At 39.9% G+C, this 72089-nt stretch overlaps 1 protein-coding gene across 1 annotated transcript; it reads left to right on the top strand.

Moving 5' to 3' along the window:
- Positions 1-28526: 28526 nt before the first annotated feature.
- Positions 28527-66591, top strand: LOC148012942 (phosphoglycolate phosphatase 1A, chloroplastic-like). The gene is made up of 12 exons (XM_087667793.1): positions 28527-28987; positions 29163-29240; positions 36970-37037; positions 37153-37245; positions 37346-37417; positions 37514-37585; positions 41326-41385; positions 41523-41575; positions 41708-41805; positions 41911-42010; positions 65694-65797; positions 66118-66591. Exons 1-12 carry the CDS (start codon positions 28762-28764, stop codon positions 66219-66221), a joined length of 1128 nt encoding a protein of 375 aa, XP_087523919.1. The 5' UTR covers positions 28527-28761; the 3' UTR covers positions 66222-66591.
- The last annotated feature ends 5498 nt before the right edge of the window (positions 66592-72089 follow it).

Genomic DNA, 72089 nt, shown 5'->3' with positions numbered 1-72089 from the left:
AATTTAAAATTGCTTCTATATTTTTAGGGTCGACTTTAATACCTTTTGATGAAATAATATGTCCTAGATATTCAATTTCTGTTTGGAAGAATTCACTCTTTTCGGGGTTAGCATATAATTGATTGTCTTTTAATAACTTAAAAACTAAAGACAAATGTTCATAATGCTCATTCTCATTTTGCCTTCGCGCAAGATGGTAAGCGATTGGAAGCTCTCGATCTCAGCTTTGCTCTGATACCACTGGTGCACAGATCGGACATCGTATGCGCACATAGTGAGCATTAGAAGGTCCCCAAGAAAAAAAGAACTCTACTTTTTGCACAAAAAACAATGAAGAAGCTTGCACAACATGAAGCAAGAGACTAATTGGGTGCAATCTTCCCCCATGCCTTGTATGAGTGCTCCACAAAGCATGTATTTTATATATTATTCATCTTCAATCTCAAAAAATAGCCCAATTTACAATTAGCATGCTTTAGCTTTTGTGTTTGCTTTTGTGCTACTAAAGAATTAAAGCTATTGGGTGCCCAAGGAGTCAGGCGGTACCTAAATACAATGTCCAATACAAATATTTAAATCGTGCATCCATGCGTATACAAAAGTAATAAATAAATATCGAGCGGTTTGATAAATAAGTGTGTCAAAATATGGACGCCATGCCTAAGATATGCATCCATCAAAAATTGATGATAATTTGAATACACGCTATCCTCCAATGCCACCGATGCTTGCTCTACACATCGATTGAAGCATTCAGAATTGTTAGAAAAATAGTACAATTAAACCGACAAAAGTGAATACCTAGCAGTCTTCAGCTACAAAAACAAATTGGTTAGAAATCAATCCTAACCTTAATTTATTACGAGTGTGCACTCTAAACTCATAAACGTTTATTAATTTAAATATGTATTTTGCGAAATCACCCACTTACACATTAAATTAACAAAATGCCCGAAAAGGATAGGTGTCCCCATCAACTTTTCACATAAAGAATCCACCTTGTGTTGGTGCACAGATCGAACGCCGTATGCGCACATAGTGAGCATCAGAAGATCCCCTAGAACAAAAGAACTCTACTTTTTGCACAAAAAACAATGAAGAAGCTTGCACGACATGAAGCAAGAGACTAATTGGGTGCAATCTTCCCCTATGCCTTGTGTGAGCACTCCACAAAGCATGTATTTTATATATTATTCATCTTCAAGCTCAAAAAATAGCCCAATTTACAATTAGCATGCTTTAGCTTTTGTGTTTGCTTTTGTGCCACTAAAGAATTAAAGCTATTGGGCGCCCAAGGAGTCAGGCGGTACCCAAATACAATGTCCAATACAAATATTTAAATCGTGCGCCCATGCGCATACAAAAGTAATAAATAAATATCAAGCTCTTTGATAAATAAGCGTGTCAAAATATAGACGCCACGCCTAAGATATGCGCCCATCAAAAATTGATGATAATTTGAATACACGCTATCCTCCAATGCTTCCCAATGCCACCGCTGCTTGCTCTACATATCCACTGAAGCATTCACAATTGTTAGAAAAATAGTACAATTAAACGGACAAAAGTGAATACCTAGCAGTCTTCAGCTACAAAAATAAATTGGTTAGAAATCAATCCTAACCTTAATTTATTACGAGTGCGCACTCTAAACTCATAAACGTTTATTAATTTAAATATGTATTTTGCGGAATCACTCGCTATGGAATCACCCAGCGTTCCATAGCGAGTGATTCCGCAAAATACATATTTAAATTAATAAATGTGTGATTCCATAGCGAGTGATTCCACAAAATACATATTTAAATTAATAAATGTTTATGAGTTTAGAGTGCGCACTCGTAATAAATTAAGGTTAGGATTGATTTCTAACCAATTTATTTTTGTAGTTGAAGACTGCTAGGTATTCACTTTTGTCGATTTAATTGTACTATTTTTCTAACAATTGTGAATGCTTCAGTTGATGTGTAGAGCAAGCAGCGGTGGCAGTGGGAAGCATTGGAGGATAGCATGTATTCAAATTATCATCAATTTTTTATGGGCGCGTATCTTAGACATGGCGTCCATATTTTGACGCGCTTATTTATCAAAGTGCTTAATATTTATTTATTACTTTTGTATGCGTGTGGATGCACGATTTAAATATTTGTATTGGACATTGTATTTGGGTACCGCCTGACTCCTTGGGCGCCCAATAGCTTTAATTCTTTAGTGGCACAAAAGCAAACACAAAAGCTAAAGCGTGCTAATTGTAAATTGGGCTATTTTTTGAGCTTGAAGATGAATAATATATAAAATACATGCTTTGTGGAGCGTTTACACAAGGCATGGGGGGAGATTGCACCCAATTAGTCTCTTGCTTCATGTTGTGCAAGCTTCTTCATTGTTTTTTGTGCAAAAAGTAGAGTTCTTTTGTTCTTGGAGACCTTCTGACGCTCAATACGCGCGCATATGGCATCCAATCTGTGCACCTTGCGATGGATTCCGTAAAATTTTATTACCGGGGCTCATATACAAGGTGGATTCTTTGTGCGAAAACTCGATGGGGATGCATATCCTTTTCGGGCATTTTGTTAATTTAATGTGTAAGTGGGTGATTCCATAGCGGGTGATTCTGCAAAATACATATTTAAATTAATAAACGTTTATGAGTTTAGAGTGCGCACTCGTAATAAATTAAGGTTAGGATTGATTTCTAACCAATTTATTTTTGTAGCTGAAGACTACTAGGTATTCACTTTTGTCAGTTTAATTGTACTATTTTTCTAACAATTATGAATGCTTCAGTTGATGTGTAGAGCAAGCAGCGGTGGCATTGGGAAGCATTGGAGGATAGCGTGTATTCAAATTATCATCAATTTTTTATGGGCGTGTATCTTAGGCATGGTGTCCATATTTTGACGCGCTTATTTATCAAAGCGCTTGATATTTATTTATTACTTTTGTATGGGCATGGGCGCACGATTTAAATATTTGTATTGGACATTGTATTTGGGTACTGCCTGACTCCTTGGGCGCCCAATAGCTTTAATTCTTTAGTGGCACAAAAGGAAACACAAAAGCTAAAGCGTGTTAATTGTAAATTGGGCTATTTTTTGAGCTTGAAGATGAATAATATATAAAATACATGCTTTGTGGAGCACTCACACAAGGCATGGGGGGAGATTGCACCCAATTAGTCTCTTGCTTCATGTCGTGCAAGCTTCTTCATTGTTTTTTGTGCAAAAAGTAGAGTTCTTTTGTTCTTGGGGACCTTTTGACGCTCACTACGCGCACATATGGCATCCGATCTATGCACCACTATCACATTTTAGAAACAAACATTAGACTATAAAATTATCATACTTAGAAATTATTTAAACAAAACAAAAAAAATCAATCATATCTTTTGTTAAGGCCATGTTATCCCCAATCTTAACTCTTTATGAAAATAGCTCCATGACTCCTCAAAAAACACCGATGGTCTCTTATTCTCCTTGATCATTCCATATTTTTATGTCAAAGAATTGTATAGAAAATATGTGATGATCAGGAAGAACAATAGACCATGTTATCTTCATTTATAATTTATGTTATCATGATTCATATCCTATATAGTGCAAATGGAGATTTAACAAAGCATTGACATCAATGTGCCATAGCAAAGGGGGTAGGAAATCAAAAAGCTTTTGGGATTGAATGAGGTGCAAAGGGAAAGAGGGATAATAGCACAATTTTTGGATGGAAATGGCTGATTTATATCATCATGTCACAATAATTTAAATCATCATGATAGGGTGGATCTATAGTAGATTGCAAGGGTAAGAAAGGAAGACTGTATAAAAACAAAAACTAATATACCTTGTAATATACAAAGGGTTGAAATACAATAAAAGAAACAAGCACAAATAGGGTCATTTAAATCATACAAGGCTTGTAAATATATGCTAGAGTTTACACTAAGAAACACAAAATGTACAAACACAATTGAAGGACAATAACTTAGACAATGCCATGATAAACAAACAGATGCTAGCCTTGGGATAGCTATATTGTGATTGGGTTGTCTTTTGCATTAGTCAAAGATTGCTGGAGGGTTGTTTGGTCAGAAGTTGAGTTGTCTAAGTCTAGCACCAAGCCACAATGTTATCACTGGTATCCTTGTCTTTCTCTCATTAGATTGTGAGTTGGACTTTTTCTCTCACCGCTTGCACAACATAAACTTTGGTGCCCCCATTGAAGAGCACCAAAAGTGGCTTTGTAATTGAATTTGTGTAATGTTCCCACCTCACGAGGAAATCGGGGCTTGGGAAGGGGGATTCTAAAGGGTTAAACCTTTTTTTAAAATTAAATGAAAAAAAGAAAATTGAGTTGCAGTCCCGATGTGACTGATCGAGCCATCGCCCATCGAAATCATCACCAACTCCTTCTTGAAGTTGACCAATCAGAACATTGCCATCATCACCTCAAATGAATCAAAGCTCCCTAATCTCCACACAAGTGTGTGTGTGTGTGTGTGTGTGTGTGTGTGTGTGTGTGTGTGTGTGTGCGTGTGCGCGCGTGCACGCGTATGCTAACGACAAGAGTGAGAGAATAATGAGAGGCCAATAGCCTTCTCATAAGGCTATAAAAGCCTTAGGCAAAAAAGCTAAGGCTAATTTTTTATGGCAGCACACTAAGAGAGAGAAGAGAGAAAGAGAGAGAGAAGAATATACGAAGAGAGATAGATAGAGAGGGAGGGAGAGAGAGAGAGGAGGAGGAGGAGGAGGAGGAAGAGGAAGAGATATAGAGAGAAGAAAAGAAAGGAGATAGGGGGAGAGAGAGATAGAGATAAGAGTTTAGGGAGAGGGAGGGAGAGAGAAAAGAGAGAGAAGGAAGAGAGAAAGTGAGAAAGAGATAGAGAGAAAAATGGAGAATTAGAGATAGGAAAAGGAGAGAGAGAGAGGGAGGAGAGGTAGAGATAGAGAAGGAGAGGGAGATAGAGATAGAGGTAGAGAGGGGGAACAAATAGAGAGAGAGAGAGAGAGAGAGCAATGAAAAGAGAGAGAGAAAGTGAGAAGAGAGAGGGTCTCCTAAGGAAGTTTGGAAGGGCAAGCCATGCGTATACATCTTGGAGTCGTGCAAAAGCCCTACTAAGGTTGAAAACTTGAGATGACACCATGACGATATCTTGTACTTAGCTACTCCATCAAACCAAGCAACATCCAACTCACAATTCACAAAGGACCCCTAAGTAGTTGTTACACTCCTATTCCTAATTTTGACAATCCTAAAGATGATTGAATAGAAAGGAAGAAAGTTGTCATGGTCTTAATCCTAAGAGGGGAAGGAAGCGAGTTGTCTTCTATGGGAATGGTTCTTATGTTTCTTTTGAGTCCTAATGGTATTAAATTGCTCATGATTATTGCATGAAGAAATGATCATTTATTGAAAGCAAGGGTTATTCATGGGGTTAGAATGATAAAATGTTGAATCATCTAGAGAAAAAGCTTGTGATGTTTTGGGCTACATCTTCTTTTACCAAATATCTAAGGACATCATTTTGGTATGTTAACTTTGTCTTTTAAGATAAAGTTTATTGATTTGGGAAAGAGATGGTTTTCCTAACTAAAGATAAATTGGTTGACACTTGTGGAATAGTCAAAGTAACCGTTGGTTGATATTATGGAAAAGAAATGTTTTCCTAGTTGTTGATGATAGGCTAATTGCCTTTGTTGCATATTTATACAAAAGTTATTATGCCCTCATGGGTGGATTTCTAGTCATGCCCTAAATCTTCCCAAAGATTAAGGGCAAAATCCCTTCACTAATGGGGCTAGTTTGACTATGCTAGAGGCTAGGAGCGGCCCCAAATGTGAGATGTCTTTCTATAGGAAGGATGTTAGGCTAGGAGGTGACAAGGGTGCCAAGGAGGCTTTGGCCATAAATCCCTTGGGACTGGCCTAACTCCTACGAGCCCATGATAGACTTCCTGGAAAGCCATGATGCTAGATAAGGGCAGATTGATGGATCATGTGCCTTTGTCCCAAATTAAGGGACAACTTGCCAAGGTGGCATTGCACCTTTGAGAAGACATAGGATGAATACATTGTTTTGCAACTACTTTCAAAGCATTGTTCGACATTGACTCTGTGTTTGTGATAACAAATTAGGTGAAGGAACTAGTTTTTAATAGTTAATTAAGGAAGCTATCTTTGTATGTCGAACATAAATATGTCAAGATAATTAGATAACTAATATGCACCCTTAAGGAAAGTGGGAGGGCAAGATCCCCCACAGGTCCACCCTATGAATGGGTGGTCTTAGTGAGATGAGATTTTTCTTTCAAGTTGATGGAATTAGGAAAGGCCAAATGCTAGACTACCTAGTGTGTCATCCTAAACCCTACTCAATACCATTTTAGAAGACCAGAGTTGAGATTGTATCCTATGGGTAGAGGGGTCAGTGTGTATCACTCCCGCTCATTTCTCACTCATTGTGAGCCAAGTATGGCATTGATCTACTTTGTTTTGAGTTGACTTACGAATGTAGTGGCTCAAAGATCAACGATGGTTAAGCTATTAGGTGACCTTAGCATCAAATTAGTGAAGGGAGACAAGTGAGAGCATGAGCAAGCAAAAGCGATGGATGTGTGAGCTATGGTGGATGGAGTAAGAGAGTAAGAGAGAGACTCAAGATGTGAAAACTCCAATATTCACAATGTCATCCAACTCCTTGATGCATGTCACTACGTCATTTCCCGAGGTCTCAGCAAGATCCTTGGCCACTGAAAGGAAAGATCGTCTTTCGTACAAAGGCTTAAGACCTACTGGTGGTGATGGTGCAATTGGGTTGGACAGTGGTGACTCCATTGCTGGCGTCCCAGATGGGACTTTGCACTCTGGAGCACTTTGAGATGCCGCAGTGGGCTTCAGTGGCATAGGAGGCATGCTGCATTCTATTCGAGCCGGCATGGGGGTGTGCAACTCCTCTGACTTGGATGATGCTGGGGCATCCAACTTGGGACGATAAATGTATTGGGATTCATTAATCACCACTAGTGTTGGTTCAACTTTCTTTGTAGTTTGTGCTTTGTATGTGCCAGCCTGTCTAGCTGGAGTGGGGTTGCTCAGAGTTGAGCCTCTTGAATGTCCACTCTTTGGTACCCATATCCAGGGGTTTCCCTCATAGTATCCTTGTGCTCGCAAGAGATCTTTGGGAATCCATCGTGGCGTGGTAGTGTGCCTATGTCAATAGCATCTGAGCTGCCTGTTAGGCTACACTGATAGTTTTTGCGTTTAGAAGCACGTTTTTGTGGTTTACAAGGAGGTGGCCCTCGTCATTTTGGCACCCATATGAGCGTGGACTCTTTGGCCTTGTGAATGGCCTGGGTGGGCTTGATTCTAGCAGTTTGACCGTGGGGTGAGATATCCCTGCCCTTCTCCTTAGGCTTGGTCATGGGTGTGGCAGTAGGGGTCTCTATCGGTGGCTCTGCAGTTGTAGGAGGCACAAGATAACCCTTGCTATGCTAATGTCTACTACCAGATGGCTAACCAGAGAATTTCCTTTTACAAGCCTCGGTAGGGCTACAACATAATTTGCCTTTGTAGGAGATAGCGCTATTCATTTCTACACCCTGATATCCAAGAAACAACATCCCCAGTAAAGATGAAGACATAGCTAGAGATGGACTTCCTGCTATCTACATGTCCTGTATAATCGAAGTTAGTGTATCCCATGACTCTTGTATCCCAGACCCCATAATATATGCACATGTCTGCAGTGCCCTGAAGGTACCTCATGATACCCTTTACGGCATCCCAATGCCACTTACTAGGTGTAGCCACGTAGTGTCCCACAACTCCTACACTAAATGCTATGTTAGGACGAGTAGCTATCATTACACTTGAACACTAGGTGTTCCCTGTCTTTTTTCTCAAAGCCCTTAGACTGCTACATATAAATTTCATCATGCAAGTCTCCATATAAGAAAATTTGAGATCTCGTTGCACAACTAAAGCCGATACCAGGTGTAGGATAGTCATCTTGAATACAAAAGAGAAGACTTCATTGAAATCAACACCATGCTTCTGCTTAAAACCCTTAGCAACCAATCTAGCCTTATATATTGGCTTGGGCGTCTAGGGGTACTTTTCAACTTGTATACATACTTGCATAGCAAAGCACGCTTTCCACTAGGCAAATGAACCAAATCCCATGTATGATATTTTTGTAGTAAGTCATACTGTGGCTGCATGGCTCTCTCCTAAGAGTGACTATCACCTCTATGCAACATGGCCTCATCATATGTAAGAGACTCGCTAGCATCTATCACCATAGCATAATCCATGCATGGTGCAAATCGATCAATCTAACATCTATATCTAGTAGACCATCACAAAAAAAGTTGGGGGGCATGTACATCTTGTCTAGCATCATGGTCATGAGCTGCTGGAGCATCAGCTAGTGCAGGCTATCTAGCTAGTTATACAATAACAGGAGGCTTCTCTTGAAATATCACCCTATGTACCTTAACTACTTGCTCAGGCTGCTTATGCATTTTCTCTTCATGGAAAATAACATCATGGCTGGGATGACCTTCTGAGCCTATGGATCCATAGGTGATAGCCCATCTCACATGCATCCCCATAACCAAGAAATATGCATTTCATTGACTTAGGATTCGGTTTATTATGCTTGTCCTTTGGGAAAATGTCAGAAAGCCTCACAGCCAAAGACATACAAATGAGCATATGATAGAGGTTTCCCAAACCATTGTGGTAAGCCTACCTATCTAAGCATACTATAGACTCTCTCATAAATCATCATGTTCATGTACCTAACCATACCATTCTGAGGTGGGGTATACAAGACAGTCAACTTATGTTGAATGCTCTTCTCATCACAAAACTGCTCAAAGGCTTTAGATACATACTCACCCCCATTGTCAAATCATAGGCACTCTAGCCTATGCCCAGACTAGTTCTCAATAAAAGTAAGCCAATGCTGAAACACGGTCAAGACTTCTAATTTTTGCTTTATGAGATATGACCGAACCTTATGTGAGTAATCATTGATGAAAGTAACAAAATACTTTGCGCCACCTAATGACTTGCAAGGCATAGGTCCATAAACATCAAAATGAACATGAGCTAGAGGCTCATCCTTGCGCGTGATGCTAGACTTCTTCTACGAACTACATGTCTACGTGCCCTAAAGACAGTGATCACAATAATTAAAAAATTTATAGTCACAGGGTGAAAGATACTACAAATGGGTAAGAATTTTCATTTCCTTTAATGACATGTGCCTCAGGCAACGATGCCATACGATACATATGTCATTTCAGCCACTACCAAAATATAATTGATACACCTAGATACAAATAAGGGACAAAGAGTGCGAGACTTGGCATCTCGTGCTATGACTAGATTCCCATGGGTATTTTTCCATGAGAAATCCCCAAATGATACAAAGTGACATGTATCATACAACTATCTAGCAAAGAGTAGGTTTTAAGTCAAAACCAAAACATGGAATACATCATGCAAAGTACAAATGTAGCCTGAAGCAACTATAGTTATACATCTCCAATATGAACAATATCCAATGCTAAGTCATTACCCAATCTAAAGGATCATATCATGTTGTTATAAAGTGGAACTACTCTTGATGAGGGATAAGATGAAATGAAGGCCTTGAATCAATCAACCAACATTGAGCATAAACAGATGATTAGTGAACTATGAAACATTAAGAGAATAAGTTGCAAGTATGTAATCGTCATCAAAATCAATTTGTACTACATTAATCTCTTCTATATTAACACTGGACTTGCTAGGGACAATGCTGCAATAATCATTCTTTTCTTGCACTTTGCCCTTTCCTTTTTCCTTGTGCTCATCTCATCACACATTTTATGACAGAATGGCCAAAAATGAGCTTGCTTCCCACAATAGTGACAAGGCAATGTGGACTTACAGCCATGAGACTTATTATGAGACTATTCACCTAATTGGGAACAAGACTTCTGAGAGTCTCTCCCATGGTGGTCATTACCACTCTTAGCATTATTGCCTCTATTTTCCAAAGTATGAGCTATAGGAAGCATCAATATTCTTTTCGTTAACCTTTTCATTCAATAATGCACTCTCTACATCCTACAATTTTAGCCAATTAGTAGGCATATTTGCACACATAGTAGTACAAAATGTGACCCATGATTCAGGCATATATAGCTAGCAAGAACAATGGTGGAATATTTTTCTTTAAAAATCCCTTGCGAAGACAAATGGCTAAAAATGCAATGAAACTCATTCAAGTGGACAAATATGGAATTCCCCTCCTTCATAAAAAAAGTCCATGAGTTGCTTCAGTCTCAATGCATTTGAGAGGCAGGGCTCTACCTATCATGGACATCATGGATCTTCTTCCATAACTGCCAAGTGGTTTGCCCTTCAAAGACAACATTGTAGAAGACATGTTTAAAGAGTGACAAAATGATTGTAGATTTACATAAATCATCCAATTTAGCCAATCCTCTGAATCAAAGCATTCAGTCTTTACACTCTTGTGACTCAATGGCTTAATATGTAATTTCTACACCAAAACTTGCCATATCTATGCCTTCCAATATCTCTAATTAGTGCCGCCATATCTATGCCTTCCAATATCTCTAATTAGTGCCATTTAATTTGTCAATGTTAAAGATAGCACTGTCATTTGATCCACTGGCGATTATGCCAAGAAATGAAAGCATAGTATACGAAGATAGGCTACTATAAATTACCACAAATAAGCCTCAAATTTACAATCAATACAAGGGATAAGCAAGAGAAACATCAAAAATAGTGAGCTATCCACTAATTACAACCAATGAACTATCAAAAGAAAATGTTTTCTCTCATAAACAATATTGAAAATTGCAATTATGGTATGCTGAAATAAATACACTAGTAAATCCAAAACCACGTGTGTGTAAGCAAACTAGGGAACCCGAGCTCCAACTGTGAGGGATATCTTGCAACAAATAGGATATGTATGAGCAACTAGTAATGATGGAGCATATAACCAGTAACGAGAACTGTCAAACTCAAAATGACAAAGAGAGAGATACCTCTAATGGGTATAAATATCATGCATGTAGTAGATCTCAAGAATAACAAAAGAGAATTGCCAAAGTCACAATCAACTAAGCAAGGGTAATCAAGTTCAATACATAGCCTAGCAAAGTGGATACATCACCAACAATGTTGGGGGTAAAGCACCTATGACTAGCAGCCCATGTATTAGTTACATTGATAGTACATGCATACATGCACACCTATACACTACAGGTGGTGTGCACCCATCACTATCACTTTATTCTTTATTCTTTCAATGACATTTGAATAAAGGAAAGGCTGGTCACACATTGTGACTGTTGGAGTTTCCACATCTTTTGTGTCTCTCTGTCTCTTGCTCTTGCTCCTTTCACCATAGCTCTTACTTCTGCATCATGCTTCCACTTCAAGGCTCACTCCCTTCAACTAATATCAAATCCATTGCATGGGCATTGAGGAGCTCTTCCCTTTCAACTTATTTCAGTCCAAATTTGAAAAGCTTCAGCTCTTCATTCATGGTAGCCATGGATTCTTCACCTCGAGGTATGCATTGAGCTCTATTTTCTACCTGACTTCTTCCCCCCTTTTGCAACTTATTCCAAGGTATCACTTAGTTTGTTTGAGCACCTTAGAGTGCTTCCAAGTCCTCAATACCAATAGCACGAGTAACAATAGGAGTAGTAGCAATAGTGTGAATTGCACCTGTTGCTACTACCCACTCCATTCCTAACAATCTCAACCCCATTCTCCATCTCTTGGCAATACTCCCAACACTTGGTAACCTTTGAAATCTTCCTCAACATCGGTCTTATCATCTTACACATCATTTGAAGTTCCTAAGATCAACCATTGATTCACGGTTTATTATAGTTTGCTGTCATACAGTTCATGACAACACTTCATTCATTGTGTCTTGAGATCATTTATGCTTCTTGGGATGTCCATTTGATGCCACATCATCTGGGGATGTTATATCAATGTGTTGGAATGCTATGGACTAATTTGAGCACTCTTTTGCTCAATTTTACACACACTTTTTATTACTATAATAAGCAGGGCTGAAGCTCATTTGGTCTGTGGAATACATGCCTATTGCTTTTCTTCGTTGTTTTACCGACTACTTGGGTTGATATACCGATACTTATGATTCATGTTACATGCCTTGTCATGCTTTCGGCTTGCCTTTGACCTGAGATTGGAGCTTTGAATCTTGACATTACATATCATTCACTATTACATATGGCTATTTGATGCTCCAAAGCTTTGCAAGTTACTTGGGTCTAATGCTTTTAGATATATGCTACTTAGATCTTGGATGTATGGATTCCTTCCACATGATATTTTGAGCTTTGTTTGCTCATTTGGCATTCAAATTTTGTTCCAATGGGAACCACTACTTGACACTTGGATATTACATTGAGCATTTGGTTAAGCAGTTGAGCATGAGGGTCTTCCAGTGAAACTGTGGGACTTGGTGGCATGTACATGCTTTATGTATGCAGTTGATGCTTAGTGGGTTGATCTAACATTCCTTTTAGGCTGGCACCTATCTCTATCACAATGTTTTTAGTGATGTATGCATCTTGGTTGGTTACGTACTGAGCTTTCATTACATTGCTCAATCCATTGTGCCTTTAGCTAGTCTCTTTTGATACTTGTGAGACCCACTCTATGCATGATGGTTATGCCTATGGAATGTATCTCAATCTGACACACTAATTTTTTGATAGTTCTCGATGCCAGTCGCATATTCACTCACTACTAGTTGGAGCTATTCCTTGGCAATTGCAGTTTGTCTTATGTTAGTAATTGCCCATCTTTGGCATTGATTTCTCACTATTATGTTTTGTTTTCAGCATGCTATAATTGCAATTAACTACACTAATTATGCAAGCAGTCACCTCCATTTGATAGTTCTTTGCATTGAGTTTGTGGACAATTTATTACTTGGTCAGTACCCCTTGTTTTCAGCTTGATTTAGTAATGGTTTTAGGGTTGTTTGTAATCATTGCAACAGTCTACTTTGACAGTTTGTGCACTTGTTTGCCTTCATTATGGCTAGTGGCTCAAGTGTATTATAAAGGAAGACTTCATGCACTACCTTACATGACCTAGTGTATCATCCAATTTGGGACTCTAAGAGATGGATGGCATAACTACAGCTACTAGAAGCCCAAATCTAGCAAGTTTTAGTGCAGAAAATGCAAGTTAATCCTTTGAAACATAAGGATGTCAAGCCCGAACCTATTAATATAGACGATTGGGCTGAATTAGATGAGCTATGTAAGTCCACCATCATATTGTCTCTCTCTAAGTAGGTGTTTTATAATGTTGCCTTTGATGGGTAGTAATCATGGGAAAATATTTGAAATGTCTATGACCAACAGAGTCCCCCCTTCTTAGATGTATTGGTTAGAGCAATTTATGGATCTTTGTGTGAAAGAGGGCACTTCTACGTTAGCTCAGTTAAATGAGTTTCATTCTATTATCAATAATTCGTCTTTTCAGGTGATTGAATTCAAGGGTATTCTACTCCCATTGTTCCTCTTAGTTACACTACCTGAATCATGGGATACATTTCATACTGCTATGTGTGCCAACGTGCCTACAAGGTTTAGTTGCAAGATGTAGAGAGTGCATTCCTAACTAAGGAGGTTAACAATAATAATATCAATGCTTCTCCCACCTCTCATGCTTTGACAATTAGAGGAAATAATTGTGGGAGCGATAATGCTCCTCATTGACTTGTCATTATTGTGAGAAATCGGGACATATTCGGTCACAGTGCCATAAAATGCATGAAGACAAGCGCAATGAAAAGGGCAAGGGTAAAGTACAAGACAAAAATGATCATCGCAACATTGTCCCTAGCAAGTTAGGCATTAAGATTGAAGAGATTAATGTTGCGCAAAAACTTATTCTAATGATGATTTCATACTTGCAGCTTCTTCTCTTGATACTTCATATCTCACAAATGCTTTGTCAAGGTATACTCACTATTGGCTAATAAATTCAAGGGCTTCCTTTCATGTGACCCCTCACAGAGAGTGGTTTCACTCCTATCATCGTATAACTGGATCTATTCGTTTGGGTAATGACTTGGCATTGGAGATAGTTAGTATTTGTTATAAAATCCAAGATACACACTCGACTTTCTTATATACTTAAAATATATATGGCGAATATTATGTTGGCATAGAGGGAGAATAGATGAGAGAAAAGAAAGATGTGGAGAGAGAAGTAGAGAAATTGGCAACACACTAGGGACTTGAAGATAGGCCAATCCCCCCCCTTATGGAGTTATATTATTGACAAGGAGCAAGCTCCTCCATTACACATAAGTCAGTTCTTACTTGTAGATCTTGGAAACAAGATCACAGTTCCTTGCACGGTATACAACCGGCTAACACTTGCACAACTTGGAAGTTGGCACCTTTTGATCCTCCTTGAGTCACCTTCTCTCCTAAACAATATGTGTAGGGCTCTCCTCTTGGCACTTGATTTCAACAGAGCTTCTGCAGCACTTGCACCTTCTCTTCTCCTCTTGGAACTTGATTTCACCAGGGCTTCTGCAGCACTTGCACCTTCTCTTCTCCTCTTCGAACTTGCAAAGTGATGCTTCATTCACCCCTCTCTTACATCCAAGGAGAGCCTCCTCTTATAGGCTTTCGAGAGCTTGTCTTCTTGGAGAGAGAGTTGAGTTGATCTTCATGCAAGATGTGGTTGTTCCACTCTGCAGCACTAATTTTGAGATATCTCTTTGTGTGTTGTTTGGATGAAAAAATGTCCAACACGAAAGTTGTAGATCTTGTTGTTTCCAATAACCCATGCGGCCTGTTTTTAGATACTGTTTTTCTATTGCGAGATATTTTAAAAATGGATTTTTCAAAAAAATAACTTTTTAAACTGTACTCTTAACTTGTGGTCCATGCAACAACCTTGAGTCATAGATGAGGAGAGTTCATTAGATTACCTTGGGCCTCAACCTTAAGATTGAATTCCACACAAAAGCTTGTGTTATTTTAGACCTTAGAAAGAGAAAATCACTTCTCTCCTCACTTCCAAAGGATCACGTCTCTCATCTTTCTTAGTGAGAGAATTCCCTCTCTCGTCTTTCTTAATGAAAGAAAAGACCTTAAACCTTGACTTGTAGGGGAGAGTATGACCCCAAATGAATGCAATGCTCATTACACACAAGTAAACATTCCCAAGCGTCCCTGGATGCACACATAATTACATAACACAATGCTAATGCACTTCCTCTTCTTAGAACTCAATCCATCTTCATTTATGTGTAACTCCTTTGTTCTTGTGTACACCTTACACTTAGCAGACACTTATTTTCCCCTTCATAACTTGTACTGCCTGTACCAGATATCCCTGTCACAGTGCTCTGATCACCCCATTAAGTGATGCACTAGGAATACTGGTCTCTAAATGGTCTCATGGCCATGCTAGATCATCATCAACACTTAAAGAAAATTGAGTCATTAATTTATTGACATGAATTTATTAAATAGAGAATGCATAATAAGCAATCAATTTAGTGACAGTATTGGTGATGTCCAACTGTAGTTTGGTTCAGGTTGCATGTTTACTTTTGATGATGTACGTCATGTATTGGCTCTCACAAAGAGCCTTATCTTTGGTATCACTTTGGATGATGCATGTTATATAGTTTCTTTTGCTAATTCCTTGTGGAAGATTACTCATGGGAATCTTGTCATTGCATGTAGGTCCTAAGTCCAATACTCTTTACCCCTTACTTGTATCTAGATCAATTGACCATATTTTGGCAGTGGATGTAGTTCCACGTGTGTCTCTGTGGCATCATTGCCTTAGGCATATCCTTGAAAGGAATGAAAATACTTACCCATTTGCAGTATCTTCTGCCCCTTGACTATAAGTGCTTTGAGTCTCGTGATCATTGTTTGTATGGCAAGCATACACATAATATGCATAAAAATTCTGGTATGATACACATGGGTGAGCGATTGGCTCTTGTTCATTTGGATGTATGTGGTTCCATACCTTATAAGTTCTTAGATGGCATGAAGTATTTCATTACCTTCATTGATGATTATACACATAAGGTCTAGGCATATCCTATTAAGCAGAAATTGGAAGTCTTGGCTACATTTTAGTGTTGGCTTATAATGGTTGAGAATCAATCTAGGTATAGGCTGAAATGCCTCAAGTTAGATAATGGGGGGTAAGGATGTCTCTAAAGCCTTTAAGTTGTTTTGTGACGAGAGGGGTATTATCCACAGCCATGATATTATCTTCCATAAAGAGAAAATTCAGAAGCAACTGAGCATGTCGTTAAGTAAACAAGGTGATATTTCAAAAGGAGCCTCTTGCTATTGTACACCCAGCTAGACAACCTACACCGATGGTGACTGATGCTCCAATAGACTAGGTCCCTGATGCTCCATAGGATGTATAGGTCCCATACAGTTTTGAGATGGTCTACTAGAGATAAATGACAGCCTATGAGGTTTGAGCCCTCGATGGATTTGTTATGGTGACTAGGATACAGGAGTCATGGGATACACTAACTTTGATTATGCAAGACATGCAAACAGTAGGAAGTTCACCTATGGCTATGTCTTTACCTTTACTAGAGGTGTTGTTTCTTGGATGTTTAGGGTGCAAAAATGCACGGCCTTATTTACTATAGAGGCAAAGTATGTTGCAACCCCACTGAGGCTTGTAAGGAGGCTCTCTAGTTAGGCCACCAAGACCTTGGCATTACTGATGTGGTCCCTACACTGCATTCAAATTTAATGAGTACTATTCAGTTAGCCAAGAATCGGGTCTTCCATGCAAAGACAAAGCACATTGAGGTGCATTGCCACTTTATAGGAGAGGTCATTGAGGACAAGTCCATTGAGCTTATCAAGATCTCAATTTGATCAAAATCCTATAGATCTACTCACTAAGAGTCTCTCAACCGAGTGTATTGCTTCCTTAGGAAGTTGATGGGCATTGGATGAGATGACATTTTTCCTCATCCTTTTGTACTTATGTACATTTGTACTTTGTCACTTTTTTCTTATTTTCTCCTCACTAGGGACACATTCACCTTTAAGTGGGAGGTTGTTGGGCGTAAAGGCACTTGTGTCTAGTTGCCCATGTATTAGTTACACTAACAGTACCCACATACCCACACACCTATACACTGCATGCGGCGGTGCCCATCATTGTCACTATATTCTTTATTCTTTCAATGGCATTTGAATAAAGGAAAGGCTAGCCACACATTGTGAATGTTGGAGTTCTCATATCTTCTCTCTCTCTCTCTCTCTCTCTCTCTCTCTCTCTCTCTCTCTCTCTCTCTCTCTCTCTCTCTCTCTCTCTCTCTCTCTCTCTCTCTCTCTCTCTCTCTCTCTCTCTCTCTCTCGCTCGCTCTCGCTCTTGCTCTTGCTCCTTCCACCATAGCTCTTGCTTCCACTTTAGGGCTCACTCCCTTCAGACAACACATTGACTGAGATAGGTGTTGGGTCTAAAAAGCAATGATCAAATCAGCCCATTAGGCAAGTAATGATGCCAGGAGGCATATTCCTCGGTGGATTCCATGAGGTTTTGCAGTGGATTCCGTAAAATTTTATTATTATTACTGGGGCTCATACACAAAGTGGATTCTTTGTGCGAGAAGTCGATGGGGACGCCTATCCTTTTCGGTGTTCTGTTAATTTTATGTGTATATGGGTGATTCCATAGCGGGTGATTTTGTAAAATACATATTTAAATTAATAAATGTTTATGAGTTTAGAGTACGCACTTGTAATAAATTAAGGTTATGATTGATTTCTAACCAATTTATTTTATGTAGCTGAAGACTGCTAGGTATTCACTTTTCTCGGTTTAATTGTATTATTTTTCTAACAATTGTGAATGCTTCAATTGATGTGTAGAGCAAGCAGCGGTGGCAGTGGGAAGCATTAGAGGATAGCGTGTATTCAAATTATCATCAATTTTTTATGGGCACATATCTAAGACATAGCACCTATATTTGGTCGCGCTTATTTATTAAAGAACTTGATATTTATTTATTATTTTTGTATGCGCATGGGCGCACGATTTAAATATTTGTATTGGATATTGTATTTGGGTACTGCCTGACTTCTTGGCCGTCCAATAGCTTTAATTCATTAGTGGCACAAAAGCAAAAGCAAAAGCAAAAGTGTGCTATTTTGTAAATTGGGCTATTATTTGAGCTTGAAGATGAATAATATATTAAATACGTGCTTTGTGGAGCGCTCACACAAGGCATGGGGGGAGATTGCACCCAATTGGTCTCTTGTTCATGTCGTGCAAGCTTTCTTCATTGGTTTTTGTGTAAAAAGTAGAGTTCTTTTATTCTTGGGGACCTTCTAACGCTCACTACGCGCGCATACGACATCCGATCTGTGCACCAATGGTATTAGAGCGAAGCTGAGATCGAGAGCTTCCAATCACTTACCATCTCGCGCGAAGGTGGAGCTCCTAGAACGATCGAGCTCTATAGTTCTCGTGGCAAACTATTGATACCAGCATGTTCTTGGCAGTTAAGAACCCCCTTCTGTACCCTCTGATCGTGAAGGACCTCTCTTGATAGGCGAAGGACCGGCGGTAAAGCTTCTATATCAAGTCGTTTTGTTACAGACAATAAAGAAGAGAAGTTTAAAAACAATTAAAATGTTAAGCATAAGGCTTAAGCTTTAATAGCTTAAAGCTTTCAAATCATTGATTTGCTACCGTAGTATGCAGTCGTCAGAATTGATGGCGTGAAAAACGTCCCCCCCTCAAAAAACGAAAACGGTGGCACCTAAGCTTCATTAAGCTTAGTCAGTTAAGCTTTAAACTCTAAAGTCCTCCAAGTTGTGCAAGTCCCCAAAGTCACTAAAGTTTTCTACAACAACTACCTTAGAGGCAGTTCATACTCAGAAGCATACGAATCACTTTACTACTCTCAAGAAGCCCTTGTTCACACTTGCAGTCTTGCTGAACCAGTTCCAGCAAAAATAGAAGTTCACACGCAGTCTATATGCAACACTATTCTCTTGGAAGACGATTGTGACAATGAATTCCGCAATCGTAAAGGAGAGATACTACAAAAGCCAAACAAAATATACAAGCCTTGTAAACCCGCCTTTGAGCTACGCTCATCCCACTAACAAGATTTCAAGAGTGTGAGGTCTTTTGGAATTTTGCACGATGACTGAACAAAACATGGACGATCTTACATGGTTGAAGGTGATCTACCCGAACCAACATGGACGATCTTACATGGCTGAAGGTGATCTACCCGAACCAACAATGGAGCAAAAGTTGGATTTGATTATGATGCAGCTACAAGAAGAACAAAGAGCCCGACAAGCTTTGCAAGTTCAATTGGCCAATTTGCAACGATCTACCACCGACCAAGATGGATCGCAAACTGAAGATCTTATACAACGTACCATCGATGCAACACTTGAAGCCCAATCTATTCGCAAAGAAACAAAGATAAGTAAAAGAAACATCAAATTTCATACTTTCAATGGATCACGCGATGGAAAGACTGTACTTGCTTTTATCAGTCAATTTGATGATTACTTCCATAAAGAAACATATGCTGAGAAAGACAAAATTAAATGTGTCACTAACCATTTAGTTGACCGAGCATCTTTATGGTGGAATGTGGTCCACAAGAGCGTTGATTGTCCCACTACATGGGAGACTTTCCAAAAGAAATTTTTGCTGAATTTCCTTCCTCCTCAATTCCATGAAAAAGCCATCAACCAATGGGATCTTCTACAACAAAGGGATCGCGAACCTATTTCCCAATACACTGAACGTTTCTGGAATGCCCTATTGCAACTACGTATACTCGAAGATGTACCCAAAGCAACTCATAAACGCAAGTTTATGTCTGGCCTACTTGGACATTTCTATGCAGAAGTCAATATGTTCAAGCCAACAACCCTTGAAGATGCAATTTCCTTGGCACATGACACTGAAGACAAAATTCGCGGACGAGACAAGCGACCACAACAATTCCCAACTAATGGTAACTATGGTTCCAAACAATTCAATTCAAATTTGCGAAGATTCAATCAAAGTCGTTTTCTTCCATCTTCATTCCGTAAATCTTGGACACGACCACCTGCTTTGCCATCTAACACAAATCCAAACCCTGAGCCATCCCCACAGTCAAATCCCAACATTACTAAACTTCCTGCCATTACCAATAATGTATCCAAAGCAAAACCCATAGTTTGTTACAAATGCCATCAACCTGGACATCTAGCAGCCAATTGCCAATCCAAAAAGCCATCTGTCCATATCAATTAACTAGAAGTAATAGAAGATGAAGAACGTGAAGAATCGCCAGACTTTATGGAAGACGATGACGACATTGGTACTACTTCTGATACTTTGCCAGGTATGCCAACTCCCCATTCTTTATTAACAATGAAATGTTTTGTGCATGGTAAAGAAAAGACTATTTTACATGATGATGGGAGCACACATGACTTTATTTCTACAAAATTAGTCAAAGAATTGAATTTACAAACTGTTTCTACACATTATCGCATCAAGGATGCATTCTTAGGTACGAGATATAATGGAACACAAGAGGTGCATAATTTAGAAATTAAAATTGGTGAATATATTGAACGAAGAAATTTCTTAGTTGTACCTTTGCAGTCTAGTGACATTATGTTAGGAATGCCTTGGCGTCATCAATACAATCCTGATATAGATTATTCTATGCATTCAATTAAAATTTATTTTCAAGGAAAACAAATCACATTGCATGGTATACACGGTTCCAATAATTTTCCACTGCTTACTCATACTCAGGCTAAACATGCATTATGTAAAAGTAGCAAATCCTATTTAATATGGGTGAATGAAATTCAAGCTAAAGAAAAACAGATGCATCCTAGGCATACACAGTTTCTTGCCCAATTTCAAGATTGTTTTATTGCTGATTTACCACCTTCACGTCCTGAAGATCATAAGATAGATTTAATTCCTGGAACACAACCACCATGTAAAGCACCATATAGACATAACCAAATTGAACAGAAAGAAATTCAAAATCAAATAGAAGAATTACTTAACAGAGGATTAATTCGACCTAGTAGTTCTCCATTTGGTGCACGTGTCTTATTAGTGAAAAAGAAAAATAATACCTATCGCATGTGCATTGATTATCGTGTCCTAAATAAAATTACTGTTAAAAATAGATATCCGATTCCTAGGGTAGATGATCTTATGGATAAGCTACAAGGATCTGCCATATTTAGTAAGATAAATCTTAAATCTGGATATCATCAAGTAAGATTGGACAAATCTAATATATTCAAAACTGCATTTAGAACACAATTTGGACACTATGAATTTCTAGTAATGCCTTTCGGTTTAACTAATTCACCAGTCACATTCAGTCGCATGATGAATCGCATATTTCTGAAACATCAGCATTGTGTCATAGTTTTCTTTGATGACATATTAGTATTCAGTAAAAATGAGAATGAGCATTATGAACATTTGTCTTTAGTTTTTAAGTTGTTAAAAGAAAATCAATTATATGCTAACCCCGAAAAGAGTGAATTCTTCCAAACAAAAATTGAATATCTAGGACATATTATTTCATCAAAAGGTATTAAAGTTGACCCTAAAAAGATAGAATCAATTTTAAATTGGCCCATACCAAAAAATGTGCATGAATTACATTCTTTTCTAGGTCTTGCTAGCTTTTACAGAAAATTTGTAAGGAATTTCTCATTACTTGCATTACCTTTGATAAAACTTTTAAAGAAGGGTATTGTGTATGACTGGTCTGACAATCAATAAAAGTCCTTTGATTTATTGAAATATGCTTTAACTCATATTCATGTATTACAATTACCTGACTTCAATAGACCATTCTTCTTAGTAATTACTGATGCTAGTGGATTTGGAATAGGAGCAGTCCTTAAGCAAGATTCTCATCCCATAGCCTACTTTAGTTGCAAACTCAAACCATCTGAACTTAAATATTCTACCTATGACAAGGAATTGTTAGCTATACTACAAGCTTTACGTCAATGGAAACATTATTAAATGGGATCTGAATTTATGATCAAAACTGACCAACAAAGCATTAGACATCTCCTTAGTCAACCACAAATATCTAACCGACACATTAAATGGGCAGCTTTTATTCAAAGTTTTCATCCCCTTATACAATATCAACCTGGAAAAGAGAATGTTGTAGCTGATGCATTGAGTAGAAGACCAACAATTCAAAATATTTCAGTGATATCATTTGATTCTCTTATTCCTATGAAAGATACTTATCATCATGATCCTACTTTTCAAGCTGATTGGAATAAACTAGTTGCAAATAATTGAATTCCTATTGATTCATTGTCTTGCACTAATGGATTTATGTTTTATGAAAAAAGATTATGTGTGACAGTTCCGTTTCGATCATTTGTTTTGCATGAAATTCATTGTCCTCCATATCAAGGTCATAGAGGAATTATATCTACTTTGCGTACATTGACTGAAGATTTTTATTGGCCACATATGGACACTGATGTATCTAACTTTGTATCTGAATGTTTAATTTGTCAACGAGTTAAAAGACACCATGGTAAACAATATGGTTTACTAATGCCATTACCCATTTCATCACGACCATGGGAACAGATTTCAATGGATTTTATCACTGGTCTACCTAACACTAAAGCTAACCATGATATGATTTGGACTATTGTAGACAGGTTTAGCAAACAAGCATATTTTATTTCATGCAAGAAAACTTTAACTGCATCTCAAGCTGCTCAATTGTTTTTGAAAACTGTTTTCACTAACCATGGTTTACCAAAAGTCATTATTTTTTATCATGATTCTAGATTTTGCAATAATTTTTGGATTACTTTGTTTGCTAACTTAGGAACAAAGATTGATTTTTCATCTGCATTTCATCCTGAAACAAACGATCAAACAAAAGCTACTAACAGTACTATTTTAGATCTTTTGTGTGCTTACACCATTTCAAAACCACACACATGGGATACATATCTACATTTACTTCAGTTTGCATATAATAACACACCACATACAACTACAAAGAAAGCACCATTTGAAGTTATTTATGGATATCGATTGCCTACACCTGTTGCATCATTATCAAACAAAATTCAAACTGTTGATGATATTGCTAACATGCATACCACTATTTTTTATGAAGTTAAAGATATGATTGCCAAAGCCCAACAATCATATACAAAACAAGCAAACAAGAAAAGACAGGCTATGAGTTTTAAAGTTGATGATTATGTTTGGTTACGAATTGAAAAACGCAGATTACAAAGTGTAGATAAACACCCCATTGTTAAATTAGCACCTAGATTTTATGGACCATTCAAGATCATACACAAAATCAATGACAATGCATTTAAATTAGAATTACCACAACATTGGAAAATCCACAACACCTTCCATATTAGTTAATTACGACCTTTTAGAGGCCAACTACCTGTACACATTGTCTATGAAAACCCTCCTTTGCTAGATGATGAAACTGAAATCCTTGAGCCTGAAACTATTATAGATACTGACTTTATGACCACTAGAACTGGCCATAGATATTCTAGGTATTTGGTCAAGTTTAAAAAACCATCCTATTGAAGAGGTCCAATGGATGCACGCTAGAGACCTAAATGCTTTCCCCACACTATTAGCTCCACATTGAGCTAATAGCAATTGAGGACAATTGCTATCCCACCGCGGGGGTATGATGCCAGGAGGCATATTTCATAGTGGATTCCGTGAGGTTTTGCGGTGGATTCCGTAAAATTTTATTATTATTACCAGGGCTCATACACAAAGTGGATTCTTTGTGCGAGAAGTCGATGGGGACGCCTATCCTTTTCGGGTGTTCTGTTAATTTTATGTGTACATGGGTGATTCCATAGCGGGTGATTTCATAAAATACATATTTAAATTAATAAACGTTTATGAGTTTAGAGTGCGCACTCGTAATAAATTAAGGTTATGATTGATTTCTAACCAATTTATTTTATGTAGCTGAAGACTGCTAGGTATTCACTTTTGTCGGTTTAATTGTATTATTTTTCTAACAATTGTGAATGCTTTAGTTGATGTGTAGAGCAAGCAGCGGTGGCAGTGGGAAGCATTGGAGTATAGCATGTATTCAAATTATCATCAATTTTTTATGGGTGTGTATCTTAGGCATAGCACCTATATTTTATCGCGCTTATTTATTAAAGCTCTTGATATTTATTTATTATTTTTGTATGCGCATGGACGCACGATTTAAATATTTGTATTGGACATTGTATTTGGGTACCACCTGACTTCTTGGGCGCCCAATAGCTTTAATTCTTTAGTGGCACAGAAGCAAACTCAAAAGCAAAAGCGTGCTATTTTGTAAATTGGGCTATTATTTGAGCTTGAAGATTAATAATATATTAAATACATGCTTTGTGGAGCGCTCACACAAGGCATGGGGGGAGATTGCACCCAATTGGTCTCTTGTTCATGTCGTGCAAGCTTTCTTCATTGGTTTTTGTGTAAAAAGTAGAGTTTTTTTGTTCTTGGGGACCTTTTGACGCTCACTACACGCGCATACGAGGTCCGATCTGTGCACCAAGTAATGGGATCCAAGTAGCATCCAAGAAGCATATACATAAGGCGAAAGTCCTACTATCTCAATGAAGTAAGATTAAGATAAACTATAAAATTCCAAAGCTCAATGTGAAGATCTAAATGTCAGGTAGCTTCTACTGGAGCAAAACCAAATGATGAGCAATCAAGTTCAATACATGAAGTACATAAGCATCCAAAAGCTAAGATGCATCAAGACCATACATTCAAGAGCAATACATATAGCCAATCCTCATGCCCATAAGTAGAATTACTAAAGCACACAGAGCATAAGGCCAATGCTCTAATACATGTAACCAAGCACAAAATCAAAGCTTAAAAGCTTTCAATAGCATATCCAAGTGTAGACCATCCAATGGCATACATCAATAGAGTGAACTACCCGAAAGACATCCAAGAACAATAAGCATAAGATTCCCAATTAAGTGCTTGTTGCCCACTATACTACATCAATAAAAATGATTGGATAAGCCGAGCTATGCAACCAAGCCAATAGAAGCTCAAACCAAGCCAATAGCATTCCTAAGCATTAAATGACTATCATGGACATCTAGGTCAAGCATTAGAGGTATCACAAATGTACTATAAAGTTCATGTATGCTTCCCATAAGTACAACATCAGTAAAACTCTATTAAAATTGATATATTCAAGCTCAATCCAATCTACAGGAGACTCCCAAGCATTAGATAACCATTCCGGCAACAATAAGCATGATTAGAAGATAGACAAGCTTTAAGTGCTGAAGAAAAACCCAGCATAGACTAGTGTACAATAGGTGTATCATACTATATACAATAGATAAAAAAGATTGAGGAGCCCAAGTGATGTCCAAAAATCATAATGCCAATGCCAAGGATCTTCAAAATGATTGCCAAGTTAGCTTGGAGGTCACAAGAGCTAGAGAAGATGCCAAATCTAATTCAAGAATGGGATAGTAGACTACCATAACCCAATCACGTTGGTTGTTATCCTGGTTGCTCCTACCAATACTAAATACCTTGAAGCTCTAGGGGCACTCTGAAGTGCTCAAGTAAGCCTAAGGAAGCCCTAACGACACAACTACAAGAAGGTTGGGAAGAAGAGGAGTATCAATGGTTACCTCTTTAAGTTGAAGCTATGGTGACCATGAAAGTGAAATGTAGGGATTTGTCACGAGTTGAGAATGCCAAGGAAGCTTTGGAGTGCAAGGGCCTTGATACTAGTTGAAGGGAGAAGTCCGAGTGAGAGCACGAGCAATCAAAAGCAACTAAGGTGTGAGTTATGGTGGATGGAGCAAGTAGCAAGAGAGACTGGCCTCCCTTATTCCATTAGTCACTAAAAGAATAAAGAATGAAGTGACAGTGATGGGCACCCACCACTTGCAGTGTATAAGTGTGAGGGTACTATCAATGTAGTGAATACACGGGCGACATAGGCATAGGTGCCTTTATCGCCAACAATTAGAAACATAGATTCAACTTGATTCTTATGGGTTATAGCCATAACTTTTTGTTGTGAAGGGGACTCAAGCAAACCTAGGTGACAAACCTTGTGTTGGTCTAAAGAATACTAGGTAGCATCTCTTAGGATTATCTCTTGATGGGCCATGAAAATTGTGTCATTGCAAGGTCTCTAGCCATGCCTTGAACGTCGATGTGATGAAAAAGTGCCAAAGTTGATGCAACAAAGCATGATGATCTTCTATTGCTAGATATAATATGTATTAAGTATCCCACAACTTCTTCCACTTATATGGGATAGAATAACTTCTTTGAGGGGAGGTTTTACATTTATTCAAGTAGATATACTATGGCTGGAAAATGCATGACAACAGTTTTGAGTGCATCCTTGAGTAAAATTTAATGTATGTATGGATCTCTAGAAAACTCCCCAAATGCACATGTGTCTAGTCTAAGCTATCATCATAATTCCATACTACTAGTTTCAAGTTGGTCCTCTTAGTCTTATGAGCCATCGCAGTTTCATACTACTAGTTTCAAGTTGATGAGAGAGAGAGAGAGAGAGAGAGAGAGAGAGAGAGAGAGAGAGAGAGAGAGAGAACGCTATTTTGCAACATGTTGAGGCTATAAAAGATGATTCTTCTAATTAATTAATCAATTAATTATCATCCCATGTAGGTTTAGCTTGTTTGTGATTGCTTTAAATTCATGGAATGTAAATTAAAATATATAGAATGATATTTTCCCTTCTATTTTAGTGTTTTTTTTTGGGTTTGGTGACATATATTATAGAATGATATTTCCCCTTTTGTTTTAGGCTTTTTTTGGGGGTTTTGGTGACAACTACTATTGCCTCCTCAAATTTGTCCAAAATCATGTTGGATCAACATTTCATTTAGAACTTTTTCTTTATGAGGTGTAGATACACCCAATTAAAAAAATTTGGGATTCTCTTACTCATTCTACCCTTGCAATGATTGTCGAAATCAAATATTGTGTTGTAAAAAGTAGCCACAAATATGTGAGGGTGGAGTTGCTTGCAAAGAAAGCAAAGTTGGACTTATTTTATGATACAATCACATCCTTGTTACTTGAGTTGATAGTCCACATGTCATGTCTTTTGCCATAAAATATATCTTATGATGTCCATTTACTTGTGAAAAGATGACATTGGAAATTGTGAATAAATTTGGGACTATCACTTTATTTGCCTTATTACCCTAGTGAAGCTCTCTCTCTCTCTCTCTCTCTCTCTCTCTCTCTCTCTCTCTCTCTCTCTCTCTCTCTCTCTCTCTCTCTCTCTCTCTCTCTCTCTCCCTAAAATGTATTTTTTTTTCTTTAAGGACATCAAGCATCTATTGTGAGGAAAGACACACCAACAACTCAAGTTCTGATTTAAATATACCCAATGTAAAAATGTATAATTCACTTTCTTTTAAAAGTTTGTGAATTAAATCTTACTTCAAAAGCTATGCAACTCTTACCTACATTTCAAAAATAGCAATGATAAAACAATCCCTAACATAGCCTTATTATTGACCATAATAACACCTACCCCATAGGCCATGAATAAAAGTTACAGTGAAGGAGGTGAATTTTTTTGCATGGGCGAAGAATTGGTGAGGGCACTGTTGGTTTGTGGAAGCTACTACAAAACGGTCCTATAGACCATAAATAAAAAGTTATAGCTATGCTTTAAGTTTCATAAGATTACGATCGAACCTATAAAGATGTAATATTTATAGGTCATGAATAAAATCTATAGCTATGCCCAACATATACAATAGCTACTAAGCAATGGATAAGGTAAAGTTGTCTATTAGATGAACATGTGAAGGGGGAATTCTTGTTGTAGGAGTGTGGTGAAGTAGTGAATATGAACAAGATACATAGAATTTTACAAGAGGAACGATAACTTCAGAACTTGTTTCCACTAGGGAAATGGCTCCCAACTAGTTCAGACACTGGTTGGGAGCCCATAGAGACCAATCTGGCACATGTGAGTTGATTAACCAAGAATAAATAATGATTTTCCAAGCAAAATGAGGTCTACTAGCCAATATAAATTCTCACACGAGTGAACTTGGGAGCGAACCCTATTGGGCAATGCTTTCATCGATGGTTGGAAAGGGTTTCCAGTTTGTAGTCAGGTGGCAAACCCCAAGCCATGAGAACTAGCAAATTCAACAACAAGGAGTTCGAACTCAGGCCTGGTGGAGATAGGTCCCTAGTGGATGAATGAATGAATCTAGTCCCAATGTGTCTTGGGCAAGCTTGGCTTTGGAAATAGCTGATCCCAATTTCCAATGCCCCTTTTACATAGACTTCTTCATGATATAAAAACCATGATTTGTTTTCTTTAGCCAAAATGTCAAGATGCCTTTGCAATTTTTACTACTTGGGATGACAGGTGACAGGGAAGGAGGAGGGCCTCTTGTTTTGAGGCCTGTGGATGATGATGGCAAAAGCACCACCATATAGGCTACTCCTCTGCACAGACAGGTGGCCTGCATAGCAGAAGGCGAGCTCCATTTTTTAGAGCTGCCTTTGGACACACCGGCTAAACATAAACGGGAGCTCCTGCTTTTGCAATATATATTATCGCACGATGGTGCCCTTAACGAGAGGTGCCTTTGCCTCCTCGCTCTTCTCTAGCACCTCTCGGAAGGCTCCTGCCTGCTTGCCCTCTTCTGCATCCTCCTCATTATCTCTGCCTTCTCGCCATAGCTGCCTGTCTTCATCACCTATCAGCACTCACTCTCCCACACACTACTACTACAAAAGACCTTGCGTGACAACACCGATTGCTGCCATGTCTACTAACGATTCTGCAGGTCCCCCAATCTCTCTCTCTCTCTCTCTCTCTCTCTCTCTGTGTAGAGAAGTCCTCAGTACTAGAGTTTCCCGTCGATTATCTCCCGCAATTGCAAATATGGAAGAATTATGAAATGTGCGAGTATTTGCACGAATGGTAAACCTGCTTTTTCTTTCTCTCTCTGTGTTCCGCAGGGAGAGTCGCTGCCCCTTTTCTTACCAATGTGGACGACTTGATTGGCTCGGTCGAGACATTCATATTCGATTGCGATGGTAAGAGTTGCTTTTGGGCCTTATGCAGTGAACTTCATGGCGGAAAATAGTAAGATAAGAATTACACGAAAAATTTTCCTAGTGACATCCAAAATACTATATGGTGAATGAGACTGAAATAGAGTTGCATTCGTCTGGTAGCCTTTTACACAAATAATGTTGCGATGACTTGGATGATGGCTATACAATTCATGTAGTAGCAACCCTTTATACGAAAGTGTTAGAGTGATTCGGGGTCTGGAGATAATGGATATACTGCTTAAACGCCCTTAACCTGACGAACCATTGCAATGCATTCATAACAAACAGAGGTACATCTATAGATCTGTTCCTGTTACCGGTGCACAAAGGCTCCAAATCTCTCAAAATAAAGCTGAAAGACCCAACTCAAGAACTTAAGGCGAACCAAAGGGCTGAATGCAAACCAGCCATTGGTGGCTTTGATCTTGATTTTTCACTTGGCAAGGATCCTCCAGCCCACGATGAGTAAATCTGTTGCCATCTCCATCAGATTGAAGTAGATCCTGCTAGCTGCTCTTTACCTGGTGATGCTAGACCACCATCTGTTTTGCTAGGTGAAGCTGGTTGAACTTTGATTGTATTAGAAGAGGCTCGTACAAGGTTCCTGTTCTATCATGTCATCATCCGGCAGTCTTATTTCAGCCACACAAAGCTGGTTTGGGCATATTCATGCCATACATTCTTGCAACAGCAACTTTGTTTTCAGCGAATGGAGCTGTTCTGTTTCAGGAAACACGGTGTTTCCTTTTCAGCAAATTAAGTTGCTATGGACCTGGTGTGTCAGTACAATCCATCCATAATACATACCAAAATGAACATATAAACTCGCCCCTTGGTCATGCAGTGATGATGGGATTCAAGCACCAGTTGTACCCTGCTATATCCTCTGCCAGCTGAGAGTCAGGTGCGTCGATGTTGATGGTAACATCGGGGAGCTGGGATGAAGAAGATGGAGAAATATGTATGGGCATGGCTAGTGAAGATGATTAATGATACCATTTACACATAGCTTGAATGGACGATGAAGCTGAAAATCCATTTGATGACAATAGATGGGCATGGTTGGACAGGTCTTTTCCCCCCCAAATAAAACACACTGGAGATGTTCGCTGGGCAGTAGAGGAGGTTGCCTAGACAACTGGCAGCACATGTCTCTCTTGGTGTGGTTGTGGGATGTTAAAGAATGCTCTAGTCGCAACATGCATGGTGATGAAAGCTTCCCGTTCTATCATATCATCGATCTACGGGTTCAACTCTACTATGCAAAGCTGGTTTGAGCATATTCACACCATATGTTCTGTACAAGCAGCATTGTTTTCAGCAAATGGAGCTGTTCGGTTCCAGCAAACATAGTGTCTTCTTTTCAGCAAACTGTTATGGACCTGGTCTATCGATTAGTGGGATGAAAGCCTTTGATCGCTAGTTGTATGCTCAAATGCTATATCCTCTGCCAACTGAGAGTCAGGCCGACCTGGTCTATCGATTAGTGGGATGAAAGCCTTTGATCGCTAGTTGTATGCTCAAATGCTATATCCTCTGCCAACTGAGAGTCAGGCCCCCCTCAACAATGGTTAAAGGAAAGTATATGGTATTATGATACCCAACAATGCAAGAAAAGATAAAGGTAATAGAGCAAAACCATATCCTTGCAAGGAACCAAGATATGGATGGCAGATGAGCTCACAACCACCTAGCTCAAGACTAGTAAACAAGAATTGGCCAAAGCATATGAAATTTGAGGAGAGGCAAAATGGGCAGTTTGTAGACAAGGTAGGGCTCATTGTTGCAGAGTTTTAGACATCCAAAGGAGAAAGAAATTGACCATCTAAAATGTGTAGATGGATCTTTTGATCTATTGTAGGCCTATCCTGTAAAGATTTTACCCCAATAGCCCATCCCCATGAAGATGTCATATTATACAGATCATTTTTAGAGGGCCACAATAGATGGTTTCATTGAGACTTGGGTACCTAGATATATAAATGCCACATGAGATGCGAGTAGCCATTAACTAACTAAGGTCTCTTCTCATGAGCTCGAAATCAAGACGGGGAGAGCAGTCCACGTTCTAGAGCCGAGAGGATTAGAAGATTGTGCTAGGAGGTGGAGAGTGAGGAGCACTACATACGTAGATGAAATTCTACTATTCAAAGGGGATACCTCCCTTAGACTAGTCGTGGAGCCCTCAGATCAACGATGCTTGGGTTAGTTCTTTCTTGAGATTTAGAGGCTCTACACATCATTTCTCCAGTTGGGTACCATACCACGGGGCAAGGAGGTTGTGGGGGGGGACAATCACAACTTGCTGACTTTTTCCAAATAGCAACCACACACACAGTTTCCACACAGAGAGGGGTGACAAATCAAAGAGCTAAGGAGACCACAATTTCATCAACCAAGGGTGTAGAGATATAGATATAGAGATTACACTAGAGAGAGATGATGGAGATGGAAGAGTGTGCAACGGAAGAAGGAACAGAAAGAGGGTGAGAGAGAGACAATCTGCAAGGAAAGAAGGAAAGAAATCTGCACAAAACAAGGAATAAATGCTGAATACAAAAGGAGGATTGATCAATCCTTGCATGTAGCCAACAACGTTAGTGAGGCACTAGATTAGGTAGATGATGATGGTAGCACTGGAGATGGAGGAAGATGATGGAGTCGGAGTGTGCACTTGCCAACGAAGAAGAAAGATGATTTGCCAAGTGAGTGGGGGGGGCTATAAATAGCCACATAGCCCCAAAACTAGCCAACCAGCAATCAGGGCCAAAAATATGGCCAACCGGCATTTCATGTAGGTGCGACCAACATCTAATACTAGTAAAAATGTTAGACGGGCAAAGAAAAATCCTGAAATAAATGGACAATGTTTGGCAAGTGATGTAGACTGATGTATGCAGCAATTGCTTGGGAAATGCATACAAAATCCTGACTTGAGGAAAAAGTGCACTGAAAGGAAATAAAATGACAGCTCTAGAATAAGCTACCTCCTTTGTCAAAACAAGTGACAGATAGGTCAGAGCTCCTAAACTCCTCGTCTGACTCAGTCTGAGTCTCACAGGCGGGCGATGACAAGGCATGATAATCATGATTGCTAACACCCCTCTCAGATCTTGGATGTGGCAAAAGGCCAAGGGAGAAATGGATCCTAGGGTGGCAAGAGGAATGCCAATGTTGATGAAGTCCGTCAATGAAGATTGCCGATAAAGAAGCCCCTCATGATCTTGGGAAACCCCCTTTGAAACATTAGGGACTAGGAAATCCACAGCCGCATCACCGAGATCGTCCCCCTTTGCAAGAGATGGAGGATACGAGGGAATCACTGAAGGAGAGGGCGGGGGATGTGAAGAAACTTGTGGAGTAGATGGTGCACAAGTGGGAATGGGTGTAGTAATAGACAATCGCCGCGGAGGACCCTACATAAGAGAAGGGGAATGGAGTCTGTAAAGCTTGCTATCCTATCGATGTATTGCGATAACAACTCTTGTAGAAGAATACTAAATACAAACGGTCTACTCGGTGAAGACAAATTGGGTACCAAGCCTAGTAAAGCCATAAACTAAGAGGAATGGAAAGCTCAAGTCCAAAACATAAAGGGCTTGTGAAAGGGAGTTTGACATGTGGTTGAGAAACAAATGCAAAGTGTCAACACAGCTAGTAGGCACCGATACAATGTCACCAACAGTGATTGAACGCTCAGAAAGGCATAAATCTTACAACAAATCACCTCGTGGAGTCATATGATCAAAAGCTCCACTATTAGCCAGCCAAGGTATCTTAGAAAATGAGGTAACCAAAAGAAGGCTCTTTGAACTCAACAATATGAAGGAACATTGACTCATGGGTAACTTCTGGAGTAGAGATAGAAGGCTCGGATGTTTTAGCTCCATCCTTAGCTCCCAGATGAAGGTGAGGATACTTCTTTCAACATTTCTCCTCTGGATGTATCCCCTTCCCATAGTATGGGTATTTAGGCTTCTTCGAGTCGAAGTAAGAGCTTGAAGAACTCTCTTGTTGTTTAGCCTTTGACTTTCCATCATGCTCCAAAGCAAGTGGGGCAAGCTCCTTCCATAGAAGCTTCTCATTGAACCTCATGTAAGAAGGCTGGCGTAGAAGACATTGAACTAGGGAGATGGCTATTGAGTTAAAATAATCATGGCCATATCCTCTAAAGAGATCATCTTGCCAAGGGATGCAAGCTCATCGCGCATATCCTCCGACTTGTTGACACAATCCTTCATGAAAGGAGAATCATCATCAACAAGTAAGTATTTGTAAATTCTTCTCGAGGGTAATCTGGTGTGCAAATGTCTTTTGATGGTACAAAGAAGCAAGCTTTGTCCACACTTCTACTGCTTTCCGCAACATGTGCACATGCATTAGAACAGAATCCTATAAGCTCATAAAGAGGAAAGATCCAACTCTAGAGTTGAGGCGATCCCATAAGCCCGCACAATCCATCGATGATCCAATGGTGGGATCCTCCATTGGATGGGGAATAGGGTGGATAACAAACTCCCAAAGATCAAATGTATCAAGGATACACTCCACTTTACACAACCAAAGCGAATGGTTTGAACCACCAAGTCGGTCTTCTTTGGGCAAAGAAGGGAGTACGAGCACCTGTATAGAGGGTGCCATAGATGGCATTCTAAGGTCAACAAAACGGGGCATTTTGTGAAACATGGAGAGAACAGGGAGAAGAGGGTTCACAAACAAACAAGCTAGGTGATTTCCATTCCTCACGATTCCCGCAATAATCTTGGCGATAATCTTGCCGCCATTCGGAGGAGTATTGAGAATGCTCCTCATTTGTATCATCAAAGCCATGTAATTGGTTATAAGCCATCTTTAATATCTTGCAAGACACCCACAAGGTCCGAAATCGGCAATAGACAAGAGAAATCAGCTACAAGCAGTGTGTGGATATGCCATCTGGCCAAGATAGGCTGTTGCCTGCCCATAAATCTGTTTGCCTAGCGAGAAAGAGCTGTCGCTAATAGCCAGAAGGGGTTGCATGATGTATAGGAGGTTGTGTTTGCAATAAACGCAAATGATCAATATCCTTACCACTAACATGAGCAAGATGATACTTCACTCATGTAATGCTCCTTGTGCATATGACATGGTAGTAGTTGCATTCCCATTGCTTCAAGCCACCGCTACCTCCTTAGTAATAACGATGCGCGTGTAGCTCCAAAATGTGTCCTTCACCATGGCTGTACTTTGCTGGAAATAGGGGAAACCAGCATCAAAAGTGGGGAAAACTTGCTCAAATCAGTGTGGATAGCAAAGGATGAAGAGAGGGAGGGATTGCTCGCTGGAAACAATGAAAATCAGCACCAAATGTGAGGGAAAACAGCTATAAATATTATGGATAGGAAAGAAAAGGGATTGGGCAGCTGAAGGATGAGGAATGCGGAGTTTTAGGGCTGTAGATAGTAGTAGATGTGAAAGGGGGAAAGCAAACAGGAGGTAGGGAGAGCAATCAGCTGAGAAAGAGGGTGGATGGCAGGGGAAAGGAGGTGGAATGCTCATGCAAGAAGGCGCAGGTAGGCGAAATGATGTGCTCGATTGAAATTGGCTAAAAATCCATGTTTGCTGAAACACCTGTCCCGAAACGCGTCTTGGGACCAAAACGTTTCCATTTTGGGCAACTATACTCTTGACTTGGAAACACACTAAATCTGCTGCATCTAGCTAGAGAAGACCTGAATGGAGAGAATAATCGGCTACACTTGCAAGAACGTAGTATCTCGCTTCTGTCAAAAGCACTTGCGAACACAAAAACTCTGCATTTTCTGCAGCAAACACTAGGCTGAAAAACTGTATCTTTTGTAGGAGGGTGGTCTTCTTTGAAGGAAACCTCCATATCCCCACTTAGGCAATGATACCATATGAGAGTGTGCAATGGAAGAGGAACATGAACACGGAGAGAAAAGTAAAAGAGGACAATAGGAATGAAAGAGAAATCTGCACTAAATCTAGAAAGAATGCTGAATACAATAATGGACTGCTCAGTTTTTGCATGCAGCCCAAAGTGTTAGCGAGGGCACCAGATCAGGCTGGAAAATGATGACAGCATTAAAGATGGTGATGGGGACAATGACCGTGATGGAGATGGAGTAAGCAACTAGCAGTCCTTGCAAATGACTGAGAAGAATGGCCAAGTTAGAGTGTGCACCTGCAAGAGGAAGAAAAGAATGATCTGCCCCAAGTGGAGGGTTGGCTATATATAGCCAAAAAGCCCTACAATTGGCTGACTGCCAAAAAGACCTCTAGATATGCAATTGGCTAGCATAAAAACAATCCGATCAACACATATTGCTCACGAAAATGATGATGTGGGACTGGGAAACGATCGACAATGGCTGGGAAGGTAGATTGCAATATACAAGGGGTGCACAGACTATTTGGCACTTGGCAGCACAAGGAAATGCACACTAAAATGTGTTCGGGGGAAGAAATGTAAAGAAACGCATGCTCTAAATATAGCTATCTCCTTCGTCAAAGCACATGACAAACATGTCAAAGCTCCTAATGTCCCCATTTGATTTAGATTGAGGCTCATAGGTAGAAGATGATAGTGCATTCGACTTGGATTGAGGCTTATAGGGAGAAGATGACAATGCATTACGAACATGATTGCTAACATATAAGTCTAGATAGGGAATGTACTAGTGAAAATCAAAGAAAGGGACAAAATATAGTGCACGTCCAAGAAAAAACATATTATGTTCAAGTCTCCAATTTTCTTTAATAGTTGGTGCATACATGAACCTTGAATTGTCACAAATGACGAGCAATTCAAATTCCCAAATTGCCCCTTGATTATTAGCCAATTCGAGCACAAATTGGGTCTTTTGGAATTTAATGAAGATGGGGAATCCTTGATAGATCTATTGTAAGTGTTCCAATTTGCAGCAAATCTCCTCCTTGCATGTTTGAGATTCAATGGCATGCATCTTGAGATAGCTGGCAAAACCCTAATAGGTTTGTAACAGCAATTGAAAGCTGAAAATCTTCCAATTTGCTGAGGAGAAAGAGAAGAGCAGCAAATTAGAGAGATTTCTCTAGGCTTCCCATAGAGAGAAGCATATAAAGTGTTGTTGGTCAAGTTGCCTTGTTGAAATTAGGGTTTTCTTGCTGTTCTCTTCCAAAAGTCATTTCCAAGGGGAAATTCAATGTCTTGCTGACTGAAGTACCCATTGGCACCTGTCCACAACTTCCATCAAGATCTTGGGTCCCTTGCTACTCAAGCTAGGATTATCTGTCATGGTGACACACATTCAACTTGATCTTGCATGTGCATTACACATGTACAACTTAAGTGTCCAAAGAACATTAAGTTAAAAATTCACATCCTTGTGACATTGACTATAGGTCTAGGTGATAGGCACTACAAATAGTAGTAGATAAACATGGTAATCCTTTTTTTACTATGTGGTGATATAGGACTATTTTAAGAGGTCCAGTCTATGAGTTATGAGGGTGTTTTCCTCTCTTTCTTAGGGATAGATGACTATTTTTAGATGTCTAGTTCTTCGCCCAAGCTTCTTGCTAGGTGTGAATAATATTCCATGTTTTCAAAATTATTTGTCATGTTAAACCTGTTGCACAAATTGTTTGCATGCTTTGGTTCATGGAACGTGAAGACTGCAGTATTGCAATTTGTGTTTCAAATACTGAGCTATTTGCCAGTTTACAGGAGTTATTTGGAAGGGTGATACCCTGATTGATGGTGTACCAGAAACGTTGGACATGTTACGAGATCTTGTCAGATTTGGTTCTCCTATTCTCCAAACTTCAATTTATATTGATACAGGTGTTAATATACGCACATTCAAACATGATGGTTTGCTTCAAACTCATGTTGCTACCTTGAATACAGGGTAAACGGCTTGTGTTTGTAACAAACAACTCCACAAAGTCCAGGAAACAATATGGAAAAAAATTTGAGTCTCTTGGTCTAAGTGTGACTGAGGTAAGAGTAATGATCTACAGATCAGTGGAGTATGTGTCTATATCCTTAATTATGTTTGAATGGATTGACATGATTCTAAATATGCTCGTTCAAAATGTAGGAAGAGATTTTCGCTTCTTCTTTTGCTGCAGCTGCTTATTTAAAGTCAATAGACTTTCCAGCAGGAAAGAAGGTGAGCTACAGTCAGCTATTCCACCAACCAGTGTACATCAAAGTCTGTTCACTTTTCCAGAAAATTTGGCTGATGTGATTCCTTCTTCTATAACAGGTATATGTGATTGGTGAAATTGGGATTTTAAAGGAGCTTGACCTGGCTGGGATTAGTTACCTTGGAGGCCCGGTAATTCTACTGGTTGAGAGATATTTAAAAGCAGCAAAAGTATCAAAATGACCCGTTTTAATCAAGGACATGTAAAGATTTGTCATTCTATGTGTAGAAGAATTGTGAAAAGTAACACAGAATCTTCACACGTTTTTTTGTTTCAGTTGGATTCTTTTATCCAGAATCTTCACATGTGGTATTAAGTACCACATCATCATAGATGTTCTATCAGTCTCTCCCTCTATACTGACTTGGTCCCCTCCCCTTCCAAACCCAAGTGTACTTAAAGGTTAGTTGGTTAGGAGGTTCTCATATTTGACTATGTGCACAGAAATAATAAAGAATATCTTGGGAATGTATGTTGGTTCCAATATGATGGATAGGCAATTTGGCAAAAACAAAAAGGAAGGTTACTTGTTAAAGGAACAATCTAAGGGGCTTTTGAGATAGATTAGGAAATATCTAGATGACTGATGATGGCTTTGGAAAGACCAGTTGAAGGAAAATGGTTAAAGGTCGAAGATGAGTTCTCATGCTGTCTTTGACATTTCTCACATGCTTGTGACATATTAGCACATATGTTAAATAGAGCAGTATGTGAAGATTTCCCTATGAGTTGGTTAGAGAGTACTATAATTCTGCTATTTAAAAGTGGTGATCCCTTGATTCCTAGCAACTACAGGACTATTATGATCGGTCATACTTTGGCCAAGATATATGGATCTATATTGGAGAATGAACTTAGTGAGTGGGCTGAAATGCAAGGCAAAAGAGCACAGGGACAGGCAGGTTTCAAACGAGGATATACCACACTGGACCATATTCTCACACTTAGAGCCATTATTGAGGAGGGTCGAGCCTGAGAGATAAGAGGATCTATTGCTGCTTTGTAGACTTTCGCAAAGCTTTTGATACAGTGCCTCGTACACGCATCATGCAGAGATTGCAGGACATTGGAGTACTAGAAGGTATACGATGGGGTGTCTATGCATTATATGAGGTAGTGATAGGTCATGTTTGAGCACTTGGGGGGCTATCAGAGAGGATTGAAAGTACCATAGGAGTGAAACAAGGATATCCACTTTCACCCATATTGTTTGGTCTATATATAGATGAAGTGTCTGATTACATAGACTAAGGAGGAGAAGCTGGAGCTAGCCTGGCAAGGGTGCTGATACTGATATTACTGTATGTAGATGATATTGTTCTCATTTCAGATTCACCGGAGGGATTGCAGTGCCATCTAGATGCTTTGCACATCTTCTGTAAAGATAAAGACCTTACAGTGAACCTTGGGAAGACCAAAACCATGGTTTTCAATACTTCAGCAACATGGGTGACTAGATCTATGTACCAGTTCACATTTGGGGGAGACATACTGGAGCATGCGAGGGAATATGTCTATTTGGGAGTCACCTTCTCTGGCCCACGTTTTTTGTTGAGAGGGGGATCAGAGGCACGTCTGGTACGTGGATACGTAGCACTAGGGACACTCCAGAGTCAATGTGCTCACATACAATTCCAGGAGCCCCGCACCAAACTCTGGTTGTTTGACACCCTAGTCACACCTACATTACTATATGGAGCAGAGGTATGGGGTTGCAGCTTGTACCACAGGCCTCTTAGCCCACTCACTGATCAGATTGGATTATTATGATGGTTGGGATAGCATGGAAAGGCCATTGATCATGATGATAGCACGCATGATTAGGAGTAAGCCCTCCACCCCACATCCCATTGTCAGAGCAGAGCTAGGGGCAATACCTATAGTTACGGAGGCACTCTTTAGGGCAGTGACCTTTTGGCACAGACCTTGGAAACTTTCATGCCATAGATACTCTAGATTGGCACTAACCTCATCTAGACAACTAGTTGTAGGAGGCGAGAAGAACTGTTTTTTTGCACAGATGGCTATTTGGATGAGCCTACATGGTTTGGATATTGGATATTGACCGTCTTCCACCTTTGGATTATAGCCTTGACTGCCCTACATTTTCTCACAGCCGATCAGAGTTGAACTAGGTGATCAAAGTTGATATCTTGAGGATTGAGACAGCAAGGACATGGATCCATCCACCACTCCCTCTAGAATTGAGGATGGAGTTCTACAGGAGTCATTTCTTGTGTCTCTCTGATGATGGTTTTACTATTCGGCCAGCATATATGGACACCCATCTCTTCCATAGTGTACGGGTTGCTATCGGACATATTCGCACCTACTCACATAGGCTTCAGATGGAGATAGGCAGATGGACAAATACCCTAGCAAAGGATAGGACTTGCCAGCTTTGTGGTCGAGAGCTTGAGACGGAGGAGCACTACATATGTAGATGCACAATATACTATGATATACGAGGATGGTACCATTGTCTCTTCCGTGATGGATTTGGACCCCTTCGTTGCGTCATGGAGTATGAGGACCAAAGATGCCTAGGTCTTTTCCTCCTGGAGCTCGAGAGGCGCTCAACTGCGCTACTGTGAGATAGGAGGCCAGCTCACCCAGAGGGACACATATAGAGAGCTGTGATAGACTTCTTCTACACAGAGCCGACCCTACTGACACTACTAGCCTAGCAGAGACAGAGCCACCCTGCCAGACACCTTAGAGGCCACACTGTGGAGTCACATTGGATAGAGCCATTTCCCTTCGTCGAGCACGACGACCCCGTCTACCAGGACCACGTCTGAGGAGGCCACACCACAGTCAGATTAGAGCCATTATCACGAGACACTGAAGACTCACCACGAGGCATATTAGTGAAGCAGCTAGGGACCGCATCATAGCTGAGATCATGTGCAGATCTTGAGATCAGCTACAGCCCATAGTCTCCACCACACTTTTGTGCATGGTTCTATCAGATTTGGTTCTCCTTTCCTTTCCTTTTCTTTCTATCGATGGAACAACACTACACATGGTTCAACCCTAGTATAGTCCCATCGTATAGTTATTTTCAGTATTGTTTCAAAGGCCACCCACTTATTTGTAATGTTATCTTTACCTTACTGATGAGATGACATTAGACATGGATGTACTCTGGATTTTGTCTCATAGGCCACATTGGCCTTATGTAGATGTTAATATATATTTCTTTCTGACCTAACTTGAAATTTCACTAGTTATGAGCCCTTGTAAATACTTGCAATCTACAGCTGTGGATTTCATGGTCTCACAGCAGATAAAGTCAAGCTCTCATTTGTGTACCCACCTAATTTGTAGATAGTGACTGCTTGGATCTGTTGTACTGCCACCTTTAACCATTCCAGAAACAGGTGTATGACCAGGTAGGAATGACCTGCAAATTTCCACCCTCAAAGTCAAGGACCATGTGGCATGCTCTGATGCATTTTGTGCCCTTTTCCACTTTTTCTAAGCGGTTTCATTGCTATGATGCATATGCACTGCCAGAATGCACACCATCTACTAATCTACAATTGAGAACGTGAAAATTTCTATTGAAGAACATTCAGATTGTGGCTTATTGAATTCTTGAAGGAGAACACACCAATTTAGATTTTCAGGGAGAAGCTGGCTTAGGGTAGAAGGTGTAATTAAACTGATGGGGTTCAGAAAGGCTTTCAAATCTCTTGTAAATACAGCAATTCATTTTTTGCATCTGTTCCTGTTCTGGGGTTATTCCAATTTTCTTTTTCTGCTTAAATATGGTAACAATAGCCTCTTTTGTCTCGGGACTTGAATAGCTTAATCTACTGGCTGAAGAGGGACATAGTCTGGACTAAGTTGTGGTGATCTTTGGCAGGATGATGGGGAGAAAAAGATTAATCTCGCACCTGGTGCATTAATGGAGCATGACCATGATGTAAGACTATCAGAGTTGGTTGTCCTTTACCACATGTGCTTTCATGATGCTTCTGAGTTGAAAAATATGAATATTGCAGATTGTCACACATCAAACTTTGTCTATTGATCTTGTGTATTTTTTTGTGATAATGACAGGTTGGTGCAGTTGTGGTTGGTTTTGATAGATATGTAAATTACTACAAGCTACAGTGAGTCTGAACCTGAGAAATTGTGGTTTGTATTTTGGAGGAAAGATCATTAATCATAAACATAAATGCAGCTCTAAGAAGTTCTCTGTTTATGTATGTTTTATTTTCTCATGCAAGGCTGTTATTTGATAGGTATGGCACTCTTTGTATCAGAGAAAATCCTGGATGTCTCTTTATAGCCACTAATTGTGACGCTGTTACCCATCTAACAGACGCACAAGAATGGGCAGGTACCTATGCCTTTTAAAAGCGCAGAAATCAAGTAACGTGCTCAACATATCACTGATTGTGGTTGTTATCAACTTATGTTCTCAGACTACTGTTTTTTTAAATAGGGGGTGGCTCAATGGTTGGTGCTATCAAAGGATCGACCAAGAAAGAACCTATTGTTGTTGGAAAGCCGTCTACATTCATGATGGATTATGTGTCAAAAAAGTATGTAAGCTTTTATTAGACACACATATTATGTTTGCATGAAGAGTGCTGAGATTCCTTTTTTCTTGAAGAATATTGAGAATAGTAATATTTACAAAGGGCCTTTTGGCCAACCTGGCACTATCAAAGGTAGATAGAAAACTGCACAAGAAAGCCACAAGGCTAGTAGGAAACGAAGAGCAAATCAGGAAGTTGGCACAGTCGGAGTGGAACGGATGATCTCCATCCATGGAGCAACTGTAGGCTGCTTTTTGCTACTCCAACTGATCATACTGCTTCCAAGATTGAAAGCATATCCACTTGTTGACCGCTTGTCATATGAACAATCAGCCCAATCAGCATCGGTATATCCTATCAACTCAAAAGGTTTTCCAAACTCATAAAACAGCCCATGCTCAGATGTATCCTTAACATATTGCATAATCCTCATGATTTCATCCAAGTGAGGTTTGTGTGGCTTTTGCATAAACTAACTAATCAGCCCCACTGAGTAACTGAGATTGGGACGCATAATGGTAAGATAGATAAGGTTGCTTACCATTTGTGTATATCATAACATTCTCTATCTCATTGCCAACATCAACTCCAAGCTTTACATTTTGGTCTAACGGGTTTCCATGGGCTTACAATCTAGCATTTCATATTTAATCAGCATATCCTGTGCATATTGTTTCTATAATAGCCAAATTCCTTGAGGTGTGGTCACTACCTCAATGCCAAGAAAATATTTCAGCTCTCCCAAGTCTTTCACTTTGAATTCTGTTTGTGGCATAGAATCATCATCCCCAGTGATGATCAAGTCATCAACATAAATGACTAACAACACATAACTTGTATCCGTCTTCTTAGTGAACAAACTATGATCTGCATTTCCGATTTGAAATCCAAGTTCTTGTAGATAAGAGCTGATTTGAGCATTCCATGCTCTCGGTGCCTACTTCAAACCATAAAGTGTATTTTTCAGTCTACATACATGATTAGGATAATTTGGATATACATAATCCTATGGTTGCTTCATGTATACTTCTTCAACCAAATCCCCATTCAAGAAGGCATTTCTAATATCCATTAGCCAAAGTTTACATCCTTTGGATGTCTCCAAAGCAATAACAGTTCTCACAGTTGCCATTTTAGCAACCGGACTAAAAGTTTCCTCATAATCAAGTCCATATTGTTGTGCATAGCCTTTGGTAACTAGCCTTGCTTTGTATCTCTCCAAAGATCCATCTGCTTTGCATTTTACTTTGTAAACCCATTTGTAGCCAATGAGTCTTTTACCTTCAGGTAATTTGGCCAAATCCTAAGTATCATTTTCAGCCAATGCAGTATACTCTTCATCCATAGTTCTGCACCAATTTTCATCAACAATGGCTCATTGAATTTTGTAGGATCTTTATGACCCATTACTTCTGTCATATTAGCAAAGTGTCTCGCTGAATATCCATTGTAAGTTAGCTTATCAATAGGTTTTCTGACTCTCTCTGATCTAGGCATAATCACTAACGTTATATGAAACCAAAATTTCTTCTCAGATAGGGCTGTAAATAACTTAATTTAACACTAATTACAACAAGCATAAAAATCATATAAATTGAAACTGCAAAATATTACTACTTTAATCTTGGACATTGGGCACCCTGTTGGCCCCAAAATTCGTACGCCTTGCGGTATTTCTTTATCTTATATTGCAAATGGAATGAGTACAACTAAGATTCTTTGATCTTCTCCACTAATTCAAGTGCCTCTTGCTATTAAAATTGACCAATAAGTCTCCAAACCAATTTGCCCCTTGGTTTGCTTGGGGATTGGTCTTCACCTTGCTCCTTGAAAGACAAAGTCAGTCCCAAATCTGATATTGGCTGGTTGGCCCCTTGAATCTCCCTGAAATTCCTCAATTTCAGCTATTACTGAAATTCAAGTCTTAGGCTTCAATTCAGAGCACGCATATTGAGACAGTTGTCAAAACTTTGATTCGTGCTGTAAATTAGGATTTATAGTAGTGATTGACTCAAATCTCTTTCTCTGATGACTCCAACTATGGGAAAGTGGAGAGAACTTGAGAGATGGCTAGGGGATGAGAGAGAATGCTGTAGAGAGAGAAATTTCAGAGTTTCATCACATGAAATGCTGAAAACCTACTATTTCCTTGCTTAAATAGCCATGGAAGTTGTCACCAACAGCTTAGGACCATCAGAAAGAGTGTCGCCCTTTTCTATATGCTGTCATTTTCATCAGAAGGACCTTGGGTCTGTTGTCACATGCTCTTGAAGAGCTCCAAACCTTGTCTCATGCTGTAGGACTGATCCCTAGTAGCTGCAAATCACATTAGTAGCCTCTTCTTGCTCTCTAATAGCCTCCTTTTCTCTCACAATGGATGGAATAGACTTCCACCAGCCGTAAAACGTTTTTTCTACTTGTGTGGATAAGTTTTGCCAAGTATCAGCCTTCTTATTAAATTACTGCACGACTGTCTTCTGTTGACTCCCAACTGTCTTCTGCCAACTCCCTTCTTGAAATACGAGAGGTATCTCTTCGTTTTCCACCCAGCCACGCTTAGGAGAATTCAGGAACAGTGCGTGTCTAGCATGTTGCCAGCTGTCAATTTCTTAGGAGTTATACTAATTAATAACTCTCTTTTGAATTGCCTTGTTCCTACTTTCATTCCTAAGCCCCCCGAACCCCGTACAGGCGTCCAAGGCTCCCGGACAGTCATCTCTCGTGCTGTTTCCCCATAAGTTACATTTATTAATGTAACATTTCCTCCCCCTTAAGAATAGGTTTTGTCCTCGAAAACGATACTTAGGAGGTCCAACTCTAAATTGGGAAACCTTTTCCTTAAAGTACTTACTCGCTCCCATGTTGAGCTTTCTTTTGAACAATCTTTCCAATTCACCAGATATTCTTAATAAATAGTTTCCTTGTTCGTCTGTTACGAACATTTGAAATTCTTTTTGGTTCATATGGAATAGATTGGTCACCTAATAGCTCCTCAATGTTATAATTTAAGATCAGATTATCCATATCACCCAGTTTCTTTCTTAGCTTGCTTACATGGAAAATTGGATGTGTTTTACTACCAATAGGTAGTTGGAGCTTGTAAGCATGTTTCCCCACCCTCTTAAGTATTGTGAAAGGACCACAATACCTGGGTGAAAGCTTTGGACATCGTCCCGTTTTCATGGTTTTAGTTTGTTCATGTACCTTAAGATAGACCAATTTCCCTTCCTCAAAGGAGATGTCTCTTTGGCGAGGATCTGCATAAGCTCTAGCTCGGTCTTGAGCTTTTTTAATATTTTCTTGATCAAATTTTAATATACTATTCATATCCTCCAAAAAATCCTTTGCTGCCTGAACCCTTTCCTTATGCAGTCCTACTGCATGAGGAGCTCTGGGCTGAAACCCATACATGAGCATAAATGGGCTATATCCAGTGGAAGAGTGTTTGGCACTATTATATGCAAACTCTGCTTTCGGTAAATAATCTTTTCAATTAGTTTGCCTTTTACTTATATATGCTCTCAACATGTTTTTAAGGATTTGGTTAACCCTTTCAGTTTGCCCATCAGTTTGCGGGTGCTCCGCTGTGCTCATGCTAAGTTTAGTATCCAACTTCCTAAATACATCGCGCCAAAATTGACTATCAAATTTTCTATCCTGATCAGAAACTATATTTGCCGGAAGGCCATACAATCCGTATATGTTCTCTATGAACAATCTAGCCAATTTTGGTGTTTTAACATTAGTTGAAGTTGGAATAAACCTAGCCATTTTGGTTAACCTATCCATAATCACCCACACAGAGTCGTACCCCCGGTGTGTCCTAGGTAATGTGACAATAAAGTCCATGGAGATACTCTTCCATTTTCTAGAAGGAATCTCTAATGGGTGGAGAAGTCCTCCCATTTCAATCTTTCAGCTTTATTAACCTGGCATTTATTACATTTGATCACATAGTCAAGGATGTCCTTATTCATTCTAGGCCAATAGAACTGCCTTTTAATAAGACTACAAGTCTTATTAACTCCTGGATGTCCCGCACTAGGGGTATCATGACACTCCAAGAGTATCTAGTGCCTTATTTCTTTATCTTTCGGGACACATACTCTACCCTTGTAGAGTAAATAACCATTATCAATGGTAAAATTCTTCCACTTGAATGCCATTTGAGCAACCCCTGATGCTTTATTTCCTTGTTGAACATCCTTAGATGTTTCTTCCTCAATGGAGGCCCTTCCATTTGGATCCCCATTTTCTATTGTTTCCCATATGTTGAAATATGCCGGATCAACTTGGCATTTCTCTTTTAAGGATTCAAGCAAATCGGAAGTGAACTGAGTAAAACTCAATTCATTTATGATAGGCATTCTGCTGAGCGCATCAACCACTATATTGTACTTTCCTTTTCTATGCCTTATCTCATAGTCGAACTCTTGGAGGAGTTCGGCCCATTTGGCTTTACACCCTTGTAGATCCGGTTGGTCATTAAGCCACTTAATACTTTCATGATCCGACAAGATCAAAAGTTTGGCACCGTACATATAGTGCCTCCATTTCTTCATTACATGTACTATTGCATACAGCTCCCTCTTATAAACAGAATAATTCCGTTTTGCACGGTCTAATTTCTTGCTTTCAAAAGCAACCGGTCAACCTTCTTGTTATAAGACCGCGCCTATTGCCCTATCACTGGCATTAGCTTCAACCACAAATGGTTTATTGGGATCCACAATTAATAGTACTGGAGTTGTAGCAATAGCTACCTTAAGTTTTTTAAAACTTTCATTTTGGTCTGTTTCCCAATTAAAGTTCATCCCTTTCCCTTTAAGTTGGTCCGTTATTGGAACAACTATCTTTGCATTATTTTGAATGAATCTACAATAAAATCCAGTAAACCTAGGAAGATCTGCAGCTCTTCCAGGTTCCTTAGAGATGGCCATTCAATAATTGCCCTGACTTTTTCTGGATCCATCTTGATTCCCTCTTTCGAGATGCCCCAAATATTTAACCTCTTGTGCGAAGAATTCACATTTAGTTTTCTTCACATAAAGGGAATGGGTTCTTAACAATTGGAATACTAACTGTAAGTGTTTCAAATTTTCTTCTCTTGATTTACTAAAGGTCAAGATATCATCCAAAAAGACTACTACAAAGTGTCCTAGATAGGGCCGTAACACACTTCATCAGCTTCATAAAAGTAGTTGGTGTATTAGTGAGGCCAAAAGGCATCACCAAAAAATCATAATGCCCGTATCTAGTACGAAATGCCGTCTTAGGAACATCTTGGGCCTTAATTCTTACTTGGTGATAGCCTGATTTTAAATCAATCTTTGTGAAGAATTTTACCCCTTGTAATTTATCAAAAAGATCTTCCATTTTGGGCATAGGAATTTTATTCTTCACCATTATTTTATTAAGTGCTCTATAATCAACACAAAGTCGCATAGAACCATCTTTTTTCTTCACCAATAAAATTGGCGAAGCCCAAGGTGAATTGCTGGGTTGTATAAACCCCTTATCAAGGTAATCCTTGATTTGTCTTTTGACTTCTTGGTGCTGTGTTTCACTTAGCCTGTAAGGTGGTTTAGAAATAGGGTGTGTATCCCTATCCATGGCAATTGGGTGATTTACATCACCTCTATCTGGTGGAAGGCCACTAGGTAAGTCAGATGGAAACACATCTTTAAATTCATCTAACAAACCACTTAATTCATTATTTACATTCAACTCACAAACGTAAGAAAATTGTTGCTTTATATTACAAGAAGTAAAAGTGTCTTGTACAGGAAGGGACCATAATATATATACCTCACAAGCTTGCTTCTTTATCAGCTTCTGAACTTCAAGAGAACACATCAAAGGGTTATCAGATACTTCATGTTCACCTTGAATCACAAAAGTCTTACCATTCCTTTCAAATTCCAGTGTATTATGATGATAACTACGCTTTTAAGGATGGTTCCAATCCCCATAGCCACTCTCTCCCTAAAGCAATATCGGCTCTTTCCATATTCATAATTTGGAAATCAAGCTTATCTTTATATCCTTGGATCTCGATTTCCAAATTGGATACCATTGTATCCCATATTTTATTATCCTGACCTTGCATCATACGAACAGTATATTGATGCTCACTCTGTTGTTGGGGAAGTTTCAACTTTTTGACAAGTGCATAATTTATGAAGTTGTGGGTGGTAGAGTTATCAATCATGACTCTAACCCTCTTTCTAGCTATCAATCCATGTACTCTAACTAAATCATGTGGCCCGAAGATAGGCTGCCACATAGAAGTTGATATACAACACCTGTGTTGTACATCCTTGTGCAAGACCTCTAAAGATTTATACTTTTCATGCCCATTTAATTCTAGGGTCTGCACTACATGGATTTGTTTCTCTTTTCCCTTGCCTTTGTCCTTATCCTTTCCTTTATCTTCCCCCTTCTTTCTTTAAGGGCAATTCCAAGCAGCATGGTTAGGGGATAGGCAATTGAAACGCAGCCTTTCTTTTTTGGCCTTATCAAAGTCATCTTGACTTAGCTTCGGCTGTACATATTGTTTCTTTTCAAAGGGTTATTTCTTACAAGACTAGTGAGTGCACTTGGATGCACATTATCGTCACTGATTAATGCAAATTTAATTGCCTCTTCAAGCGTCTTGGGTGAACTCCTTTTCACTTCCTTTTTACAGGCCTTATCTAGTCCCCTTATGAATCCTCTTGTCTTTTGAAATTCATCTATTCCTTCCAATTTGAGCATTATCTCATGATACTCCTTGAGATATGTCAGTAAAGGTATTCCCTTTTGTCTGACAAAATCTCAATCTTCCTAGTTTCTTTCCATTTCATTTTTAGGAAGGAATTCTTTCAAAAAGACCGATTCAAATTGAGCCCAAGTTTCAGGTATTTTATTTGCCTCCTTTAAAGTTCTCCATCATTTATATGCTTTTGGCCCCAAAGTTAAACTGGCCTTCAGCGCTTGGAGATGTGGTGGAGTATTCTTTAATTTGTGCAAATCCTTCCATTTTTGGAGGAAGTTAAAGATAGTATCTTTATTTTTATCTTTTTCCTCCCCATGAAACTGAGGAGGTTTCATATCTTTTAACACTGGGTTATCCCTTAGCTTTTGGTGGGATTCCCTAGGATCTCGCATAGTCACATCTACATCTTTTGATGAAGATGGAATATCCGAGGTCTCTACCTTACCTTTATCCCTTTCTAGTAATAAGGCTAATTGGGATTTTATTTCGGTGAGTGCTTGAGTTAGCAACTCCATTTGAACCCCCTGTGCTTGTACACGAGCTATTAGATCATCAAATTGTTCTCGTGTAGCAAAAAATTCTTCCCAGTGTTCTTCTTGCATTTCAATTTCATGGGGATCCACCATAGGGTGGTCCCCAAAACTAGAGCCTTCCATTACCCCCTCTCTCTCTTTCCCTTCCATCTATACACTGGAATTGGAATTGGAAAGAAATTGTAAGAAATTTGGAAACAAAGGATGGGACACTTTCTTGTATTTCGTCCGCCTAATTTTTGTTGGACAGTGTGATAGTAAACGGGCCGTGGAAGATAAGGTGGAGTTTTCATGTGGGCTGCCCTGTCACGCTGGATGTGGAAGAAGATTTACTGCCAAGAGGGAAAAACGCCACTGGCCACATTTTACAGGGTCGCCTGAAGTTGAGCGAAATATTAAAAATACCATTGGCCACGTTTTAAAATGCCACTAGCCACGTTTTACGGGGTCACGTGAAGAGAAGATGGGCGATCCCCAGACAAATTACGGGCCCTACTTCAAATCGTGAATCGCGAACTAAGGCTTTCCGTTCATTGTGCAACGGGGCGAGAGGTGGCCGAAGTGGTAGTTGATGCGGCCCGGCTTCAGATCGCGTAGCTTTGATACCAGTATTAAATTACTGCGCGAGTGTCTTTTGTCGACTCTCGACTGTCTTCTGCCAACTTCCTTCTTGAAACACGAGAGGTATCTCTTCGTTTTCCACCCAACCACGCTTAGGAGAATTCAAGAACCGTGCGTGTCTAGCATGTTGCCAAGTGTCAATTTCTTAGGAGTTATACTAATTAATAACTCTCTTTTGAATTGCCTTGTTTCTACTTTCATTCCTAAGGCTCCCGAACCCCGTACGGGTCCCCAAGGCTCGCGGATGGTCATCTAATGTGCTGTTTCCCATAAGCTACATTCATTTTTGTAAGACTTCTAATTCCATATTTCAGCATTATACAACTTATTAAATTAATTTTTAGAATAAAATTAATTAAATAATTATTCTAGTGCTCAAAAAATTAATTTACCAGCCAATAATTAAATTGGCTGGACCAATTTGTCTTCCAAGTATCCTTGAGCAGTTATTAACCCTTAGACTGACATTAATCAATCAATTAGTGCCTAGTCTCTAATGTCACCATTGATATTAGTGGCCAATAAATTGATCTAGGTCCAAGTTTGACACCAAGGACCACCTAGTACATGTCACGTATAACTTGTTATAACTTTTATCTTTAACACTTGCTATATTCTCAGGGTCCTTGGCCTATTACCATGAAATAACTCTCATGTGTATCACATGTGCTAAACAACCTTGCACATTTGATTAATAACTTAATCAAATGTTATGGACAAGATTAAAGCATCTTAAAATTTCATGTCTCCATGACAGACCACCCCCTTGAAATCTTTGCAATCGTCCTCGATTGCACTGCATTATGTGAAAGAAAAAGCATACTATTGCACTAGAATTTCCATAAGGCATCATTGTCACAACATTGGCCATGGTTGTCCCACTATGCCATATGCCCTAATCTTGCTGAAAATTTTTAGCTAGTATATACCTAACATAAAACTACAGATTAGTCTAGAACTATTGTTAGAGATCCATTAGATGCATCCATAACTCATGTTTCTCGACTGTTTTGACTTTAGAACCATAGTAAAGCATATTCTTAGCATAAACCATAGCTGAAACTATTAGTGGCATTTACGAACATATTGTTGTCCATGGGACCAAGTTGTAGACCATTGAAAACTGAGTATAAATTGATCACTTACTAATTTGAGAATTGATCATAAACTGCTGTAAATGTGATCCCAATTTGCTTAGTAACTAATGCAAAACTAATCCCAAATGTGACCATAAATAGTTCTCAAATTGATCAAAAACTGAGTTGAAACCAATTGGAAAATTTGTCTTAAAACTGAGGCAAAAATTCTTGCCAAACTAATTATAAACTAATGCAAAATAATATTTTTTAGTACGTGAGTGAAACTCATACTTATCTGCATACATCTCACAGTGACCTGTACACTGAGTAGTGACCTCACGACAAACATATTGTCAACATAGTACCTTGGATGCATGCTGAATACTTCGAGATCCACTACATACGAGAGTTGTCCACAATAGTAGAGTGGAATTGCTACCTTCCCCTTGAGCATGAGGTAATACTCCGAAGCCTTGCTTTGTTGAACCTAATTGAGTCCTAATCAAAGTCAGCTCTAATTGAAAGGCATCTTGGTAAAGTTGCAACAATTGAGGATGGTTTGCCAAGTCATCCTCTTCCATCCACTTTACATCTATTGGTGACACAATGGTGAAGCTTCACCAAGAAGCACATAGAAACTCTATCTCTAACTTTACTTGCCTTGAAACGTCCACTAATTTGTAGGCCTTTTTTCCCATTAAGGATTGCAATGCTTTATACTTTCACATTGTTGCAATTCCAACTTAACTAATATGTAACATTGCATTCAGTTGAGTAGCCCCTCATGTGTACCTGACATGCTAGGAGCACTAGATACATAAAGAAACATTCTTGTTTGCATACTTTGGACCATTGTAATGTGATTGTGCATGGGGATTTGCATATTACCAACCATACCAAGATACATTTTGCCATTCATTGCATGCATTTCTAGCAGCAAATTTCCTTGTGACTAATACTATATGGAGCATTTGCACGATCAGCATTAATAGCATGAGTCCCAAACATAGTGGGCTGCATATATGCATTGCCAAACTTGCCACTTTGTGTTAGTAGTCATGTTTGTCATGCCTTGTCATCTCCTGCCTGCTAGCCTCAGTTTGAGTCAGACGAGAATTTTAGGAGCTTTGACCTGTCTATCACTTGTTTTGACGGAGGAGGTAACTCATTTTAGATTACTCAATTTATTGCATTTCAATGCATTTTCTCCTCTAGTCGAAATTTTATGTACATTTCTCGGGGCAGTTTTTGCATTCTTCAGCTTGCCTCATGTGCTGGACATTGTCCACCCTTTTTTTACCAGCATTAAATGCTGGTCGGACATATTTTTGGTGCCAAATTTCAAGTTGGTTAGTTTTTGGGATTTTTGGCTATTTATAACTATTTCCCACTTGGCAGTCAGTTAGATTATATTCTTCCCTGCTTCCTTGGTAGGTGCACACTCTGACTTTGTCATCTTCCTTTGTCTTCGGTGTGCTGTCGTTATCATCATCAGCCTGATCTGGTGGCCTCACTGACGCTGTGGGCTGTGTGCAGGGACTAATCAGTCCTCCTATATTCAGCATTTGTTTCTTGTTCAATGCAGGTTTCTTTTCTTTTTCTCTTGCAGATTGTCTCTCTTTCTCTGTGTTTGAGTTTCTTTTTCCGTTGCACACTCTCACACTTTGTGGCCCAACATCATGCGAACATTGTTATGCATATTACCAACCATACTCGGATACATTGGGCCTTGAATACTATGCATTGGTTGTTGCATATGATAAGGAGTTGTGTCATACATTCCCGTATGTGGTCCTTGACCCATCATAGCATGGAAACTAGTGCCACCACCAAAGTAACTTGGTTGCCCCACAGTTGCATGCATGCCTTGCTATCCAAAAAAACATTCGATTGGCACTTCGAAGTTGGCCTTGGATATACATCAATTGCTCCACTAGCATTATTTGCTTATGCTCATTGTCCACGTTTGGAACATCGTGCTGTTGTATTGGCTCTTTCTTCGGGGCATCTTGCTATCTCGAGGCTGCCTTTACTGTGCTCCTGTAAGGGATTCAAAAAGTGCATGAACTGAGGATCATTTGCCAATTGCATAAACATTTCAATTGTTGCCCTTAGCTAATCTTTACATTGGTCATCGAATTTCTCTTTTTCTTGCTAGTCATCAGCTTCAAGAGATCTAGAAGAACCCACCTCCTCTTGTCCAATTCCATCATTCTTAGCTTGTTGCCCATGCTGCGTGCCTTATCCAAGATTAGGCATTGCATTTGCCCTAACACTATGTGAATTTTAAGATTGAGAGGTATCATCCTTGCTTAATCCCATCTCACTATCTAAAGACATTCTTGCTGTAATGCTCAGCTGAATACAATTTCAGCACTAGAGCAAAGATTCAAACCTTCAACTTGTTAGAAGTGGTGCAACAAGCATAGACAAGTGCTGAAATAAACTGTTAAACACAAGAGAAAAGAACAAAAGAACACTGCAAAGAAAGAGAATGACGCATTGCAATGCTTAATGGGAAGAAAAGCCTACAAATTGGAATACAAATTGGTATATGGATTCCAATTTCCAATTTGTAGGAATCCATATACCAATTTGTATTTCAGGGGGATGCTTTCTTTATTTCCTCCGACAATGGTCCCTGTGGTAATTCTTTATCTTATATTGCAAATGGAAGGAGTACAACTGAGATCGTGTGATATTTTTTACTAATCCAAGTGCCTTTTACTATCAAAACTAACCAGTAAGTCTCCAAACCAATTTTTCCCTTAGTTTGATTGGGGATTGGCCATCACCCTACTCCTTGAAAGACAAAGTCAGCCCCAAGTTTGATATTGGTTGACTGGCCTCTTGAATCTTCCTAGAATATCTCAATTTTAGCTATTGGAATTCAAGTCCTAGGTCTCAATTTTGAGCACACATGCCGATGCAGTTGTCAGAACTCTAATTTTGCTGTAAATTAGGGTTTACAGTAGAGATTGATTGAAATCTTTTTCTCTAATGACTCAAACTGTTGAAAAATGTTGAGATAACTTGAGAGATAGCTAGGGAACAAGAGAGAATGCTATAGATAGAGAAATTTCAGAGTTTCATTGCGCAAAACTCTGAAAACCTACAGTTGCCTTGCTTCAATAGCCATGGAAGCTGTCACCTATGGCTTAAGATTAGCAGAAAGATTGCTGCCCCTTCGTATATGTTGTCACATGCACCAGAAGGACCTTGGGCTGCTGTCACCTGCTCTTGGAGGGCTCCAAATTGCTATCACAAGAATTGTAGGATTGATCACTAGTAGTTGCAAATCACATTAGTAGCCTCTCCTTGCTCTTTAACAACCTCATTCTCTCTCACAATGGTTGGAATAGACTTCCACCAGCCCCTAAAAACGTTTTTCTCACTTGTATGGGCAAGTTTTGCCAAGTGGTAGCCTTCTAATCCCATTTTCCAGCATCATTCAACTGATTAATTTAATATTTAGAATATTAATTATTCTAGTGCTCACACATTGGATCATCGATCTATAAAGAGTTCCTTCAGTCTCCCAATTACGGGTTATTTCTCCTACTTGGTAATGAGTAAATTGGTTTGGTCAATTAGTCTTCCAAGTATCCTTGAGCATTGTTGACCCTTAGATAGGCATTAATTAATTAGTTAATACCTAGTCTCTAATGTCACCATTGACATTAGTGGCCAACAAATTGGTGTAGGCCTAAATCCGATACTGGATACCACCTAGTACTTGTTAGGTATAACGTATTATAACTTTTCCCTTTGACACCCGCTGCATCTTCGGGATTCTTGGTTTATTATCATGAAATAAGTGCCATGTGCATCACATGTGCTAAACAACCTTGCACATTTGATTAATAACTTAATCAAATGTTATTGATAAGATTAAAGCATCTCAAAATTTAATGTTCCCATGACAGATCACCTCCTTGAAATCTATGCAATCATTGCTCGATTGCATTGCATTGTGCCAAAGGAAAAGCATACTACTGCATTGGAATTTGTCTCCATAATCCCTAGAACAAGCACCAACAAGCCTGAAAGAGATTGGGACTGAATGCTCACCTCAAGAGGGAAGAACCATGGCTACCACAAACCTTGACCTGAAAGATATTGGGACTGAATGCTCACCTCAAGAGGGAAGAACCATGGCTGCTGCAAACCTTGATCTGTAGGGATTGCACTAATTGGGGGTCGAGGCCGAGCTCCACAACTCTAGCTCTCATACCATGTTCAAAGAGAGGGGGAGAGATAGACACAAGTGGAGCATCTGCAAACAGAGGGTAGTGTACCCTCATTCCTTCATTTTCCATTGATTTAGAATAACACATTGACTAAGTCATACATAATAGATAAGGAGACACTATGGTTGAGTCACACCCCCTCATTTATTATGTCACACATGACGGATAACAGGTAGGCTACAGTTGTACTATAGTGTGTTGGTCAAGATCACTGAGCTTGATTCTCAACAGCAGCCACCTCCCTAAGGACAACAGTAGTAGAAATCATGGAACTCACTTGTCCTCTATATATGTCAAAGACTAGTTTCACGTAGAAAATAGAAAAGACAGGGATTCTCTAGCTGTAAGTGGCCATGGATGGCATCGTGCCCAAAACCTAGGAAGGATGGCCCCAAACTTCTATAAATAGGTATGTTGCCCTCCATTTAGCTGTAATCTCGTTTTTACAGGTTTCAGGTGTTTTCAACTTGCTGCCCACACCTGGTTCGCTGAGGACATTGCAGTCCAAGCTGTCCATTGCAGTCTTCACTCATGTGGTGCATGTTTTCAGCCCTCCATCATCAGTTTGTTGTTGTTTCCAGCTAGGCGACTAGTGTTGTTCACCCATCCAGCTATTGTATAGCCTGCCACATCAGCATACTGCTATATTTGTAGACCCCAACTGCCGCACTGCCAGTTTTTCTCTCTCCTTTTAGTTGTTGCTACTGTTTTCTCTTCTCCTTGCTACGTTTATAGATTTTCTCTCCTCAACCTGCGTTTACAGCATACACTCTCTCTAGACTGCTGTTTGCATTAGGTCCAGCCACACAAAGGCTGTGTTTACTGCTGTTTGATACTTGGAGGCTGCCTTGCTACAATTTGGGATCCGTTGAGAGTACGACAAACTCTCTAGCTCATTACCCTTGCCTTGATTCCTGAGATATAGGAGTTCGAGGTTCAATATTCATTCATTGCATAGTGTGTTTGCTACATGAGAATTGTATATTTAGTACATATCACTTCATTCATTCTATGTGTTCATTGTCTTTGAGTTACGCTAACTCTAATTGTGTTCTTCTATCAATCCGTGCTTTGCTGTATGGTGTTATTTGTGTTTCTGTGTTAGGGTATTTCTTTACATGGTATCAGAGCCAAGCTCTGTGATAGAAACCTAGGCCTTGATCTGAAAGCTCTACACAAGAAGCTGAAACAACAGAAGGGCAGATGACTTCGAATACTACTTCCGCACGACTTTTCACATTTGAGCTAAGTTCATCAAGAAACGAGTTAGTGGAGTGAGCCTCACAGCTTGCTTCACAAGCTCCTGACATGGCCACAGAGACATTGGACTACCATGGAGTTCCATGACCTTACGAGATCATTGTGGCTGAGTACTATCTCATTTTGATACATATAGTCCAACAGCAGATAGAAGGTAAGTCTGACTTTTACCCTTTAGATTTTCGGTGCACCGATCTACTGACCATGCAGAATGGGTGGAATCTCCAGTTAGGACTTGTCATCTGCAAGTGGAAACTGGCATAGAGTACACTCCATTGCCTTCATACTTATTCTCTCTGTCGCTAGGTATGTCTACCGTTTCATATTCTGTTAATGATGATTCCCCTTCTTCTATTGGTATGGATGATTTTCATGATGGACGTATGCAAAACAATTTTTGGTTTATGAGTAATGAGGAAGACATATATTTCTTTATTAACTCAAGACTAGGTAAGCAATTGAAATAAGAAACCGTGAGTATTCCTTTCTTTTCTTTTTCTTCAAACAATTTTGTTTTCAAAGGTCAAAATGAAGTGGGTGCATCTTTATCATCATCATTTCAATTTAATGCATTTAATGGATAAAAAAAACTCATATTATTTCCCACATCTACACCTATCACAAATCCATTTAATCTCTCTTCCATCCCACCCTCTTGTTCTGTTGCCACATGTTTTCAGCCTCCATTAAGTGCACCGCATATTGCATCTCATGTAGGATCACATGTGTTTTTATTCACCACATTGGGGGGTTCTTTAAACTTAGGCACAGTTGTTAGGACCTCATCTCTTCCTCAGTCAGGTGGTGTTCCACCTTTTCTCACACACTTTCGGAATCATTGCAGCCTGGGTATTTCCCTTAGTCTCCTTGAGTGTGGATTAGTTGGTGCCACAATTTGTCTTCATGGCATTACTTAGTGGATTCTCTGGTCATTATGCTGTGTCCCGGCTATCATTTGGATAGGGCTTACGTGTCCCAGTGCCTCTACCTCCACCGGCACCTTATGGAAACATTCATGTTTTAGTGTCTCCGCATCAATAAGCACTCATTGGACACACAGCCTATTTTTGCCTATCTATCTCTTTCCCTTTTTCCTTATTAGATACCACCACCACCACCACCACCACCACCACTACCACCACCTTATCCTCCATATCCATCTTATTCCACATTCTCGACATCTCATGGTTCTACCTCATCTTCCGCCAAGCATGCATTCAATGTCAAGACTCGTTTTAAGAGGCCAATCTTTACAACTTGGTTGATCTTGATGAGTCATGTCCTTGATTCATGGAACCTATGGGATTTTGTACAGGGGCTAGAATCCCAACCCGATCCCGTACTTGTTCAATACGAGGTCGTCCACTCATGGAAGGCTAGGAATTGTCAAGCTGATGCATAGCTTATTGCCTAAGTTTCATTCTCAGCTTTAACATTTTGACTTAGCATCAGAGCGATGGGTACATTTGATTGACCGCTATGTGGCTCGGGATAGGACCCATGGAATAAATTTTGACCATGAGCTTCAGAACTTGAAAATCTTTGGCCGAGATGACTTTAAAGTCAAGTTGGTTGAGTATCGGTGTCTCTTTGCCGAATTCTCCACTACAAGGACTCTTAAGTTCTTTGACGATCAAGTCACATTGTTTCTTATCAAGGTGCTATGTAAATACTTTAATTTTGTGTAATAAGTGGTTTCTCTGTTTAATTTATCCACATTCTATGAATTTGAGTGTTAGCTATTACGTTATACACGACAGTTTGATCAATTTCATATGAATAATCCCTTAGAGGGGAACTCTTGTTTCTCATTCTCACAAGGGGCAATGAGGGAGGGGTAAACAAAATCAAACTTGAAATCAAAATTAAAATCAAGGAGGGGAATCACAAGGAAACTCCTAGTCTCAATTCAATTCCGGGTCGGGAGAATGTATCTAAGAAAAATAGGTATTGTCAACATTGTCAAAAGGCTGGCCATTTTGATAAGAAGTGTCGATCAAAGGAAAGAGGCACAGTACGAGAACCCAAGTCATGGACCCCCACCTCTCAGTCGAGTAATCCCCATCAGGGGATTGGGGTGATGGCAAGGGGCAGTGGAAAGGTTAGATCCACACTCCCAGTGGTCAGTCATCTCAGTTGATAACGTTTTTAACTCTAGAGGGTTTGTTTGCCTGGTCTACAGAGGCCTACATTGTCTCTGTAGAGACATTCGATGCTAGTCTCGTCCCATCTATGAGTTGGCTCCCGGCGAGGTTATTGCAAAGGCTCACTCGTCCAGCCGAGCACATCAGCACCTGTTTGGATTGTGGACAGTGACACTATACATCACATGACACTTATAGAGGACATCTTCTGTACTCGAGCCTTTGTAGCAGGGCGGATCCGCATAGGAAACAACTCATTCAAGATCCAAGCTCAAGGTTGTGTCAGTTCTGCCATTGACAAGGGTTCGGATTTGGTTTCACTGGACAATGTATACTATGTCCCTCAGCTTTGGGTAAACTTGTTATCTGTTCAACAGCTTTGCTAGTTGGGGTAAGTAGTTTTCTTTACAGCGACCACAATTAAGAACCTTGACTCTCAGACTGGTTTAGTGATTGCTCGTGGTGAGGCACAACCTATAGTGGCCTATACCCCATGATCCATTTTTTTACCGAGCTGATTGTCAAGGGCTCCGTGTTCCATAGCTTCCAGGCATTAGTCACATCTCGGGAGCCTACAAACAATGAGCGTCTTTGGCATTTTCGCCTAGGGCATCTTGGCTATGACTCTCTTTATGAGTTGTCTCGCTGTGAGATGGTTAAGGGCCTTCCTCACCTGAAGCTAGCTCGAGATGTTTGTAAAGTATGTCAGCTCGTGAAGCAATACCATACCCCTTTTGCTCAACAATCTACATAGAGCTGAGGTGCCTCTTTAGATTGATTCACGTTGATCTTTGTGGGCCAACATCCATTGCCGCCTTGAACGGCATGCTGTACTTCTTTTGATAGTGGATGATCATTCGAGATACATGTGGGTGTACTTCCTCAAGCATAAGTATGATGCTTTCACATATTTCTTTGCTTGGGTGTTGCTGGTTCGACGGGTCATCATGTTGGTTGCATAAGGAGTGATAGTGGTAGTGAGTTCATCTCCCACGAATTTTTTAAGTTTCTATAGTAGTATGGCATCTCTCGCCAGCTTACCTCTACCAATTCTCTCTCTCAAAATGGAGTCATAGAGCATAGGAACAAGACAGTCATGGAAATGGCATGCTCTATGGTGTTCGCAGTAGAGCTTCCCGAGTGCCTTTGGGTTGAGGCTGCTAACTTTGCGGCTCTTCCTCAGAAGATCTTGTTGGAGGCATTCTTTGGCTCTCGGCTTGTCATATTCCACTTCAAAGTCTTCGGGTATTGTGCATACACACACATACACACTTGATGATAAAATAGGAAAACTCACTCTCTAAGTTGATCTTCTTATCTTTGTTGGATATTCCTTCAAAGCGAATGCCTATCGTTTGTTCGATCCTCGGACGAACAAGGTGATCATTAGAAGGGACGCCATCTTTGACAAGAGGGATATCGTGCAGGCCTTTGTATCGGATTCTAATCCAATTGCTCCTTCCACATCATTGAAGATTGTGTCTATTGAGCTTGGTTTACTCCTTGCTCCTAATCTAGTTGTGGATTCTTCAACTGCCAAGCCCCCTCTGCAAGGCTTGTTACCTCGCTGGTACTAGCAGACCAGGCGGGTTTCGAGGATCTTACTACCGGATTCCATTCCAGAGGAACCTAGAAGATTTGCTTGGCTTGCATCTTAGGCATCATTTGCATTGCTATTTACAGCTGATTACATCGCACATTCTGAGCCGGATACATGGCAGGAGGCTTTTTAGCATCCTCAATGGCAAGAGGCCATGGAGAAGGAACTAGAGAGTATTGACCGAAATGAGACTTGGACATTGGTGGATTATTCGAGCCACAAGAAAGTCATTGAGATGAAGTGGATTTTTAGGACCAAGCTAAAGGCTGATGGGATTTTAGACAAGTACAAGGTTCAGCCTTGTCATGCAAGGGTTTTGACAGAAGCATGGTATTGATTATGAAGAGACCTTCACACCTACTATGCAGTAGTTATCTTTTCGGTTATTACTCGCGCTAGCCGCTTACCAAGGCTGGCCAATTCATCAGATGGATGTCAAGAGTGTCTTCCTAGATGGTTATCCGGTGGAGGAAGTCTATGTGGAGTAGCCACTAGGATTTCTTTTTGCAAACCCGAGGGATAAGGTATTCCGCTTGCAGAAAGCTCTTTATGGGTTGAAGCAAGCATCGTGGTCTTGGTTCCATAGGATGGATGAGTTCTTACAGACTCACGGATACCATTCTACCTCTTATGACTTGAGCTTAATATTCGATCTATTGCAGAGAGAGTCATCGATATCCTGCTGTACGTTGATGACTTATTTATCGCAAGCTCAGATTGAGGAAATCAAGACAAAGCTTAGTGCTAGATTTGAGATGATAGACCTTGGTTTGTTATTTTACTTCTTAGGGATGGAGGTAGCCGGATCTAGGGGTTGTATTTTTGTGTCATAGTAGAAGTATGCACTTCAGCTCGTGAAACAATTCACTATGGATCAGACATGGCCAGTGGCCATATTTCTCGATTCTATTGTGTACTTGTCAAAGGATACCCTAGGTCAGCCCTTCGATGTGCATATCTATAGGTCTGTTGTAGGGAAACTTCTTTGGTTAATTCATACTAGGTCAGACTTAGCTTACTTAGTCAGTATTTCACAGTACCTAGGACATCACATTGGATTGCATGTCATTGTTTGTTGCATTATTTACGATGTACTTATTCTTATGGCCTCACTTATGATTCTAGTTTATGTTTGTAGGGGTACATTGATTCTAATTGAGCACGAGATCTTGATGCTTGGCGTTTCCATGGCGACTACCTCTTCACCTTGGGCACGGCTCCGATTTCTTGGTCCAGCTGTAAGCAAGAGACGATGGCGGCTTCTATGGCCGAGGTTGAGTATAGGGCTCTCGTTGATGGTACTATCGAGGCTATCTATTTGAGGAGCTTACTGGCGGCATTTCACTTCCCTTGTGACTCTTCCATCATTGTCTATTGCAACAACCATAGTGCCATTGCCCTTATGGACAATCTGATCATCACACCATAAACACAGCATGTAGGAGTCCACTTTCACTTTTCCATAGAGAAGGTTTAGCTAGGTACTATTCGCCTAGAGTTTGTGCCTTCATCAGATAATTTTGTAGACATTTTGACCAAAGCAGTCAACTGGCTGATTCTTTAGTACCTTCTACCTAGGATCGGCTTGGGTATACCCTCCCCTACTTCTTCAGATTGACGAGAGAGGACACTTTCCTCTTGCTGTTCCTTCTAGCTTGAGAGAGGGTGGCTACTCTCTTGATAGTGACACTGATGATGCTTACAGTTTTTAGATATTCATTCATTCATTTATTCTTTTGTATTGTATTTATGGACATTTGCAACTTCATTCGTATTGTTGGGATGACATGATTGTAAAAGGACACTTGGGCAATTGTATAATTCCCCTGCAAGAGCACCGTCTAAGTGGCACTATTGCATTGCATTTTGTGTAAGCATGACATCTTGCATCTCCCTTTGCATTGCTCCATGTATTGGTATTCTATTCATGTAAACATGCATTTGTGCATGTTTATCTCTTTTTAGTCTTTTGGAGTGGTCGACTCTGGATCCACTATATTCATGGCATTGCATATGGTAGTCTCCAAGGTAGTTTTCCCTAGCTTGCTTGCTTGCTTTACTTGTCTTGCTTGCTTCATATATTTGCCATATTTGTGTTATCCACACCTTAGTCATTTTCCTTCTTCATCAACACGTAGTAATGGCAGGGATAGTATGCTTGTTTTGTGAAGGTCTTGGGTTTGACCATCCCTTATCACTCTTCCGTTTGGGGCATGGATACTTAGTTGGAAGAAAACTGATTTGAAACCCTCACTTAATGTTAAATCTATCAAAACTACAAAGTCCCTAAAAAAAAAAGAAATCCATAGCTGTTTCCATCCACCTTTCCAGGACTTGGTAGGCTATTGGGCAGTTGCCATGCACCCTTTATTCGATGCCCTAGCCTCTTTGGGGTGATCACTTGGGCTCCTTTGGTAAGATAACCATCACCTCTATGGTCTTAGTAGGCCATTGGGTAGCTGACACACACCCTTTGTTTGATGCTTTGGCTACTTTGGGGTGGAATGCCTTGGGGTAAAAGATAAAAGAGAAAAAGGGCTTGGCTAGCCTACTTCTCGTGGCACTGTTGTTGGACCTGAGAGGGGGTGTTGAGCTAAAAATGCATTAACTTCACTTAAACAGTCCCAAAACATGGTTAATTAAGGAAGAAACCTTGTTTATTTAAAAGAAATGCATGCCTAGAGAGTGTTTGTATCCCATTAGCACAAATCCACTTGGGAGGGCCCAAACTTTCTATAAATAGGTATGTTGTCCTCCATTCAGCCTTAATCTCGTTTTTGCAGGTTTCAGGTGTTTTCAGCTTGCTGCCCACACCTTGTTCACGGAGGACATCGCAGTCCAAGCTGTCCATTGCAGTCTTCACTCATCTGGCACTTGTTTTCAGCCCTCCATCATCAGTTTGCTGCTGTTTCCAGCTAGGTAACTGCTGCTGTCCACACATTCAGCTATTGTACAACTTGCCACGTCAGCATACTGCTGCGTTTGCATGCACCAATTGCCGCCCTGCCAATTTTTCTCTCTCCTTTTAATTGTTGCTGCTGTTTTCTCTCTCCTCACTGCGTTTGTAGATTTTCTCTCCTCAGCCTGTGTTTACAAGACACTCTCTAGATTGCCGTTTGCATCAGGTCCAGCCACACACAGGCTACTTTCATCATTGTTCAACACTCGGAGGTTGCCTTGCTGCAATTCGGGATCCGTTTGGAGTATGACACTCTTTAGCTCATTAGCCCTGCCTTGATCCTTGAGATACAGGAGTTTGAGGTTCAGTATTCATTCACTACATAGTATGTTTGATGCATGAGTATTGTATATTCAGTAGTCATATCACTTCATTCTTTCTCTGTGCTCATTGTCTTTGAGTCACCCTAACTCTTAAGTGTGTTCTTCTATCAGTGTGTGCTTTATCGTACGGTGTTATTTGTGTTTCTGTGTTAGGGTATTTCTTTACAAGCTCCACTCCCTAGTACTAGCTTGTGGGCATAACAAGGTTGTGATGTTTGCCCCCTAAGCTGTGGAGTGTAGCATGAGCTGCTTGTGCAAGTGGCCGCTCAATCATGTCGTCCAAGGAGAGGTGTTGTTGCTGTGTGGTATGGAAAAGAATGTTGAGGTGCAGGAACTTTGCTGTAGACCTCCAGCTGATGTTCATCATGCACCTAGGCCATTGCTTTGAAAGTAGTTCCAACCTAGCACCTTCTAGCCATTGACGTAGGTGCTCCATCACTCGGTCACAAATAATCTTTACTATGTTCTCTTGAAACTACTCTCACTAGATTGCAATTTGTAGAAAAAGGTAGTTTAAACTATCCAGGGGAGCTAGGTGCACTTTGCTATTCCAAGATTTGCAAATCACAAGATTCCCACCTCCAATGAAAGTGAGAACTCCCCTTGACCTGCAACTCTCATATATGACCAAGGCCCACAGAGGTGTAACTCCTATGGAAGATGGGTGTGGCAGGGGAATGCTGAGTGCTAAGGAGGACATGGAGACTCCCGTTGGTGTACAAGAGGGGTCACTATGTTATTGTCGACAGGAAGTCAGCAGGGCGTGGAACTTGTCGCCTTTGGGAGGGGTGCGAAGTTGGGGGTAGGAATGATAGGGGGAGAGCGAGGAAGGGGGGCCATTAGGTGGAGGAGAGGGATGCGGAGAATTTGCGATATGAGAAGGTAGTTTTGTCTGTTGTGGAGATGGTTGTGAGGGGGGGTGGGTTTTTTTAAAGAAAAGGGGAAGGGGTTCTCTTCTCCTTTCTTGCGTATGGCTATGGAGTTCGAAGCTTGGAGCTTGGAGATGGAGCTTGCTTGAAAGCACATCTTGGATTGTGAAGCTACCAACGGATTCATGGGAGGAGGCAACTCGATTGGATTCAGAGGTAAGTTCACTACATCTGTGTGTGAGGGAGAGTGCACACGGCTATGTGAAGTGTGGTTGTGTGTGGAGGTGAGGGAGGGGGACAGGGTGGAGGCAAATGATCACGACACTCATGGTGAGGAGGGACCTACTGCTATAAGGGCCTTGTTGATTGGATGTGGCCCTTTTTGACAGCCTTGCTCTCTGCCAGGGTGGTTGGAGAGGTTCTTAGCCCTTACCATGTCGATGTTGGACTTGAGTGAATCTATCATCATCTGCTGTAGGGTGGGACTCCATATCTAGTGAGTGTCTCCTGCTGAGCAGGCTCATGCCCAAAATGCACACACTCTGCAGCTTGATGTTCGAATGAATGGCATCTAAGCCATTGACCCAGCTGCCCTGTGATGATGATCTGCTGACAAAGTGAGGAGTTACAGGCCATGATCTGCAACAGTGTAGGTGTCGGTGTAGGCCGTTGCCGCCCATACCTTTGGGACCCCTACATTTATTACTGCATCTGTGAAGGATGCAAGGAGTATGGTGCCAAGGAGGCATCAAAAGTCCTCCACCAGCTGGTGAATACTCCACTGCAAGGAAGGCCTGGAAAGATGAGAATAATGGGATGCTGAGGAAACTTGTGGTACAAACCAAACCTGGAAACTTTGAAGTCACTATACTGTGGAACTGTGTAGATGACCTCCTCTTTCATGGAGACCACAGGCAAGCTATCAACTAGCTGCTGTACTGCATCTGCAGAGGTGAGATGGATCATACATATACTGTCCCATTAACAGGGTCTCAGCTTTGTGCGAGGTGCTGTAGACTTTCTGCAGGTGTTCTACTTACATGATGTATGTTTTTGCGAAACATAACAAGCTGTAGCTCTAAATAATCGTCATGCTGTTTCAACTATAGAAATCAGTTATTAACCATAGTTCAGAGACATAGCAAGCTGTAGCTCTAAATAATCATCATGCTGTTTCAACTAAAGGAATCAGTTATTAACCATAGTTCAGAGATATATATATGAAGTTCTGATGAACTGTACTGTTAGTAGGCACAAACAGAAGTTAAAGTTGAGTATGTTTGGCTTGCAGATTTAACATCACAAAGTCCCAAATATGCATGGTAGGAGATCGATTGGACACTGATATCTTGTTTGGTCAAAATGGGGGCTGCAAGACTCTACTCGTTCTTTCAGGTATCATAGAGTATCATCAATATCTAATCCTGCGACGACCTACTCGTCAGATGCTTCTTGGGGTCATCTTATATACTTGCTAAGAAATTTTGGGGTTTTTCTTTATCGCATGAGAAGCTGAACTCATGCCACTGGGCTATTACTAGCTGATACTGCCCACAAGCAGCGTTTATTGAGATGGAATGGCATTTGATCTATGTGCAAAATAGTGATGGGTGTTGGGCACATGGCCTTTACGCAGTTTAAAGTAACATTATTTAAGTTTTATGTTTGTTCTGAATGCAAACATCAGACCTCTAAAGTTTCCCAAACGTGGGCAGGTGTCACCACTCTGCAAATGCTGACAGATCCGGCAAACGATATTCAACCAGACTTTTATGCAGATAAAATATCCGACCTCCTTGCAAAGAAAGTGAGTGTCTGAAGAACGTTGGTTCTGTTTCTTACAGGAAAGGAGAGCAAGCTTCCACAGGCAACAATGCTGAGAAATCTCTGATTCTCTTGCACCTGCACATTACATAACATATGCATACTAAACCCCCTCAGATTTGTGGAAAGAGTTTCCGATTGAGGAGGATACACCCCATTTTCAGATTTCAAGGCTTTTATTAAATGCCAAACTCATCCATGATCCATGGAGAAGTTATCTCCTGTCATTTATGCACTCATTCATGGGCGAGTCTTCACTTGTTATTTACTGTTCTCACATGCTTGGAAATGAGCAATTTGTCATAGCAGCTCTTATTGCTAATCTTAGAATTTCACAGAGCCACATCGGATTCTCTTCATGTCAATGCGGCTTCCATCTTCACTTTTGTGACATCTCATTCACCTCTCATTCTGTTATTTACCTTCTACACTCTATATCGGCACTTCATCTAATGCTCTCACTCATCTAAGATAGTTAGAAAGTTTGCTTGTTAAGGTTTTCCTTCTAAAGGGTCCCAATAGCAAGGCACTTTTGTTCCCAATTTTGAGGCAAACAAATACATTCTTAGAATATTGATTAGGTGGCACCATGTGATTTTGCTAAAGAGTGCCACATTATTGGCTCCACAATGCCATATTAATCTATAAAATTGCAAAACAAGCAATGCAAAATTGTACAAACACGATACAAATATTATATTCCACTAATTCAATATGTCTTAATCTTGTATATCTAACCACAATATCAAATTTTAATTTGAGCTTAAGCCTAAAAAACCTTTAAGTTACTACTTTTTTCTTAGATGCTTTAACACATTCTTTCAAAGGAACCTTTTTTTACACCCTTTTGATGTTTTTTCTATCCTTCTACTTAGGCTTGCTCCATCCCCATGACTATTGGATTTAAAATAGCTTTGATTAAGCAACTAGAGAACGAGCGGGAGAGAGAGAGGGAAAGAAAAGTTATATCAATGTTCTTTTAGATGCCTTTAAGGCCTATAGGACAAGATCCAAATCAAAGTTTTTATTGACAATCAACTTTGTTGAGATTGCAAGGTGCCATTAGCCTCCAAAAAGAAAGCCAGTTGCTAAACTTATTAGAGTTACTTTATACATCATGATCTAAAAGTAACTTTTGCCATAAGTGCTTAGACTTTTTGAATTGCTTTGAGTCTAGTTGCGATTATTTATAAAAATGATATAGTTGTTTGAAAAATAAATGTCAAGTGAAAAAAAAATCTAAATGCTTTAAGTAAAAAACCTAGTTGGTATCATCATAAACTATGGAGGTGTCTAGTTGTCTAGAGGGTATGTATCATCTCAAGAAATCCCTCATAGATTTTGTTGTTGGACAACCTCAAACTCATCCCATATAGAGAAGAACATGGGGAGTCTAACTCTAGCTTTGTTGATAACTTGATGTATCCTCTTGTGCATGTGTCACTAACATGTATGTTGGGATCTAGGATGCATAAGCCAATACGAACTCTTTTATAGCTCAATTTCTTTCTTTTAAATGTTAATTGAGGATGTGTAGAAAGTCATTTGAGGACTTGATGTAGATTAAGGCTAGTTGCAGGATGTTTGGATACTCATAAAGAAATATGTGAGCTATCTCTAGATGGACCCTTGATATATTGGTGCTTTACCCTTGAGGACGATCTCTTTGAATCTTCATATCTCCAAGAGAGAAAGACCAAGGAGTCTTTGATTTGTGTAGTCCATGACTTGATGCTTAACCAAACCCATCCCTACAAACAATGGAAGCATCCTTGGATCTCGTAGTGAGCTAAGCAATGATATATATTGTGGTTCTTTGTCTCTAGCTCTCATCGGAGAATCTAACATATATGCTCCATGGGTGGTGTGGTCATGTATTTGCCAGTCTCATTCTCTAGCTAGTGTGAAGAGATGCACGATTGAGTCACATCTAATCTTATGTGATAAGTGGGCATCCATGTATCACAAAGCTATACTAAAGCCATCCTCAGTATTACGGAGAAGATGGTCTCAGAAAGCCATCTTCCTCCCTAGCTCATCTATTGGTGTCATCCATTTCCTATGGTCTCTAGTTGAATAAGGTCTTGTTTAATGGTCGTACTAATCTTTGAATGCCTTAAATTGAGAGATGATGCATTAAGGAAAGTATTGAAAGGGTGGTAGCAATCCATGCTAAATCCTTGTAACTCAAACCATGATGCCATCTAAGGTGTACCAACATGAAGTATCATCCTTTGCAGCAAGTAGTTATGAGGACTCAAGGGCTAGTCATGCATATTTGTGTCTAGGTAGCTTCCATAAGTTATGCATGAATGATACAGATATGGTAAGAGCTTCTACTATTATTGAAGGAGCCCCAAACCTAGCTTTAACCATCATATGTGAGCTTGAGGCCTTATGTCCAATCATTTAGGGAAGTTATGGACACTAATATCCTCTCCATCGATCTCCATCGATCATGTGTCCAACCTGATCTACTATGGTATTCAAGGCTAGGTCCCATATCTGCATTCCTTACAATAGTGTGGATGTGACCAAAGTATTAAATAGCCATAACTTAGTGCCAAGCTCCTAGAACTATACCTTTGAGCACATCCTCTCCTAGCATCCCAATGCTATATATCCAGTGTTAGTCTAGTCTCTACTATATCTCTCACAGAGAAAGTCAATCGTGTGAATAGAACACTTATATATGGATAATAATGTACATACCACAACCCTTGTTGCCCATAAGTAAAGCTTGATGCTAATCTCTAACCCACTTTAATTGTTATTAAACACCATAACCTTGGTTTTACCAAGGTTGGCTAAGAGTCCACTGTCTTGTGTGTAGGAGTATAGTGCATCCAAATGTCTTTGTAATCCCCTATGGAGTATCTATCAAGTATCATCTGCATATTGTAAGAGGGGATCTAAGTACTTGCTAGTGGGGCTCCTCTATCCCCTCCCTTATAGATAGAGCCAAATATCTTATTAATGTATGATCCAAAATGTGTCAATAAGGGAGGACGTCCTTACTTTACTCCAATGGTAGTGTGAACAAGGGTTGAGTGACCCTAAGGTATCTATACTCTACCAACCACCAAGTTATACAATGTTAGAATGTCCCAAATGAGCTCTCTAGGGACTCCCATACCATATAAAATGTGCATCAATTGGGCCCTTGAAACTATATCAAAACATTTCTGGTAGTCCCCAGAGTAGTAGGAGATCAATCTCTTATGGGCTCTTCCTCCTCAATAAGGGCTTAAGTGTGAAGACACGGTCAAGCATCCAAAGCCTCTCCTAAATCTAGCATGTCCTTGTGGTATGAGGTCCACTCTCTCTGCACATCGACTCAACTCTTGAAATCAAAAGCAATTTCCAACCAGCCTGTATGAAACCCAAACTATATGGCACTAGAGAGCTATTAGCAGAGCATATAAAGAAGAAGATACTAAGGTGCATGATCCTCCTAACCTAAGGTAAGAAGTAAGGATAAAGTGCCTTTGCATATGACATTATTATGCCTTTAAAAGCAAAAGATTACCCATGTTGTTATCAATCCTTTAAAAGGTAGCCATTGCTCTTTGGGAGCTACCTATTGCTTGGAAACCTGCACTATTTTTGCTACCCCAAGTTACCAATGTGTGGCCAACCATGATGGTCAAATAATTACCATGTAAGATAGGGTTAATGGACTTGAGAATGGGCACAATATTGTTAGTGCTCCAACTATTTGGTAAGCCTTTACTCATAGCTCTTTCGACATGTTGTAAAAAGTTTTGCTACCATATCTCTACCGTGCATGAGGTGCTCAAATATCGTGCCATCTTGATCTTGTGCCTTACTACCTATGTGAAGTTGGTCAATGGCCTCTTGAGCTATGATGTAAAGAGAGTAAATATTTGTGGATGAGGTGTTGGTGGATCAAGGAGAGAAAGTTGATCCACTTCTATGTAAAGTGTCTCCATGTGTCAAGAGATGTAATGGGCGATGTGCTTTGAAAATTCTCCAAGCCTCTCTAGTTAATGGCTAAAAAATAGCCTATATAAATCTCTCTCCAACTAAGCTAAGAAAGGTCTCTTCTCTTGTTATGTGAGGGATCTAAAAAGGAGCTTTGCATGTCCATGAATAGTGAATCCTAGTGCCACCTCTTTCTTGATCTCTAGTCTTGCAATACTCATCATCATACCAAATATTTTGGGGTATCATCTTGGAGGGAGCTTGTTGTGCAAACTATGAGCGGGAGGCTATATTTGCTATTGTATCTAAGGCTTCACTAAAATGTAGTGCGAGCTCAAGTAGTGGAATGTGGGGATCAACATCATATAGTAGTTTGAAGATCTCCCGTTTTAGTAGATAACTGCTCTCTCTAGAAATATAGTACCTCGGGTGCTTGGAAAGTCTATGGGAACCTTCCCTTTATGAATTGAAGATAATACTATAAATGAGAGGTAAGCATAGTCTGCTTACGTGAATTGAAGATGTACTGTAAATGAGAGGTAAGCATGGATTAACTGACTTGAGAATGGGTGAAATAGTGTTAATGCTCAAACTCTTTGGAAAGCCTTCACTCATGGCTCTATTAAACATGTATACGAGAAGTTTTGCTACCATATCTCTAGCAAGTGTTAGGTGCTCAACTACCATGCCATCTTAATCTTACGCCTTACCTATGCAAAGTTGGTCAATGGCCTCCCAAACCATGCTCTTTGTGACAAAAGTAACTATTTGTGGATAGGGTCTTAGTGGATCAAAAAGAGGAGGTTGATTCACTTCTATGTAAAGGCTAGCTATGTATTGTACCCATGTGTCAATGGGTGTCGTTAGGCAATGCTCTTGAAAAAGTCTCCTCCAAGCCTCTCTAGAATCATAGCTCAAAAATAGTGGGTACTAATCTCTCTCCAATTGAGCTAGGAAAGATGTCTTCTTCTATCATGTGAGGTGTTCAAAGAGTTGCTTTGCATACATGTGAATAGTGAATCCTAGTACCAACTTTCTATTTGTAGGTGAGCTCTAGTCTATTAGCAACATTCATCATCATACTAAATATTTTGATGTATCATCTTGGAGGGACCTTATTGTGTGGGTCATGAGTGGGGGAAGACTATACTTGCTATTGCACATGTAAGGCCTCACTACAATGTTGTGTGAGCTTACGTAGTAGAATGAGGGGATTGATGTGATATAGTTGTTGGAAATCTCCCTTAAATAGATACCCATTGTCTCTCCAAAAAAATAGTACCTTGGCTGCTGCCTAAAAACTATATGGGAGCCTTTGTTTGTGTGAATTTAAGATCTGTTGTAAATGAGAGGCAAGCATAGTCTATTGCATTGTAAATAGGAGGTAAGCATGGTCCACTATGATTATAGTAGGGCATAATGATAATGTGAGATTGTGAATATGGAGGTAAGCATTGGGGGGTGGGGGGACTAATACATAGTCCATCAACCTAACATCATGCCAAAGAGGATATCATGTGAATGCACACACTAGAAAATATCTAGCTAGGCCATTAAGCATGTGCATACCTATCTCACTGAGGTATGACCCATACTCTGTGCACTCCAGGTCATGTGAGGCATGCTCCACCCCTAACTCTAAGAAATCATGCTCTTCTAGCATCTCCTCTAATGTCTCAAAAAAGGATTCCTACAAGCAAGATGTCTTGGTATTAAGCAATAAGGTTACATTGGCCTTTTTAGAAAACTCCCCAATATCTTCATCCAAAACTATGTACAATGATTGCCCTTTAGGGAGGGTATATCAATATGTCATGGGGGAGAAGACGCATATGTCAATGTGCAAGATGCGTTCCTTACCTCGCACCTTCACCCATTTGTATCTAGTTGTGTTACCTCCATAGATTGCCTAGATCAA

The sequence above is a fragment of the Lygodium microphyllum genome, chromosome 26 (assembly GCF_053477565.2).
Source record: "Lygodium microphyllum isolate KBCC chromosome 26, Lygodium_microphyllum_v1.1.10, whole genome shotgun sequence".
NCBI lineage: Eukaryota > Viridiplantae > Streptophyta > Polypodiopsida > Schizaeales > Lygodiaceae > Lygodium > Lygodium microphyllum.
The sequence above is the reverse complement of the archived record's forward strand: the minus strand, read 5'-3'. Positions and strand labels throughout refer to the sequence as shown.

Excerpts from the sequence above, each read along its gene's own strand:
- LOC148012942 (XM_087667793.1), top strand. The coding sequence starts at position 28,762 with ATGGTGCCCTTAACGAGAGGTGCCTTTGCCTCCTCGCTCTTCTCTAGC. Across the intron at positions 41,806-41,910 it reads AGACGCACAAGAATGGGCAG|GGGGTGGCTCAATGGTTGGT; the intron begins GTACCTATGCCT and ends TTTTTTAAATAG. Across the intron at positions 65,798-66,117 it reads GACTCTACTCGTTCTTTCAG|GTGTCACCACTCTGCAAATG; the intron begins GTATCATAGAGT and ends AAACGTGGGCAG.